Source organism: Cyprinodon tularosa, unplaced genomic scaffold (genome assembly GCF_016077235.1).
Source record: "Cyprinodon tularosa strain WSP-4 unplaced genomic scaffold, ASM1607723v1 ctg21, whole genome shotgun sequence".
Classification (NCBI taxonomy): Eukaryota; Metazoa; Chordata; class Actinopteri; order Cyprinodontiformes; family Cyprinodontidae; genus Cyprinodon; species Cyprinodon tularosa.
This window is the reverse complement of record NW_024038778.1, coordinates 2,467,032-2,521,575: the sequence shown is the minus strand read 5'-3', so window position 1 is coordinate 2,521,575 and position 54,544 is coordinate 2,467,032. Positions and strand designations below refer to the sequence as shown.

The 54,544-nt window shown below is 37.8% G+C and overlaps 4 protein-coding genes across 6 annotated transcripts in view; 2 read left to right on the top strand and 2 right to left on the bottom strand.

Annotated features, from left to right (window-relative positions):
* Window positions 1-952: 952 nt before the first annotated feature.
* iqce (IQ motif containing E) lies at window positions 953-18,183 on the bottom strand. Of its 2 annotated transcripts, none has more exons than XM_038285330.1 (21): window positions 17,748-18,183; window positions 15,880-15,921; window positions 15,729-15,774; window positions 15,501-15,650; window positions 15,267-15,359; window positions 15,071-15,141; window positions 13,174-13,287; window positions 13,037-13,087; window positions 12,875-12,945; window positions 12,705-12,777; window positions 12,561-12,601; window positions 9,686-9,837; window positions 9,376-9,431; window positions 9,053-9,282; window positions 8,533-8,640; window positions 6,825-7,077; window positions 6,633-6,719; window positions 6,080-6,198; window positions 5,926-5,996; window positions 1,905-1,994; window positions 953-1,778 (listed from the first exon to the last, which is right to left on the bottom strand). In XM_038285330.1, the coding sequence occupies exons 1-21, from the start codon at window positions 17,817-17,819 to the stop codon at window positions 1,654-1,656; spliced, it is 2,115 nt and encodes a 704-aa protein (XP_038141258.1). In that variant the 5' UTR covers window positions 17,820-18,183; the 3' UTR covers window positions 953-1,653. The 2 variants fall into 2 exon arrangements, with proteins under 2 accessions (XP_038141258.1, XP_038141259.1); XM_038285331.1 differs by having other exon boundaries at window positions 9,686-9,834.
* Window positions 18,184-26,065: 7,882 nt separating this feature from the next.
* On the top strand, window positions 26,066-35,971 carry LOC119783705 (fascin-like). The gene is made up of 5 exons (XM_038285345.1): window positions 26,066-27,032; window positions 30,674-30,830; window positions 30,914-31,035; window positions 32,846-33,016; window positions 34,665-35,971. The coding sequence occupies exons 1-5, from the start codon at window positions 26,213-26,215 to the stop codon at window positions 34,868-34,870; spliced, it is 1,476 nt and encodes a 491-aa protein (XP_038141273.1). The 5' UTR covers window positions 26,066-26,212; the 3' UTR covers window positions 34,871-35,971.
* Window positions 35,972-41,963: 5,992 nt separating this feature from the next.
* On the top strand, window positions 41,964-50,493 carry plk1 (polo-like kinase 1 (Drosophila)). Its single transcript, XM_038285329.1, has 11 exons — window positions 41,964-42,631; window positions 42,787-42,955; window positions 44,178-44,322; window positions 44,396-44,489; window positions 44,588-44,813; window positions 44,929-44,971; window positions 45,063-45,163; window positions 45,265-45,342; window positions 45,885-46,039; window positions 49,453-49,635; window positions 49,723-50,493. The coding sequence occupies exons 1-11, from the start codon at window positions 42,269-42,271 to the stop codon at window positions 49,912-49,914; spliced, it is 1,749 nt and encodes a 582-aa protein (XP_038141257.1). The 5' UTR covers window positions 41,964-42,268; the 3' UTR covers window positions 49,915-50,493.
* A 1,845-nt stretch (window positions 50,494-52,338) lies between these two features.
* The window catches only part of palb2 (partner and localizer of BRCA2), a 16,077-nt gene continuing 13,871 nt past the window's right edge, over window positions 52,339-54,544 (bottom strand). For both annotated transcript variants that reach the window (XM_038285334.1, XM_038285335.1), the window contains exons 10-12: window positions 53,303-53,390; window positions 53,027-53,223; window positions 52,339-52,948 (exon numbers count right to left, since the gene is read on the bottom strand). In XM_038285334.1, the coding sequence (XP_038141262.1) occupies window positions 52,708-52,948; window positions 53,027-53,223; window positions 53,303-53,390 (526 nt within the window). In that variant the 3' untranslated portion in view covers window positions 52,339-52,707. The remainder of the gene's footprint in view (window positions 52,949-53,026; window positions 53,224-53,302; window positions 53,391-54,544) is intronic.

Genomic DNA, 54,544 nt, shown 5'->3' with positions numbered 1-54,544 from the left:
GTAATTTCGCCCTGGGATTATTAAAGTATTTCTGATTATGATTCCTCATTGATTGGACAGGTGTTGTGAATGAAACGGTTCAACTGAAGAAACTCATCTCTCTCCTACATCCACCTACGACACAGCCAATCAGCTTTCACCATATGCTAATTTTGTGAGATAGGAATTTTTGGCTTTCATGAGCTGTATGCCAAAGCATCTGTATTAAGACAATAAAAGACCTGAAATATCCTATTCAGTGTGCAATGAATCTAAAATATATGAATGTTCAAGTTTTATCATTACATTATGGAAAATATTTAACTTTATTTACTAATATTTTGAGAGGGACCGGTACATTTCCATCACTGATGCAATGCGCTCCAAGTGTTTCAAATTCTCCCTTTGGTTTCTATTTGGACAGTTACTGTTCAGATACATTCTGAAGAGTTTAAAGTTTTGCTTTTTTTTAGGAAATACACAGATATTAATCCATTTTCAAATTAAAAGAAGCTTGAACCGTAACGACCCCTCAGGACATCCGGGATGTGTTTTCTTAGTGTCGTCCGGACCAGAACTAAACAGGCTCTTGCAGGATTTAGTCTTCATGCTTCAGCTCCACAGCCACAACACAAAATAGCTGTGATGTTCAGAATGTATCTATCGGCTTATTATAGTAAGAACTGGAAACAATACTGCTTACTGCAGCATTTCGGTCACGGTGAAAGCTTTTTTTTTATTGGTTTAGCAATTCTTTCTATTCTTAATTTTTTAAAACAATTTTTATGTCAACTTTTCTTAATTTCATATATGCATTTCAAGTGTTATTGAGTGCATTTATCATGCTTCCTTTTTATCACTGTAGAGGGCTTTAAATTATTACACGCAAATCTTACGCGAACAGAACTGTAAAAATTAAATAATCTTAATGACTAATTCTTTTAAACTTATTCTAAATCAAGAGATCACATGATACAGTTAATGGAAAACAAGACTTTATTGAGATTTTGTTGTGAAAAAAGCAATGTAGTAGTAAAAATAACATTTCCTCTAAAACAACTCATATATAACAAAAAACACACGAAAGAGCCTCATAAAATTAAAATAAAAAACGATCTGAAACTAAATTTTTAAGGGCATGACTTAATTGAACGCCTCGCACATTAGGTTATATCCTCAGAATGAGGACTGCAGTCATCAGTTCTTTTCTGATAGCTTTACAAATCAATGCTTTCCTTAGAGCAGAGCTTTTAATAGAACTACACATCCACCCTGGTTTCCTACATCAGAATGACAGTTCAGTATTGCAGTAGAGTGATTTGTCGTTCATTCACAGTTTGGCATCAATGAGACTCGGTTCACACCTCCAGGTCATGATTATTTTGTAGGATCATCTGCATGGTTTTCATGTCAGGCATTCTGACACAATCAGGTGAATTTACAGTAATACGGGTCACTGCAGTATGATTAATCAGGAGCAGCTTCTTCAGCAGTTAAACCAAAGAATCATTAATGGCTCAAAATTATATAAAGAAAAACAATAACTAAACTTTTAATTATTGATTCTTTTAGGAAGCCAATATGTTCATTATTTTTCTCATTTAAAATATAATTTATAATAAAGCGTATGAAGGACGTCATGATAAAACATAAAAGGAAAAGAGTGTGGAAGATCTAATGTAATAGGACTTCTCTCCTTCTCAGTGGACGTGACGGAGACACAATGATTTCATCTGAATCATCGGATTCGACTCCGGTGTCTGCATCCAACTCTGCCGTGGAGCGGGGATGTCTTTGAGCTATAAAGAACAGAAAAGGTATTCACAGCTTAGAGTATGCAAACCAGATGTTACCAACCAACATTCATGTGTGTGTGAATCTAAAAATCAAATGAGGAAAGGTGACGTCTTGTTTTCTCCTCTAACCTTGTGCGTGTGACCTGCCGGAGACAAAAGGGTTTGTGACAGGATCGAGGTCTTGTTCCTTTTTGGCATTTTTACCAAGATAATCAGAACCTTGACCAAAAAAAAAAAAAAAGAAGAAGAAGAAAAAAAACATCAGTAACTTCTCTACTGTCACAGGAAATCATCACGAACCTGAGTGGAAACCGAACAATAAGAAAAAATAATAACAAGTAAAAAAAAAAAAAAAAGAAAATCTGAAGGTCCGGTTCAAAATGTTCACCCTGATTCTGTGAAATGTGAAACTAAAATAAAAAACATCTGCTAGAAAGAGTAATATGGACAGCAAAAAAAAACTGCACGTGTGAACCACCTTGAACTAATACGGTTAATTTCCCCTTTCAGTATTTAAAACAAAGATCTAAAAGCCTGATGTGTCTTTACATTTATGAACTAAATCGATCAGATTTTAGACATCTCTTGTCCACATCCCAGTCCACATGATATCAATATCATCTGTTTCATTTATTTCTAGACTCCAGAACTAAGAAATGCTTCTTTATTACCTCCTTTAGACTTTTAAATCCCTCTGAAGCTACTCCTAACAGATCTCCTGTGGCTTCTTCTATACAACATTACATCTGCAGTCTAGAAACATTTTCTAGTTTGGAGGCACAGGTATATGGAAAATAGAGTTTTTTAGCAGTGTTTATGCCTTCCCCCCATTAGCAGCCTCTTATATCAGTCCTATCTTGTTTTGTTTTTTGTTCTCGTATAACTGACTGTATGTAAGAACTAAAGAAGATAACATGCTGTGATGAAATAAGAAGGTGCATCACTAAAGATTCAATTGAGGGTTTTTGCCCTTAGGGAACCAAGTTATAACACCTTAGTTATTGCTTTTTTTTGTTGCAAAAAAAGAAGAAGAAGAAAAGAGAACTAAAGCCCCACCTTTGCTCCAAAATTGCTAAAGTGGTGCATTGCAGACTCACTTAAGTGAATAAGTCACATGTCAAACACAGCAACAGGCTTGTAAGCATGTATAGAATAAGCTGAGCTCAGCATTTTGCTCTGTGGACCCAAATGCTGACCAAACCTCTGTGATTTAACGCTAGAGGAACCAGGGAGTCCCTGAAAGCTCAGTGAGACCTTCTGGTCAGGTCTTAGATAGCAATCTTTACAGGTCATAAGAGATAGCATCATTAGAGGCTGGCAGGTCTGCTGAGTGCCATCATCAGTCTTTTACCGCAGACTGTCAGAGGCCTGGCTGCTGCAGAGGAGCGCGCCGTCATGGAATTAGATAAGCACTTCAGGTAGATCCATCACTACTCATAAAGGTGTCAGGGGAGTAACGAAGGGCAATTCTTAGCTTTAGAGTACAGCGTAGCACACCTTAGTATAAATCAAGGCAGAAGCTCGACTCGGGCTCAAGGTGGTTCCAACTGTAGTATAATTCTTAATGTGGATGAATTATTTTTGTATCCCCACACTATAAAAGAGTCCACCATCATTAGAGACTATACAAATTATACTGAGATGTTGAGATTAATTCAGACAGAGAGTCGCAAATATACAGGAGAGACAGAAAACATCTGCTGTGCCTCATCTATTAAAAGATTGAATCCAACACTAGAAATAGTTTCAATGAGGAAAAGGAATGTAGTCAACAAACAGGGAATGTAATAATAGGAAACCTTACATAATCTTAAGTTATAGTACCTAGTGGATCAACTCTTTTTGTTTATCGCCTTAAGATTTAAAAAAAATATATTTTAGAGGAATTCTAACTCTCTCTAATTTACAAAATGTCTCCAGTAAACCAAGGTCTCCAGACATTAAATTCTGCAAAACCTTCTGAAAGTCCAACAAGAGCATTTAAATCGGTTTCAAGTCTGGATTCTGACTTGATTCCCTTTATTTCCAGACATCTGTTCTTCAATGTTTGCTGCTGTTGTGATTCGCTGCCCTGCTGATAATCCTGTTTGGGTCCAGATTCAGCTATCAGCTACATGGCCTCACATTTGAAACAAGGTTTCTTGCAAAGCACTCAGTGACTTTGTCAGATCCTGTGTCTTCAAACTAACCAAAATCTTCAAGCCTCAACACTAGAGTTCGACGATTAGTTCAAGGGATTTACGAGAAAATGTGAAACAATATTTTTTACTGAACATCACTTTTAAATTAAAGGAAAATATTTCAGAAGTATCCTAACAATCTTTCTACAGATTCTCTGAAATGAGGCCTTTTGTGTTCTGTTCTGAACAAAATGCTAAACGAGGAATGTAGAGTCAGTTCTTCTTGTCTTTTCTTTTTTTTTTTGCAGTTTGTCAGATGATTGTGCTGCCAGATAATGGACTAGTTTTCTGGGAAGATAACTATCAATTTTAAAATAGATGCTTCTTGAAAATACTCTCTCAATTTAGAATGATGGATTCATATTTTTTTGTAAATCATCTTTCAACTGTTTTAAGATTGATGGCTAGCAACAGTTATTTCAATCAGATTAATTCTGACGTGTTTCTACCAAACAGTAAAAACCTCCTGCTTTTATATCCGGTTACAGTTGCTAATGATCAATCAAAGGTGTATTGGACCCTAAATGCACCAGGGAGCGTTATCACAGATCCTTCCTCTCAGCAGCTGTAAGACTCTTTAACCATCACTGTTCCCAACAACCTCAATAAGTTGTTACATTCATGCTGATTTTGCACAGTTTCTATCTTAGTCAGTTAAATAACATTCTGCTGTCATTTTGCACATCTCTGTTTGCTGCTCTTTTCAAATATCCATTGCTTTTAAAATGTCCATAGCTGTATAATGGTTATTTATTCTCCCGGTGCACAGTATTATATTGTTAAAACACTTTACAGTTCAGTATTTTATTGTTTAATCTTTTAAATCTTCACTATTATGTTATTCCTATACATTTTTCTATGGTCCATATTTGTGTGACCATTTTTTTCTATGATCTTTTTGCTGCTGTAAACACCAGAATTTCCCCATTGTTGGACAATAAAGGAATTTTCTATTCTAGTGGAGGATTTTTGAGAATTTTTGAAAAGACCCCCCCCCCTCCTAAAAATGCACATAATGCACATGCCTATTAAACGCATACGAGAGCGTGCACAAGCCCATTTCTCCTTGTGCACGCCGTTTAAAAGTTGCTGTTTGCATCACTGATACAAGCTTACTTTCTAAAAGGAGCTATGCAATTTTTCCACTATGTCAGACTCACTACCGCGTTATGCTTGTCGCACACTGATAAGAAAACGGATTGCAATATGAACGAGAAGCGAACTTCTAAACATATTCTTAATATTTTCATACTTCATATGCATGGATGCCCAAACATTTAGAGTATTGGTGAACAGATAAATGCAGAGAAATACCTCCCCTTTGCATATTGATGAGAAAACAAATTGAAATATGATAAAAACGAAAAAGGGAACTTTTAAACATATTCTTAATGTTTTGTCAGAAATGATATAGAATGGTGTTGATAGCAAAAGCGGGAAATGCCATCCAATGTGCAGGGAATAGATTAATCAGACGCTTACTGTAGCACATCGACTAAAACGTGTCTCCATATAAGAAGAAATCATGTTAATTCAAATTTATCTGTCCACCAAAACTCTAAATTTTAGGGTATCCATGCATCAGAAATATGAAAATATTAAGAATACCACCTAGGGGAGGTCATTCTCAGCAGGCAGATATTTCTTAAAGTGAAATGGGGACAAACAAGTAGGACGTCCTTATGTAAACATATCACCAGAATGATTGACAGTTAGGAGGACCACTTATTTAGATGATCCACCCAGAAAAAAAAACTCCATTATACCTTTAATTAGGTACATTTGATTACCGCCTTCTGGCTGCTGCTATCCCTCTTAAATCCTAAGTAAGCAGGAGGGTTATACTTAAGTTTTTCTTATGACTGCAAAAGCAATCCTTTCACCGAGAAGTTTAAAATTCTAGCAAAGCGGTGCCCTTTGGTTTTGTCCCACTTCTTTATAGACATGCACATCAAGCAGTCAAACCTTACCTTTTCTGCTAGGACCATCTGAAAAGTCAGGCGGATAGCTTTCATCTGGAGAAGGCACTGTAAACCCTGAGCTGAAGCACAAATAAAACCAAAATCATTCTAAAATAAAACTGTTGCTGCAGTTTTTAAATGATCTATGTAAAAGACGAGTAACCTCTTTGTTGCAAGAGCACAACGAGCCAAATGTCCCCTGAAGGCAGACTGTATCAGTGTCAGGGCAGCAACATCTGGCCCTCCATCAGCAGAGTTTCTGCTGCTTAGAGAAGCTTTAGACTGAGGAGAGACAGAGAGGACACAGAGGGATGAGAAGGAAGCAAACAAGCAAACTCTGTGGCTTTTAGAGCCATCTAGTGTCTGTTTTAGGTGTAATGAAGTTTCAGATGAAATGCATGATATCTTAATGCTTTGTTAGATTTAAACTAACCTACAGTCTGATCTACAGGGTGTTTAAAGATTGTTGCAGTTTCTTCATGGACCACTACTTGATATCTAAATCCACCTTTTTAATGCTGACAGAAAAATGCACAAACAAATAAAACACTGAAAAAAAATGATTTGCTAATGGCTAATTTGATGACCCTGTTAACGGAGGCATTAGTCCAGAACCATGTGTTCTTTTTTTCTACTACTCTGTTTACATCAAAACGTGAATGGGGTTAAGAGCGATGAATACCTACGTAAAAAACCGTATAGTGTTGTAGGAATACCTTATTCTCTGTGTTTTTCTGATTGTTCTTCAGCCATGAATTTCGGAAAAGATGCCCCCTTATCGCTGGCTGCAGCATCACGGTGTCCTGCAGACAGAATCAGTAGGAAAACAGGGAGGTATTCCTTACATACGGTAATAGTTCTCTCAAGCATCAATGACTTCCTTTATGTAACTGCAGCGTGTTAGCTACCCTATGTCTGTGCCGTCTCCAGTTCGTCTGAATAATCAAAGCGGCCTTTTCTTTTTTAGCCATCTCTGCATCCATCCTCTGTGCTTCTTCCCCTTTTTCCTTCTCCTCTTCCTCCTCCTGACCTGCTCGGTGCTGAGCATCCTCCAGATGCTCTTCCACTGTAGGAGGGGGTAAGCAGACCTCAGCCTTTACAAGTTTGCTTCTGTCATCCTCCAGAGTTTGAACCCTCGTCAACAACTGCTCTAACTCCTGTCTGAACAGAAAAGCAAAATAAATAACATTAAAAAAATTAAATGGTGACAATTTCTGATGAGTTTAAAATCATACAAGGAGATATGATGGAGAGCAATGGAAACAGTAGCCACTGAATGCTACACAAAGAACATAATAACCTACAGTACATACGACGAGTGTCTTCATATAAACTGGGGAAGGTGCACTGTTAAGATCAATAGTTCCTTCTTTATGCTGACGCAGTTCTATTAGTTATAGAAAATTAATCTTATAAGGTGCTGATCTATTGAATGCCTGCTGCCTGAAACAACAGACGGCACAGAAACTGTGCATTTTAATGGCTGCATAAACAGCTACATATGTAAAAATGCACATTAGCGATTAGAGATCGATATGCTGATGCAATAAAAAACAACCCCAAAACACCAATAGTGGTTAAAAAAAAAATGCTGGTTGATGTATTGGTCAATATCTAGACTTTAGAAGTTATTCATATCTAGGAGACTTGTTCTTTGTGATTGAAATATCAGTGATTGCACCATTGCAATTATAAAAGACTCTTTGGATCTGATATTTGGCGGGATATATTCAAAGGGTTGTTTAATCCTATTGTACAAACTAGTTCTCCTCAGTCACTAAAGATCTTAGTTTTTTTCTTTTTTATTATATTTGATAATTGTGCTTTGCAGACAGAACATTTGCACAAACTACAGAAATAAATATGCATCGAGCTTTGGGAAGAGATTCAGTTCCAGATGCTAAAGCACCTAGAAAACAGTGGCGGATATTGTTTGATAGGGTAAAACCAAAATATGAGTCTAAAGCAAATGTCAGCAATAATGTTGCGGTTATACAGGTCCTTGCTACTTCGCACCCCTACAATAAAACTGGTTTGAGCAAACTATCAAATATTATTAGTGCTTAAGATTATACACACAGATTTTGGCCATTTAAAATTTTTTTTTATTAAAGTCAAAACAAAGTGCATCCAAAAAGGCTATTTATTAATCTAATTCCAAAAAGCTGTTTTCAGTTTGGATACAGTGAGTCGGCTTTAACATTTTTTTCCCTCAGTATTTGACTAGATCTTCTGTTGCAGGGTTTATACAGGAATGAGCAACTCTATTTTAAAGCTTTTTAATGCTTTTTTAATGTTCTTGGAAATAATTTTAAAGCCATCAACAAGTACCTATGACTCTCATTTATACATGGCAAATTCCTTCTTCGTCTTTACCGCCAGCTGGCTGCAATTCCTCGATTTCCGGCCACTTTTGTTGAAATTAGCATTCCCCCCCCCTTTTCTAGCTTTTTTTTTTTACAATCAACCAGAAGCAGTTCCACGCAAATATGCAAATACATCATGATATAATATATTGCGATATATTTACATATTGCAAATTTAAAATATAATTATTTAATGACTTTTAATGATTGATGTGTCGCCAGAAACGGCTCAGAGGATTTAACAACCTACCTATGCTGCTGCTCCACTCTGTCTAGTTGTTCTTTCTGTTCAGATTTCAGCCATTCAGTCTCTTTTGCTAGTTCATCTCTTTCTTTTATCATCTGCATCAGTTCATCACTGTGAACACAAAAATACACAAAAACAGAACTTTGACTTTTCAAGCTGCTGGGGAAATAGTAAAAAGAAGATGACAGCCTTTTATCATTTAATTATTCCTGTTTAATAAAATGATAAATAAATGCACATTTGACACAAAATGCATTAACCTTAAAAGATTCAAAGTATCATAGTACATTTTTTCTGATTAGATGTTAAATATAATGGTTAATATAAAAAAAATACTTAAATCTTTATTTCTTTTTACTTATACAACTTCTTCAAATAGTTATATGTCAGTCACTTCTTTAAAAGTTTTCTATTTAGGTAAAGTCCAATAAAACTCCATCAGAGGAATTTCTGCTTAAGCTGATGCCCAAACTGTTAATTATTAATGAAGATAATATGTTTGTTAAACAGACTGCTTACTTACTTTTTATTTGTCAGCTCCTCCTGAAGCTTCACCATCTCCTCCTCTAATTGGCCGACGTTTTCCCTGAGAGCAGAAACCTCTCCATCTTGCTCAGTGACAGTTCCCACAGAGACCGCTGCCTCTGTTGCCATGGTAAACCCTGGAGCCTCTACAGGCGTAGCCTGGACCTCTTTATCCAATCTGACGATGCCGTTAGCTGAATGGGTGTGTCTTCTACTATCCTCCAGCCTCTGATTGGACAAAATATTAATGTGGGAGATTTTTTTATACGTCTAAGCCACACAGTGTGTTTACAAACATGACCAGTAAAAACTTCTTCTTACCCTCTCCACCTCTAACAGTCTTCTTAGCAACCGCTGTCTGCTCCACTCTTTGTAACCTACAATCACACAAATGCATATTTCACCCTTATCACATTAACATTTATTAAACATATTGTAGTGATGATTCATGGTTTTAGACAGGGAGGACTTATACATGCTTGCTCAGGATTTTTGTACTTATTAACGTGAGGCCAAACACAATGATACAAAAAAAAACTACAGCCTGTTTTAAACATTTTTAAAAAAAAAAGGTAATTCCCATGTTTTTCTGGTGTTCAATGCATATGGATGGTAAAGGATATGTAAAGACCTTTAATTCCAGCAGCAGGACTTTCCGTGCCGAGCTCTTCTCTGAGCGCTGCGTTTTCCTGTTGCAGATGCTTCACGTTTTCAGCCAAACGTTGAACAGTAGAGCTTAAAGCTTTCTGCTGCCTCTGAGAGCATTTACTCTCTGCCCGACTGCTGCAGAGAAACATGCAGACGGAGACCTAAACAAGCTGATCAAGCTCAGACAAAAAGGTGAAGTTTTAGCGATGACTAAATTCATCAAACATAAACACTTCCTGTTAGCATCGATACTGTTCAAGGTGAACGCTGTTACTGACTGTAAGAGAGTCAAAGTTTGCTCCTTTTAGTTTCAAAGCATCATTCTAAATGACCACGCAGAATGTAACTTAAAAAATACATTTTAGGCCTGCAACTGATGATTATTTTGCAAATTGATTAATCTGTCGATTATTTCTTCTATTCATCGATTAATAATCGGATAGCCGAATATTCAATCGGATAGTCAAAGATTCTTTAAAGAAGACTTTTTACGAAATTAAACAAGGTTAAAGTAAAACTTTTCCACTTGAGGCTTTCTGGAAAAAAGCGTATTGACAGATTAAAAGTTTTTTATTTTAAATACAAAATATTTATTTATTTATTTATTTTTACTATCTTGGTATAATTAGTGCTCTAAGGGCCGGATCTATCAAAGGTTTGCGTGTATTAAAACGTGAGCTATTTCACTGCGCACGCTAAAAAATGTACAAACTGATCTATCAACAGCGTGCTAAAAGCATTGGTCTTTAAAACGTGCTAAATAGCGCCTCTGATCCATTTAGTACTTTTTCTGCAATGAATATGCAATATGGGGCGTTTACACGCTAAAGTGCGTCTTGTGGGAGGAGAACATGTAAATATATTAATTTAGCACTCGCAAAGTGATTTATCAAACTTGAACGCAATTTTGCTAACGGTATCTGACTCTATATTTAACACGTTTCAAAAGAAAGTGCAAATGGTCTGTATGCGTAATTGCGCACACATGGCAGCGGTTATTGTCGCAAGAAGGAGACATGGAAATGAAGCAAGGAGACGCAGAGAACGCATTTTTTCACTCCGTGTGAATATTTTTGCAATGAACGAGGAAACAATCATCAAAACATATAGTTTATCCAGCATTGCCATTTTGGAGCTGTTGGGGGAACTCCGAATGGATTTGGAGCCAGCCGCAAGGAGGACCCACGCAATACCAGATATCACAAAACTCCTTGCAACATTGCACTTTTTTGCATCTGGGTCATTCCAGCGTACGGTTGCAGCGTGAGCTGGGATCTCCCAATCTCGTTTTTTCAGAAGTGCTGTCCGACGGGGTCGGGGTTCTCCCCCTGCGCCTGTGGAGCAACGTGCCAAATGCTGCGGGGATCTCATCCACAGTCACAGGCCAATACAAAACACCTGTTTTTTTTTTTGTTTTTTTTTTACTGCAGCACATACCACCTTAGGGAATAAAGGTTGCCAATTTATAAATATATATATATATATATATATATATATATATATATATATATATATATATATATATATATATATATATATTTACTAATTTATCTTTTTTGTTGGGGGTCACTGTAAGATTTAAATTTCTTAATGCACTAGTCTGTACAGACTACAAACTACTTTGCCGCAAACCACAAAACGCGCAAAACCATCATTTAAATAGGGCGTCTCCAACAGTTTTGCACCTTCCACCAGTTACGCAATCGCTCTTGTTAAATCACCCGCAAACCATGGTTCAGCCCCTCGCGCAAAATTCCAGTTTGCGAGCGCAAATTACTGCACGCAAAATTGGATCTTGATAAATCCGGCCCTAAGTGGGTTGCCCTGTCAGCTAAAGGAATGTTTTACAGTCTCTATAATCCAACGATTACTTAATTAGTTGACGATTCTATCAATAAATGATTAATCAAAATTGATCCAATTCATTCTTTGAGCCTTAACTAATTTACTGAATGCAAACAGAAATTTTGAAAAAAAATCATGTTTTTCAATCAAAGGAAGGATGAGTTGTTGTTTTTTTTCCAGCCGTATCAGACTGTATGTTTTGCTAAACTACAGCGGAAACACTCTTACATCCCTCTAGTCACATGATCAACAACTACATATTACTACTTGTGGAAAAAAGCCAAGGCAACAAGTAGTAGTGGGTTTTTAATGAGTTATCCTGGGACAAAAATATATATCCTAGAATAATGCTTTCCTAATGGAAATACAGCAATTGCTAAATTGCCTTTTTACCTTCATCAGAATATCGACAGTCTGGCGCAGATTTTTAATGAAACCAGAGGAGCTTGCAGCCTTTTTTTGTATAACTCAGCTTGAAGGTCAGAATCTGCTCATTCTAGACCGTTTAATTAGCCTAGGGCTATTTTGACCTTTTTCTGCCTTTTTTTAGAGATTAAAATCTTTTTTTTCTTCAATAGTTGTGTAAAGCTGTGTACTATCAAACACTGGTGGATAAATACAGCTTTTGACTTATAACAACAAAAATAAAAAACAAAATCCAAACTGAGCTATTTTCTTCACAGTGTAATCTTAATTTAAATAACTGCTGTCTGCTCAAAGCAGTAAGATTCAATGAAAAAAATAATTGCAAGTGTTGTTATTTATGCTTGTTGTGATAATTATGAGAAGTCAGAATCATCTTTTATCTAAATCAGCAGGTCAAATCTTTCCAGAAAATGTATATCAGAAATTAGCCATCAAATTGTGATCACGAGATAATAAAGCAAACACTTTGCATTTTGTCCTTTCTGATTCCCTGTACAGCGGGGCATCATGGACAGTTTTGTATTTTTTGTTTCCTGCAACATGATGTGATCCAAGATGGTGGCTGTTTGTGCTTTGATTCTTCTCACCTTTTCTCCGTAGCATCTAAAAGTACCCTCAGTCTTTGGATCTGAAATCACAGCAACACTGGTAAAAATTTACATTTTAAAAGCGTCACATTGAGATTTAAAATCTATACAACTGACAGTACAGCAGAATTCATGAAAAAATACCTCTTCAAAGTATGTTTCTACAGTCATCTTCAGCTCCTCCAGGTTAGTGGTCCTCAACTCACTTTGCAATTTACTATTGAAATAAAAAAAAATAAATAAATAATCTGAAAATATTTCAGATTGGGAGGAAAAAAGCAGAGAATTGGCAATGTGATGAAAGTTTATTTGACCTTAAAGCATTTTCTTTCTCTCTACACTGCTGCTCCAGTTTTAGGATTCTCTGCTTCAGCCCATTGACGATCTAAAGGAAGAGATTTGATCTTCAAAAGCTGTTTAAAGTGTTTTCCAACTATATTTTTTCATATGTTCACCAACAAAATGCACAAACTCACCACACTCCCTTCTTTTTTCTTATCAACCAAACTTCGGGTGTATTCAGAGCCCTGCCCACAAAGGAAGAAAAAAAAAAAAGCTTTTAAAATCTACAAAACATTCTTGTTGACATTTAAAAACAATTGTGTGACAAAACCTTAGTGGGGTCCAAGAGTTCTTCAATCTGTTTTTCTCTTTTAGCATTATCTTCCTCCAGGTGCCGTAGTTTGGCTTTCATCTGCTGGTTGTCAGACTTCTGAGCCTGGAGACTCTGACGATACAGGGGCACACAGTCCATTCAAAAACAGAGAAATCCACAGGCAAACATTGACGTGGTAACTCTGGAACTAGCCAGGCAAACTCAAATATATAGATCAGTGGAAATGCAGAAATGTCATAAATAGCTGGAACTCATTTTATAGAGTTTAGATTATATTTCTAACTGATCTGTTTAAATCAAAAAGGTTACCAGGTCCATTTCTTTTCCTTTCCCACTTCTTATTATTTCATTCCTTCCTACAATTTTGTTCCTTTAAACAAACCACTACATCAACCATAGTATATCTCTTTATTTTTCTTTGCAATGAGGTATTATTTTAAGAATTTGGGAGTCAATTATGTTTTCCTTATGTTTTTCATGAAATCTGACCCCTGATCAAACCAGGGTACACCAAGGCAGGTTACTGCTGAAGTAGAATATCTATCTGAGTCACATAACTGCTTTTCTTTACACTGGCTAAATGGGTTTTTATTAATTTGTCAGGGGCCTGTGTTCTGCTAACCTGACAACAGCCAGATGCATGTCTCGCTCCGCCTAGCTCCACTCACATGTGAGTGGAGCTAGGCGGAGCGAGACATGCATCTGGCTGTTGTCAGGTTAGTGTTCTGCAACCTGAGTGGCAGAGCCAGGGGGGCACTAGAGGGTGCTATAGCTACCCCAGAAAAGTTAATGGCACCCCTATAGCACCCACAAGAAAAATTTGGATCAGGAAAATTGAAGATGTAGTAATTTTGATATTTTCATTACAAAAGCAACCACTTCCAAATAGAGATTAAAGAATATCTAATACATGTTAAATGCATAAAAATATAATATTTCAGTAGTACCTCTTATCTAGATACACTCACTACTAATTTTTAAGAAAACATCACTTATTCTGTTAGTTTATCAGAGATTTAGATGATCACATATATCATGCGGACGACGGTCCCGCCCATATTACTGCTCTGTAATAGTCATTAAAATTACTTTCAATGTATAAGATACACATACATATTTTTTATTTATTTTGGAATTATTTTATGCATTTGGATTCAAAATTTCAAAGTATTTCTATCTTCAATGTAGCATTAACTGCGGGTTTCTCAACTTTGATTTAACTTGAAAATGTCATGTGGGGAGAACAGTCATCTGGTGCAACCAATGCAGATAGCTTTCAATAATAAATATGCCTCCAAAATTCCCCTTATATTTACTTTTATATTCAATTGTATGAATTACTGCTACTTTAATTTGGGCCTATTTAAATTTTTATGTTTTGTTTTTTTATTATAATTTTTCCCCTACTATTCCATATATGTTTGGCTTAATTCCAACGCAATACAAGAAGAAATATAAGTAAAAATCATTCGGGGTATAAAATTTAACTAATTATTTCCCAAGATCTGGCAAAAAAAACAAACAAATTGACTATAACATATTTCTCTGCTGTAGTATCTGCAGAGAAAACTCTGCAACTTTTAGAGGCATCCAGCATAAAACATCTGAATCTGCATCTCGTGATGCAATCAGGCTCTAAGGAGGATTACTAATGGCATTAATTACTAGATAGCTGTGCTGAAGGAGATACACATCTAAACTAACAGGTAATTGGCCTCTGAAGACTGCAATTTAACCAGAGTTGAATCATTAGTGTCAAAATGGATATAAATAATCTAGGGGGGGACACAAAAGAATAAAATGGCAAAAGGGGACAGACCGGCACCTCTTAAAATGAAGAATGAGGAGCAATTAGGAGAATTATAAAAGCTGATGCAGTTGTGTTTTTCTTTACCTTTTTAAGGTGAAGGATCTCGTCATACATGCTTTCTTTGTCTTTGAGGTCTACAGCACCCAGAGTAAAACCTGTATGATATGACATGGAGTATAAAATCAAAAGGGAAAAAAAATCTCTCTGCTCAGAATTAGCTGAATTCAGTTTTCTCTGATGGTCAGCCTCACTACCTGCAAACTTTAAGACATTCTCTTACCATTAAATGAAAGAAGGTGCTGCTTCCTCATGGCTGACTTGTGTTTTAGCAGCTTTGGACTGTCAGACTCTGAAGCCAACATGTAGGGCACATCTACAAATGTAGAAAAAAAAAAAAAAAAAAGGAAAATGATATCAGCAGGGAATAAATCACATACTGTATCTTCTCCCAGCTTTCTTTGAAAAGCTCCCCTCTGAGGAGCACAGCATTGTTTTTAAATTGAAGCCTACCTACCATGGCCGTTGCTGAGGGACGTGTGGCGAGCCGAACAATGCTCCCTTGAGATGTCGCCTCTAGTGTCCCCTAAGGAGGACCTCGGCAGTCTCCAGGCTGCCACTGCTGCTCTTTTTGAGTTCATATTTAGACTGCAGAGATAAGGAGACCCTAAAAGAGCCAATGAAAAATCAGTAAAGTGTGTTTTGTTTTTGCTTGTAATCATTCCTAACTTATGAGGTGTCTTACTTGGAGAAGACAGGGTCTTGCCAGTCATTTTTTTCCTCGATGTTCCCTAATAAACAGGTGTTGAACCAAAATAAAAGCATATTTATAAGAAATTGAAGCCTCTATTTGAGAATTGTAAACAAGAAATAGGAAAGATATAAGAGCAGCTTACCTTCACTGGGATATCAGCAGGAAGAGTGAAACCATCCTCCACCTGAGAAAATAATAAACCACCACATTATGATGGTTCCAATATTGCAAAGTTGTGATTTGAACAGGAAAAACAGATAGACACCAAATAAGAAATATTTAAGCTGGTTTTAAAGGAGCATAAAGTTCCAGAGTTTTTTTTAGACGTCTGCCCCCCGTGGGAACAAGTTGAAGTGAGGGAAACGTCATGAGAAAAAATAAAAAGTTTTGTGGTAAAATGCTCCAGATGGGTGTGATGGACTGGCAACCAGTCCTGGGTGTATCATGTTTTTTTTTTTTTTTTTTTTTTAAAGATAATATCCAGTAAAGTATCTCTTTTGTTTCCTGTGTTAGGGTCAATACCATCACAAGAAGGATACGTGTCTAAGCTGATCAGTCGGTATTAGTATATACTACACCACTTTTCACAGATTTTACAGAATCCTAACTCCCTTTATTTATTCATTTTTTTTCAGTGTCCTGTCTGGCGATGTGGCAATAAGAGTAATTGTCTTGATGCCAAAAAGAGCCCAACAGATGTTGCTTTCACAAGTGGAGCAGTACAGCTATCGCCATAGTATTCTGCTTGATTTATGCATATAAATAGCTTTATTTTACATAATTACTTACTGGGATCATTTTCAGGACCCAACTTAATAATTAGACAGTGCATACTGCTGGTGCCAACTAGGATAGCTTTATGATTTTCCACAGGCTCTAACTGCAACATGAACTAGTACTACTTTAGCTTATTTAAACTATTCCATTTTGATTGTCAACAATTTGTTTATATTTCTTCTTCTCTCTGCAGCAATATGATTAGCTTGGTGAATGTAATATTGGTCAAACCAACAGGACTGGGTTCATTGAATGTCTTTTATCTTGGGGATCATTTTTCAGTAAAGAGCTGTGTAGCAGTTCTTTTGTTGTTGTTTTTTGAGAAACCAAACTTCAAAATCATCTTAATCAAGCAAACCATATGGTTTTATAACAACTTGGCCTTGAAACTCAATCCAGCTGATTTCCAATATGCATCAAATGTTTGAGTGAAAAAGCTTCCTTGTCCTACTAATTATTAGAGAAATAAAAAAAATACATTTTTTTATATGCCAAAGCATAAACAATCAAAGTATAACATTTGTAAATAAACAAAACTTATTGCATAACTTTAAGGGCTGCATTGTGGTGCAGTTTGTAAAGCTTGCAGCAAGATGGTACTGGGTTGCTTCCTTAAAGGAGGACAATTTCAACATTTAACCATTTCATATTTCTTGTTCTACAGAACATGAAATAATGTAAAGTGTGCATATGGGTCATCAAGCAGACCCTACGATTGATTTAGTTGGAACTGTGGCAAAGTCCATCATGCTTTCTGTATCTCTGCTTCTGTCTCCTTGAACCCCAGTCGGCCTCGGCAGATGGCCGCTCACAATGAGCCTGGTTCTTCTGGAGGTTTCTTCCTGTTAAAAGGGAGTTTTTCCTCTCCACTGTCGCTGCAAGCATGCTTAGTGTGAGGGATTGCATTTGAGTCAATGAGTTGATGCAATCAGCTGGTTTTCTTTAGATAGAAAACTTTGAATCAATTTGACTGTATGATGTGGTGAACTTTAAAGTGCTTTGAGATGACATGTGGTGTGAATTGGCGCTATAGAAATAAACTGAATTGAATTAATTATGTCAAATTGGTGATATATATTGGTTAAATACTTTTACACTAAGCACCATGAAATAATCAGATACTACAGAACTGTAATAATCATATAACTCTATCTTTAATTGAGGAGTTTTACATTTAGTCATCTAATGAGTGTTTTTAAATGATTATTAAACCCTTTTTAATGACAGACTCACCAGCTCTTCGCAGTCCTCATCAGATGGGAAATCACTGGCCTCCAAAGACATTTTGTTAGTCTCGCTAAACATAAATGGTAAACAAAGGTCATGTAAGTAGGAAAACTCTTGCTTCTCGTAAAGTTTCCATCCCTTTGTTCAGCTAAAATGCTTCAGCTTAGCTGGGTCCCTTGGTTATTAGTGTTAAAATGCGAGGTCACTGAAGAGACGCTAGCTGTACTGCAACCTGAAGGTTTCTATCCAGAAAACAAAAACTCGTCTCCGGGAATAAGACTTGCTTTAGATGATGCAGCCAATGAACCATTTCGTGCTGATGTTGTTTAAACTAAACTACCACCGTCATTTTCACAAGAGGCTAGTGTTTACTCTACGGTGTGAGAGATGGTGTCGTCTAGCAACAACATAGCTAGTTAAGCTAGCTGGAGATTTGGAGCAAAACCGGAAGCTGTCCACGTCGACTTTCAAATTAAAAGCAGCACAACTACAAGGTATAAACGTTTCATATCTAAAAAAAACAAACATGTTTTTGAAATATCAAGCAGAAATAAATATTTTATAAATTATATATCATGGAATACAAAAATACTCAATCAAAAATGAATATCAATCATGACTATAGATTTATGTTAAAATCTCAAACCGGTTATCGGTACATTGACAGTACATTGACAGAAAAAATAAACTTAAATAAATAAATAAATAAATAAAATAATAGGAAAAAAAAAAAATATATATATATATATATATATATATATATATATATATATATATATATATATATATATATATATATATATATATATATATATATATATATATAGCCTTTTTCCACCACATGAAAATAAAAAGAATAAAATAGAAAGACTTAATTATGAGATTCAAAGTCATAATTTCAAGTTTCAAAGTCATAACTATGAATGATTACTCATAAAGTAAAATATCTCATAATTGATACTTTGTATTCGTTGTCGGAAATTTTTTATCTCTCTTCTATTATATATTAATTTATCCTATTTACTCACTATAAAAGTTTTCACTCAGTCTGTTTCTCTCTCAAGGCCACACAATTCTCTGCAGGCTGCTGTTTGTAGACCAGACATAGCTTCTTCCCATAACAAATCAGATTCTTTCTCATGGTTTATTCATATGATGTTACTGTTAACCAAAGTGTCTGAAATTTTTATTACTCTGACTACTTTCCATTGTTGTAAGAAAGGGGGAACGAACGCTGTCCAGATCAGAACAGGGCAGAATGCAGTGCCATAAGGGCTGTATGATGACTGTTCTCTCTTTGCAAAGATATGAATAAATGTGCCGACTAAGTGAAATCCATCGATCTCCTTTTATTTAACTAGGATGAATAGTTGAATACTTTTTCCCCACAACAGTATCTTATGAGTATGACATTCTATTTGGCATTTTTTATTTTAATGTTGCGGAAACGGGCTTCCATACTACGATTATCTACTACAGCAGTTCTCAAACGTTTCGGATTCAGGGCCACAAAATAGAACTAGATTGGAGTAATGACCCAAACTATTGGTTATAGTATAAAAAAACAACAACAACAACAAAAATATTAACTATAGATATAGCTTATACTAACTGAACGGCATGTAGGCTACAACCAATGTAATTTTTTTCTTACTCTAGGGATACTTTTATATCGTAAAATACATAAATATGCTTCATTATCATTTTATTGTTGAGTTTTATTTCTGAAGAGGATTTCAAGACCAGATACTTGTTGATCGGTGACCCCTAGTGGGCTCATCATGCCAACTTGACTTGACCTTGATACTCCAGCTGTTCCCAAAAATATTTTATGTGGTACTTAATGCATTAGATCAACACATTGTTGCACATAATTACAAAAAATATATATGTATTTCAAAATATTTGAACTGAAAATTGGAAGAGTGTGTCATCTGACTCCAATAAATAAAGTGCAGGCAACTGCCTATAGAAGTCACCTGGTCAAGTTCACCTTAGTGTAACTTTATCTCAGAATAAACCCAGCTTTTGTTGCAGATGTTTGTCAAATAATATTACAATGAAATATAATAAACAGTAGTATAATGAAAAATGACCTCAGGAGACATGGCTGAGATAAAAGTTAAAGGCTAACGGTAGGTTATTAAAACAAAACACTAAGTAATAAACACAAATGCTCTGAAAACAGCCAAGAGCCCCATGGAGGAGTTGAGTTTCACAGAAGTTGTGTTACAGCCACAATCTTAATTTAAGCATTGGTGGAACAGAATACAGGTGTTCTTTCATTCATTTAGCAAAATATAGTTTGCTTCAAGCCATACCCACAGTATGACAAATGCTCATCATGGTTTGGAGAGGCTTTCCTGTGGATAGATGAACCCAAATACAATTAAGAATCAGTGGCAAGTGTTGGAAATCAGTTTTTACAGACTGTCTCTTTACAGCCTGAAATATTTTGTTAGAAATGTTTCACTTTCCATGTTTTACTTTTTGGTCTTTCTTCGTTGACAATATTTTATTCTCATATTTACAACTATAATCCAGCTTTCAGCTATATTTTTTGTCCACAGCAGCTCTACAGCATACTGACTGAACTGGTCTGACAACCAATAGTTGCACTTTTTACATTTTTGCTGATAAAAAAAAAAGAACCAAATATCTTTGACTTCCACTGTATATTTATACCATATTTTGTGTGATAAATCATAAAATCCTCCAAAATACATTGGAATTTTGGTTGGTATCCTGATCAACATTAAATAAAAGGGGTGTTAAATTTGTTGCAAGCCACGGTAAGTTGGTGCATTTATCACTGTCCAGTTATAACTCTTTTTTTTTTTAGGAATGGTAGGGAGTAAAAGCTAGCTCACCCTCTCTTCTTTCTAATAACCTTATGCATGAACCCAGCATCCCCTTATTTTTGTAAAGTTTCTCATCGGCTCTGCTTGTTCAAGTGGTGGACCCCTGCAGCTGCAGCATCAGGGGTACCTTGCTTTGGGAAAACAAACCGTATTAAAGTCAAGAGTTTTATGCTGTAGATTATTGTTTTTGCTTAAACCTCTGTGGTGCATTGAGCCAAGGTTTTATTCAGATGTCTGTGTGCTCTTTTAAATAACTTGCTATGGAGACCCCTAAATAAGGGGGCATCTGAAATGACACACCAAGCCGATAGTTTAACCAGCTGACAATTTTAATCATATTTACTATACCACTGGGTATATTGATACTGATAAAAATAATTTTAATATACAGTGTTATAAAAAAAAAATCTATTCTTATTATTCTCTTCTGTTATTTTGTCACCAAACCGTTGCTGTATTGAGATTGATAAATATTTGTTGTCAAAACCCTGTCCATTTTTGTGCTTTTGGTTCTCACTTGTTTGTACATTTTTATGATTTTGAGTTGTTTATTATTGTCATTTAGGTTTTTCCATACATGCTATGTACTAAGCATGTCAGTTGATTGGTGAGTTCTGTTATTTGTTCATTTTGGTTTAGAGCACTATTCTAATGTTAGTCTTTTCCTGCTGGTTTAAAAGGTCAGTTCTGTGTCAACATGAGACAGAGATTTGAGATGCAAGGTAACAACCTGAAAAAAAATAATACAATAAAGCAAATTCCATCCCTAGAGGAAAAAACTGTTATTTCCCAAAAATAGAAAGATTAACCTAATTCGATTTAGGTGTATTTTGTCACACAATATAGCAACCAAGCAAACAGAATTAAACAAATCATCAAAAGAATCTGGTACACACTGTTCTTAGAAAATCCCTCCCAGATGCTCTTACTATCAACTTTAGAAAAGCTCTGAATGATAAACTAGTGAAAACTAATCTTCCTCCTGTACAGCATCAGACCTGGCTTTCTAAAATCATTATTTTACTGATATTGCACCTGGTTACAAATTTGATGTTCTTATCAACTGCAGCACCAGATGCATTGTATACAAAACTGAACGTCCATCAGGCCATTTTTACATTGGAAGAACTCGACCTTCCCCTTTTTTTTGTAGTCTCTTTGCCATCATTCTTTCTTGTTACCTGAGGATATGCAGTTTTTTGGGGGATTTAGAACAGTTTCTACTCTTATTCTGTTAGTTTATATATACGTTTTGGTAAAAATGCTGTCTCTTTTTCTGTGTCCTATTTATATAAAAAGATGTGTATGTTTTTTTTTTGTGTTTTTATCTGTCTAATGTTTTTTCATTGACAGGTATTAGTGATTATGTGACAACGTACCTGCTCAGACTGAGCAGCTGTCTTTGATTTTTGTTTTTTAACTGAAACTACAGCAGACTGACAAACCTTTTGCCTTTGCCCAGTTGAAGGCCTTTCAGGCCAAAACTTAGCATGTTTTAAATCAAAGTAGCCATGTACCAATGAAGGCTTTTTAATAACTTTTCCTCCTCTGTCCCTCAGACTTCTAAATGAAATAACTATTTTTTTATTTTAAAAAAACTTTGCTATTCATGTTTTAAATTCTCAGGATCTTCTTTAGTAGTTTCATGTGGATTTTTTGTAATATTTTTATTTATCTTTTCTAAATGTATTTGTTTATTTTGCTTCTTATATCACTTTTTTTCTTGTTTTTCCTTTTTTTTACCACAATAAAGAAGGCCTAACCTCTATCCTAATACACACACAAATAAAAAAAAAAATTACTTTTTAATTTTACTGTTTTTAATTGTTTAGACTGTTTTTTTTTTTTCCCAGGTCTACGTGAGCGCGGTAAAACACAATTCATGCAACTACTGTAGCAAAAAAAAAAAAAAAAAAAGGTTACTTTTTTTTTGCTAGTTGCATGAAAAAGTCGCAGTTCAAACAAAAATTTTGTTAAAGAATATGCTGATGAAGGTTCTCAGTCATCCAGCTCATAGTCATTCCGTAAAAATTTAAAAAATATCCACTGGACTTGGTTTCCAAGATTTGAAGACGTTTTCAAATCTTGGAAACCAAGTCCAGTGGATATTTTTTGAATTTTTACGTAATTTTGTTAAAGAATTAACGTAATCTATAGAAAAATAAAACAAATGAAAAATAAAACAAATGTTGTTGTTGTTTTTATTCAAATTTATTTAGCCAATCTCAACATTATCTGGACCTTTACTTCATTAAGTTTATATACCAGCAGTGTTCTGGATTTAATCAAATCAGGGCCTTTTTCTCAAGCTAATCAATACGGTAACAGAATTTTTTTAGATTACCCAGAGGAGGGTCAATAAAATGTTAATTTATATCCAATAACGGACAGGCTACAGAACAAAACCAGTAATGATGACTTATGCGAATGAATTAATGTATGTTGTTTATGCATAAATGTTTATATTTGTAAAGCATATATTACCACCCAGCCACAATGTATAGTGATGGGAAGAACACACCATGGAGTATTATTAAGTTTTAATCCTAAATCATGTACTTTGTCCTGTTTTTCTTCAAAGATCCACATGGAGGCGATCTAGTAAGACCGAAGAACCATCAGTCTATCAGTTCCATCCTATATTTCTTTTATTTGCAAACCTCCCACCCTAATGTTATTTGGCCCACACCGTTTCAGTCTGTGTGTCCTGTTCATTTACATATTTGTCTTTTTTGGGGTAATATGAAGTGCTTTTCATTTTATAGCCTGTTGCTGCACATTCGAAAAGTTTTTTTTTTCAGACTCCTGGAACTCTAAGCCTTCCTGTTCTGATCTGCTTCCCTGACCTTTCTGGGACTCCTGCTTCTTCTCCAGGGCTGCAGCTTCAGGGACACTCGGGGCGGCGCCCGGCACATCTCGTTGGCAGCCCACTGAGTGGATCCTACCTTGTTTTCTGGAGATGGACTAAACTGTTTAACCAGGTTAGTCACTCGTATGGATAATCATCCTCTATAAAATCATCATGGTCACTAATCTGTGTTTTTTTTAAACCAGATTTTCCAGTGATGGGTGGCGCCTCGCCCTAGCCGCTGATACCACATATCCACAGCCTGTTCCTCAGTTTTAATAAACGCTTTGAATTATCCCACTGTCTGTCTCGCCTTAAATATGAAGTCCTTCTGTCGTGTGTCATGACAATAACATTGATGTGCAAAGAACGTTTGTTTTTCTTGGTCTTTTAATGCTCTCTGATTAAAAATATTGTGCATCATGTAGATCTGTTGGCTTGGTCCTGTGATTAACTTGTTTTTTTTTTTATTCTAAAACAAACTGTATCGTGTTCTCAAGGGTCAACATAGGTTTTGTGCTTGCAGACTTGTTTGTTTAGGAAATGGTTAGAAATGTTGTCAAATGTTGTCTGATTAGATTGTGAAGTTGCTGACCTCTAGTCTACAGCCGGATATTTCCAGACATTCTTGTCTAATAAAAAAAAAAAACAACAAAAAAAACACTGAAACTCCTACAAGCTTTTATGGCATTTGAATATTTTTGTAACCTGTATCCCTTGACTGAAAAAGCAGTATTTATAGAACTGCACCCTGTGCATCCCCATATCCAACCTTTCCTTCAATGAATTGCAATCTGCCAAGTAAATTAGACAAAAAACAGCAAACAGTTGTTCTCTTAACCCCTGAAACTTGTTCAGACTTCTGTAATATACTGAATTTTAACATAAGTTTATCTTCTGGATCAACTGAATTAAGATAAGCACTTATTTTTTCAGTATCGGTGAGCTTGTAATAAATCTAAATAGTAAATATGGATTCTGTGCAGCTTTAGCTGGAGACAGATGGAGATCTAAGCAGGAAAGCACAGAACAGTGCAATGAATTAACTTTCAATTCCATTTGCAAAACAGAAATAGACAATAAAAATAGAAACTACATGCATGTCTTACTCCCGTAAATGGCTAATTTCATACATACCAACTCAAACTTCCTGTCCTCCAAAAAGATTCTAGTAAAAAGGTTTGTCTATAGCTGAAATGCAGGGAAGTTGTCCAAAACCCAAGAAACGGATGGCAGGACTCAATTAGTAACATGCTTTTGTTTATATGGATCCTTCATAGGTTAAAGCTTTTGAGGGCAATTGCAGTGGTGCTTACATACCTTTGAACAAATGTTATGACACAGTTTAACTTTAGTCATATTAAAGAGATGTTCAACAACAGGAAATACACACAGTGCAGTTGCTACTGATTAGTGCTAACCAGATTTTCACAAAGATTAAAACAAGGCAATGATTCAGTTAAATAATATAAAACATAACACTGTAGATCAGAGGTCTTCAACAGGGGGTCCGCAAACTCTAGGGGGTACTGCATGGAGGTCGTGAAAGTTTTGGTTGATTAGACTTTTTTTTTAATAATCTCTCCTGCAATTTTTTCCACTAATTGAAATGTCTTTTCGATTCCCGGCCTGGGGTTTTCTGCATGGAGTTTGCATGTTCTCCCTGAGCATGCGTGGGTTCTCTCCGGGTACTCCGGCTTCCTCCCACAGTCCAAAAACATGATTGTTAGGTTAATTGGCTTCTCTAAATTCTCCTTAGGTGTGAGTGTGTGCGTGAATGGTTGTTTGTCCTGTTTGTTTCTGTGTTGCCCTGTGATGGACTGGCGACCTGTCCAGGGTGTACCCTGCCTCTTGCCTGTAGACAGCTGGAGATAGGCACCAGCATCCCTCCACTTGGTATAAGCGTGTTTGAAAATGGATGGATGAAATGTCTTTAAATACACATTAACACAAATTCAGCACACTGTAGTAAACAGATAAATGGAGGCAGAAGATGTCTTTCAGTCATCAATGCACACATTCAGCGACACACAGGAGCTCTTTCAAGCTGGGCACCGTTTCATTCACAACACCTGTCCATCAATCAGGAATCAGAAATAATTTAATAATCCCAGGGAGAAATTACTTTCATTACATGACTCCATCTGTAATAGAGTGACTGACCAGTCTGATATAACACAGTTTCACACTATATATGATTAGGGGATCCCTGCTCCATCTCGCCATTAATTTGGGGGTGCTTGGCCTGGAAAACGTTTAAGACCCCTGCTGTAGATAATTGTGTCTGATGATGATCTGTTGTGTTTATTATGAAACATATAAACAATGTGGTGAGTACAGGTGACAAATTTACAACACAGGAAGCCTGTATTAGTGCTTGCAGGGGGGACTTTCAGCATTATTTGGTCTTAAGCATGAGAGAAAAAAAAGAAATGTGAGGACACTGCATTATCTTGTGTGTATTCAACTTTGATTACCAAGGGAATACAGAGAATACATTTATTTTGGTCTATGAATATGTGCAGAATGTGTTTCTAATGTGTCTTAAGAGGATTTATAGGGGTGGGGTGGTTTGCAAAAAATTGCAGCTCCTGTCTGTTTAGAGGGGCGTGTACAGAATAGGAAAAAACCCAGTCCTGCAGCTCGACCAAAGCAGTGTCGTTTTGCAGCCTGGGAGCACTCTTTGTCATCTCCATCATCATCCTCTGTAGGAGCAAAGCTGCCCTCTTTCTACTCTTTCCCCGTCTTATCTCCGCACCATCATGTCATTAAACGGCGCTGATGGGGACTTGCTGCAGATCCCTCTGGGGCTCATCAACAGCGCAGGGAAGTATCTGACAGCGGAGACCTTCGGTTTCAAAATCAACGCGTCCGCCGGCAGCCTGAAGAAGAAGCAGACCTGGACGCTGGAGCAAACCGGGGAGGACGGCAACGCCGTGTTCCTCATGTCCCACCTGGGCCGCTATCTAGCTGCGGACAAAGACGGCAACGTTACCGCGGACAGCGAGACGCGCAGCCGGGACTGCCGCTTCGTCATCACGGTGCATGAAGACGGGCGGTGGTCGCTGCGGTCTGAGCCTTACGGCCGCTTCCTCGGTGGCAGCGAGGACCGGATCACATGCTTCGCGCAGACAGCCTCTCCGGCGGAGAGATGGAGCGTCCACCTGGCCGTTCACCCGCAGGTCAACCTCTACAGCTTTGCTCGGAAACGCTTCGCGCACCTGAGCGCCCAGGAGGTCTCCATAGACCGGGACGTTCCGTGGGGCGTCGACTCCCTGGTGACGCTGGTCTATCGTGATCAGCGCTACCACCTGGAGACCTCTGACAACCGCTTCCTGCGCAACGATGGCAGCCTGTCGGTAAAAACCGACAAGGACACCGGCTATATGCTGGAGTTCCTCTCGGGGAAAGTGGCATTCCGTGACTGCAACGGCCGCTACCTGGCACCGGTGGGTCCCACCGGGACGATGAAGTCTGGGAGGAGCGCCAGGGTGGGGAAGGATGAACTGTTTGGCCTGGAGCGCAGCCACGCTCAGGTGGTGCTGACTGCGGGCAACGAGAGGAATGTGTCTACTAGGCAAGGTGAGGCTCTGCCAAGAAATGTGTTCATGTTGGTCCCACCCAAGCAGCAGTGGCACCACTGCCCACCCCATCTCACCACTGATAATTACTGACCACACTCACAGGCAACCCGCAGATAGATGCGCACCCCCATTCATTTTACGCATGGATACTTCAACGGAAGGATTTTTAAAATTAATTAAATAAAGATGCACCAATCAAAATTTTGAGGCCAATTTCTGATCTCCAATATTTGTAAAGCTCTGAACTAGTGGCATACTGGGGCCAGTGTTTTTTTTTTCTTTTTCATGGAGACACAAAGCAAAAGAATAAAACACAATGGAGGGTTTGTCAACCAGTAGATGTATAAAGTGAGTCAAAAAGTCACTCACAGCTGTAGACCCTGATCTAGCAGATAAAGATTATGATCCTACCTCAGTACATCTGAAGATAAAGACCAATCAGTTAAGAATGATGTGTTTTGTCTTTAGTAGATGGGGCAGAAGAGGGTTCTAAAGGGCCAATGCCCTTTATATATATATAAAGTGCCTGATTCCAGTCCCTAATCGATCATTAGTTGATTATTTTCATTTCTACACAGACCTTTTCTTATTGAAAGTCATTTTTCCAAAATTATTTTTGTGTTTATTGTATAGAATTTCCTGAAGACTGCATCATTTTGAAGTTTCTAAATTAATTCACAATCACTTTATAACCACACAATACATAAGTATGCCAGGCACATGCTAAAGCTAAGAAATGCGGGGTGTGTGTGGAGAAAATGCACATTTGACACAGGGTAGGGTTACATTAGAGTACTGGGAATGGCATCATTTCTTTCAAAAGGATGCATCTTGGTTATCTGAGCAAAAATTTCACAGACTAAAGCATCTAAGTTTGAATTGCACTTTTTTTTTTTTTTTTTTTTTTTTTTTTTTTTTAGAAACATTTTAAACAGCTTTTGCAAATATCCTTACATCAAAATGAAGAAATAAATATTTTGGTTATCCCTTATGTGCATATTTTTTCATCATATATTAAAGAAAGGAAAAGGCAAACTTCAGTGAGTTGTTGATGTAATTCAGTTATTTAAGAATGTTTTATCCTTCCTCTGAAGAATAACTCTTGATAACGCCTACATTTATAACATGTAAAACAAAAGTATAGTAGTTTAATAAAAAAAAAATGAAAGAGAGAATGTGAAAAAACAATCATGTAATAAAGCCTAGGCATCAATCTAACTGGATGGCTCTTAGCTGCCACCAGCTTATTCATTATGAGCTGTTTCTCCACACTTTCCCATCATCCATTCATAGTTTAGGACTCTTGATAAGAGAACACCTTTGCTTCTCAGCTCATGTTCCAGCCTCTATTCCACCAAATAAATCCCTCCTGAAATCATTGCTTTTTAGTCCCAGTCAGGCTGAATTGTACTGTAAACGATGGATGCTATGATGCAGATAACATCTGGAATCAGGTAGTACAGGAAAAAAGGTTTGCATGAGGTGTTCTTTGTAGCCTCCATTCTCTTCCTCATTTCATTTCTTCTCTAAAAATACCTGCTCTAATTTCCCTTCTTCTCTAAGTGTATTCTAAGCTCATAAATGATACAGATCATGTGTACCTCGGGTGACCTTGTCCCAGCAAACACAATCCAGGGGTAGAATTACTACAGGAAAAATGTTAAGCTGTGCAAAGATGGGCCAAAAGGACTGAAGGAGAGAGAGCATAATGAAAAACACATGGTGCAGGGAAAATGAAAAAGAGCTATTCTATACTTTCTTTCACACAGCTTGCTGTGGTTCATAAGCCCAGCTATGCAGTGACTTCATAGCAGGGGTATCTCTTGAAACTATCACATGTAATGGCCAGAAGGGAAGCCACTAACAATCTTAGAGAGGCCCACCAAAATGAAAAGCACATACAGAATTTCCTGATCTTTTTAGGCATGTCGCTTTAATCCCTATAATTCTCGATTATCATTTGGATTTTCTTTAAAGAACTTGTATAATTGCTTGATCAGATACTTCAATCAATTCCTTTTCTATCCCTAGCTATCATAACTGAATGTGATTTTCTTCTATTGATTTTGACCTAGATTTTTGTTTATATCTTTGAAAGTTTAATTCATTTCATTTAGAATTTCAATCTAGGGAGATTCACAAGGAAAATTCAGTAATTAGTACTTTAGTACACTAGTAATTTTTTTTTCACAAAAAGAAATTAGTAAATCTTTAGCACTCAGACCCATGAAGATTCTAGATGTAGGTGCTGAAAGATGATGATCTGCTTAAGCAGGCAGATTGAAGGTTGGTTTATACTCAGAAACCAGGTCTTCTGCATGTGTTGCAGTGAACGCAAATCTGCCCCCGCCCCCTCCGCAGACACTGGTGCACCTCTCCAAAATTGTAGGTGACCGCAGACAGTGCCGCAGACAGGAGGTCTCTGACTGGTCAAATCTAAATCTACATCTACATGAGCTCCACTCATGCATATTTCCTGTTTGGTACCTTACTGGCTTGTTTGGTTTGTATGACCGCCATTGTGGAAAACGACTTGTGAGATGGACCAGCTACAAGAGCGAGGAGCGTGAGAACGTTTGGACCCTTTTTACACCTGGATCTCTGCTCTTTTTCGCCCTCATGTCCCTCCATTGTCGCATAAACTTGCCCCCATTTCCTCACCACTTCCGCCGTATCCAGACTCACAGCTACAGGCTGATTGTCCCTCTTGTGTTGTGCTGTGGAATAACATAGCAAAATTAGGCATAAATCAAAAATATCTGAGACAAGCACACTGCGACACACTGATGCAGGGAGTATAACCAGCCGTAGAGATGTCTTTCCGATGACGACCTGGTTTCTGAGTATAAATCTGCCTTAACGCTGTTGGTGGAATGGAGGCAGGAACATGAGCTAAAAAGCAAGGTGTTCTTTTATCAAGTTTTACAAAATCCTCAATCGTGAATAGGTGATGGGATATCTGCATGTAGTTCTTTTCGGGTTTTTTTATTAAAACGGTCATAAGGACCAGAAATGCTGGAATGGATTAATTGAGAAACATTACAGATTTTTTTACACAGACACTGAAGTCTTTATTTTTGTTAATTATGATTTTTTTTCCCTTACCGCAAATAAAAACAACCAATTTTATGATTAGTCAGTTACTCTGAGAGGGATATTCTTTTCCAGTTAAATTCTCAGTATGTGGAGCACCACCTCAAACCTCCACCTCCTGTCTCAATAATCAGTCATCAGCTAATGTGATGGAAATTAAAGGTTGATGACTTATTAGCTCGCATAAAAGCTGCTAGATTTAGCTTCAGATCCTCCAATCTGGATTTATGCTTCAGTGAATGCAGATACCAAGAGATTTATTTGCTTCTCAGTGTAGTCATTCTAAACAATGCATTTCTGTATTTGAAATGAACTGTCTATCCTTTAGACCACTAAAGCATTTTATTATGTTATTTTTACCCAAAATGTTTGCTGCCTTGATGTTATTTATGTACACCAACTTTTGTTTATCATAACGCTGGTCTTGCATTTAACTAAAACTTAGGTGTTATATTGGGTTCAATGAATGCTAAAAGATCTCTTTTGGGAGGGCTTAAATCTTAAAGCAATGAATGAAAGGTGACAACAAATGACTTAATTTTTCAGGCATGGACCTGTCAGCCAATCAAAATGAGGAAGGGGACCAAGAGGTGTTCCAGTTGGAGATGAACCGTGAAGACAGAAAATGTGCCTTTAGAACTGCTGCTGGGAAATACTGGACACTGACGGCAAGTGGAGGACTGCAGTGCACGGCCTCCACTAAGTACAAATCTACCTGCTGAGTAATTCTGGATGTCTCCTTAGAAAAATGCAGAATATAAGATCCATGTTTGTATTTTTTTTCAGGTCTGTCAACAGTTACTTTGAACTGGAGTGGCGTGATGGTCGCGTTTGCATTCGTGCTGCCAATGGGAAGTATGTGACTGCCAAGAAGAATGGGCAGCTGGCTGCTGCAGTTGACAATACAGGTCAGTATTGTTTTCTCACATTTATCAAATATTAAGGCAAAGATGCAGATGGTAGAAATGTTGTAGGTTTAGGTTTATTTTGTCTTGGGAAGCACGGATATCGGACTCAAAAAAACCAACTGTAATTTACAGTCATTCATTTACCACAGAGGCAGTCACGTCATGGGAATAACGTCATGCCTAACTTAGTCCAGTTTTATCTGTGGAACGGAAAACCGAATATAACCTAATTGTTGGACTCAGTGACCCAGCTAATCACAATTTGGAATTTAACCTGAAAACAATGTGTTGCTCAGCATTTTCTGCTTTCAGCAACCCTAGTCCCTGATTGACTGTTAACAGCTGTAAAATACTATGACCCGAAAATGGATTTTAAAGATGCCCACATTCAAAAGTTGGAATTAGGCTTCATATTTTCAGTTAGAATTTAATTTACCTTTGCAAATCGATGTTAATTGATTTTTAAGACTTTCTGGTGAAATTACTATTTTTGAATCAGAATTCTGATTTCTATTCCAGGTAATTTTTTTCCCACCTTGGAATGTATTTACTTAGACTAACTCAAACTGTTATTAAGTTATTAAGCTAACCTTTCCTCATTCAATCTGAACTTAGAATTTAATTTGACAGTTACATGCATAGAACTAGTTAATTTGGATTAATAAAACTAATTTCCAATGGAGAAATCTGTTGCAAGCAGCACTGTTAGACATTTTCTAGTCAACAAGTTGATCGGATGAAACCTAAAACTATTAGAACAGCATTTTAGAAATGCACTTTGTCATGTACACAGGACAGAGGACCCAGAATTCAGACAACAGACAGTGGGATAACTTCAAATAGGCGTTTATTAATAAAACAGCGGGATGTGGATCCGCAGCTGGGGCGTCTATCACTGGAGAAACACAGGTTAGTGACAGGAACTGGCTGGTTCAGGGGTCCAGGAGTCCACAGACAGTTCGGGCAAATCGTTCAGACGGGAACAGGCAGGCGCAGTGGATGAGAGGCAGAACAGGTCAGGATAGAGGAATCAGAAACACTATGGTATCCTAAAAACCATCTCTCCACTGGCCCCCTGAGAATGAGAACAAGATGATCAGGCCTGATAACTGGATGTAAGCAACTTAAATAGAGGCAGGAGCAGGTGTATCAGATGAGCAGGGAATGAGTAACCAGGCAGGATTGGACAGGTGAATGGAGTTAGCAATCAAGCCAGAATCAGCACCAAGACTCTTACACCTTAGGCCTTAAGGGAAAAAAAAATCCCAATTTAGTCTCACAAAAACCTGAATTTTTGCAAATGACTTGTGAAATAATGTATGCTCTTTCAGCAGGTCACTATCACATGTATCAGTATCTCTTTCTATAAATTTGTTAAGAATTTTTTTTTATCGTAACATTTTTCTCTTAATATGGTAATTAATGCTATTTGTGAAATTAAATTCTATGTAACTGTTTTAGTTGTGTGGATATTTGAACCTTTGAGTTGTCTTGATATAATTATGCCATGCAGGGATGCTGGAAAAACTTGTGAACATTTTTAACCTGAAAATGTCTCCAGGCTACTTAAAGGTGAAAAAGTGTGAGAGGTGTCAGTACAAAAACCAAACATTTGAGAACTTTAAGGTTGCTCTCATGTAACAAAGAAGCATTACTTACTTTTTTTCATGTACAATATAAAGGAAACCTATAATCTATCAAACAATAAAAAAGCATTCTGCTGTAAATTTAATAACTAAACAAATCAAGCCTTTATTAAGGTGAATATAGATACTAGTCCATTTCAGATTCCTATAATTGTTCATTTTAGGAGAGGCAGAGCTGTTTCTAATGAAGCTGATTAACCGTCCAATCATCGTTCTGCGTGGAGAGCACGGTTTTATTGGAGCTCGCAAGGCTGGACTTCCAACCCTCGACTCCAACCGGGCATCATATGATGTTTTCCAGCTGGAGTTTCATAACGGTGCATATTCTATTAAAGGTAAGTGAAAAGAAGCAACATCAAATTATATTAAACAAGTTTTAAATATCTGAAATTTTTTTACAGTTCCTTTTTGATGCAAAAGAACATACAACAAACACTTTTATTGTTTATCCAAACAATACCAGGGATGCGAGAATCTTGGTTTGTGGATCTGGCTGATTGAGATTTTCTTTTAATTTACTTTGCCTGCAATAGACTTAGACTCAACTCAAATCCCTTGGGATTACTCTTTCAGGGAAATTCTGTTTCCAATAGTTTATATAGAGTATGTAGCCACAGCTGCCCTGGGGCTCCATGACAGAAGCGAGGCTGCCGTACACTGGCACCATAGTGCCCTCTGACCACCATCAGTAGGCAATGCAGCTGAAGTGTCTTGCCCAAGGAAACAACAACAATGAACACCGGAGCCGGGGCTTGAACTGACAACCCTCAGATTGCAGGGCAACTCCTGCACCCGACGCCACTGTCGCCCAAAATTTTGTAAATGTGTTAATTTTGCTTTCAGCAACAAGCTAAAAACCAACGCTGCATTATTAGGAGGGGGTTATTAATTTATTCTGTAATGAAACAGTATAACAATACTCTACATCAGGGTTTCTGGAAAAGGGGGTTACATGATACCAAATGTGGAGAGGTTTTTCAAAATCACTGTAATGTTATCCCTAAGGAGTATAGAAGACCAAAAGGAACAACATCAAATTATATCTAAACATATCCCATGAAATAATCCATCCATTGAACATGCTTAATCCCAAGTGGGGTCGCGAGGGGTGCTGGTGCCTATCTCCAGCTGTCAATGGGCGAGAGGCGGGGTATACCCTGGTCGGGCAACACAGAGACAAACAACCATTCACGCAACAATCACACCGAAGGAAAAGAAGCCAATTAACCTAACAGTCATGTTTTTGGACTGTGGGAGGAAGCCCGAGTACCCGGAGAGAACCCTCGCATGCTCAGAGAGAACATGCAAACTCCATGTCAGCAATCGGAACCCGGAACCTTCTTGCTGCAAGGCTGCAGGGCCACCCACCATGCCACTGAGCAGCCCCCCATGAAATAATAAGTTTTACAATTTATTTATCACATTATGAGATGATTAAATATAACATTCAATCATGAAACTTACAATTAAGCAATGCCGTGTCCTAATGAAAAATTAAACATACTAAAGTCATTTTTCAAAAGTACAGGCTTCAAAATTACTGGCTAAAATGTTAAGGAACTGATGACCTACATCATTTTGACCTCTACCACTTCAAAATATTGAAATAATATAAAATAAAAATAATCGAATTTGAATGATCTCACATTGGAGAAATGTACCTCTGCATGTAACCCATCCCTTTGGGAGCAGTGGGCTGCCATTGTTCGGGGCCTGGGGAGAAATGTTGGGTTAAGGACCCAAAGTGCAAGCTGTGGAGATCAAACCAGGTACTTGCAACTTTCTCAGAGCTGTACTTTCTCAGTACTGCTCTAACCACTACAGTAGGCCAACACTCCCCTCTTTCATTGTTTTGTTTTTCTTTATAATAAAGAATTTATTAGTTTCTTGATTCAATGTAAACCTACTTCCCTGTTATGATGTGTGTTAGATTGCATCACTTGTGTGCGTGTTTGGGGTTCACTAACAGTATTGTCTGTCCAGACTCCCAGGGGAAGTACTGGTGTGTTGGAGACGACTCAGCGGTGGTGTGCAGCAGCCCCACACCAGTTCAGTTCCTGCTGGAGTTCTGCGACCTCAACAAGACGGCAATTCGAGCTCTGGGTGGGAAGTACCTTAAAGGCGACCATGCCGGAGGGCTGAAGGCCAGCGCAGACTCTGTGGATAGTGCCACCCTCTGGGAATACTAAGAAATAACTTTTTTTTTCTTCATCTGCACAATGCTTCAAACTCTTGACACGTAGTATCTGCAGATTGTTTTTCATATTTCCGTCGGTGCTGTTGTAAACTTGTTTGGATGGCTGTGTTGTCAAATCTGAATGTCATTGCCTCAAGACGCTGCTGGGTTTTTCTTTTCTAGAAATTGACTATACTTCCTGGGTTTCTACTGGAGCTGTCCAGCAGTGTGTTCTGAATTTGACTCCACACATCATGTTTTTCACACCCTATCAAACTTACACTTGCTGTACCTATCTATCTGTAGTGACTCCTGGTAGAACAAACATGTAGAACGTTGTAACTCTAAAACTTCAGTATCAAGCTTTTTGCTGCTATAAGACCTCCGGTTTCCCTTTTTTTTTTTTTTTGCTGTCTGTCAAAACACATCCATATAAGACATCAGAAGAAGTAACATCAATGATTTGCCATCGTCAGCTGTAAATAAGGCTTTCTCTGTTGTCCAATGCTTTAAAACATGATAACTATGGAAATGCTGGAAGAGAATTTGGATGATGAATGTAGGATTTATCCATGTGCTCGATTTTTAGATGTAGGTAGGGCTATGCACACTTGAGTTTTTTCTACAGCTTGAAAAGATAAAGATTTTTTTCTTTGATGTTAAATTCTTCACAGATCCCTGGGGTCAGATACCATTACAAATGGTCAAATTTTCAAGACAAGAAAGGCAAAGATAACTAAGGGGAGATTCTAATACTACCCATCGATGAGGATTCATTCTTGATATAATTCTATTAATTGCACAGCTGGTGGAGGAAGGTGTTTCCAAGCACACATTAGGATTATACATTAATGCACATAAATGCATTATCTTGAACTGTGAAACTACACTGAGTAATGATTATTGCAATAATAAAGTGTCAGTTTAAAATGAATCAAAAGCACATTTTCTTGTTCAATGGACCTAAACAGGGTGCTGCTGGTGTGTAGAGATGTAGAAGGATCATCCCTGGCTGTTATTGTTGCTGTGCCTTCATTAGAACATTTACTTCTTGCTCATTCGTGCTTTTTTCCATTATATTGCACTTCAATAAAGTCAAACTCACACAAACAAACAAGTCATGGATTATTTGTATGCAGTTGTCTGTTTCAAATGAAAGCTACAAACAAGAAAAAGTTTATAATAATACGGGTGAATCTCAGTCTTTAAAAAGAACACTTTTTTTTTTAACTTTGTGACATTAAATTAAACACACTTTTACTTTTATTGGGAATTTGGAATCAGGTCTTGATGAATCCAAGAAAAATGAGAATGAGGTTCTTCTTATTTTTAGTTTTTCATTAAGTACACATGGATTTCACCAGTATTTGTGCTAATCCTCTTAAAACGTACGGCTAAGGTTTTGTGGGAATCCTTCCAAAAGCTCATCACACTAAATTGATATAAAGTCTTTAAGATGTCTTGCTCCTACACCTTTGCTGACCTGCCCACCGATTTTCCCAAGGATAGTGATCATGGATTTGATTATTAGGCATGTTTCCCTAAGCCACTCTAATTTGGTAGAATGCTTTGGACCAATGTCCTTTAAGAGGACTAATTTGTCCCTGGTGTGTGGAAGTAATTTTCTTCAAAATCCCAACCCCATACGGTGCACCGGTCCTGGCTGCAAAACACCCACAAAAAATCCAACTCTTCTTCAGCTATTATGGCCAAACACAGAATTTCTATGTCGCTGAGTGTATTTGCAGAATGTAATCTGACTCATTTTGTTTATTTTGCAGTAATGGCTTCATTGAGTCATTTTGAAGGCATACTTATAGAACAGGCCTTGCTATAGATAATGATATTCTCTTACCAGCTTCAGCAGTATTTGAGCAGTATTTACACAAGTTCTTTTGCTTTTGTTCTGCAGTTGATACATATATTTGCAGAGCTGAGAGGCAACTGAAGTAAGTGGCTGCTTTAAAAGCCAAACTATTGGGAGGCCTCCAGGCAAGTTTTTGAATTTAACACAGAGAGCATCAATCTTAAAAGTTTTATATTATGCTGACAATGATGGCGAAATGCCCAATGATGCAGAGGGTGGCACTGTTGCCTTGCAGAAAGAAGGTTCTGGGTTCATTCCTGGCCTGGGGTCTTTCTGGGTTGTCCCTCTGCCTGTTTGGATTCTATCCGGGTACTTCCGCTTTCCCCATACTCCAAAAACATTTCTGTTAGATTAATCGGCATCTCTAAATTGTCCTTAGGTGTGAGTTTTTATGTGCATGGTTGTGTGTCTCTGTGTTGCCCTGCGACAGACTGGCTCCCTGTCCAGGATGTACCCCGCCTCTAGCCCATAGACTGCCGAAGAGAGGCACCGGCCCCACTGTGACCCTGACAAGGACTGAGCGGGAGAAAATGGATGGATGACGATGATAGCTGTTTCTATTCTACAGAGACAGTGAACATCCTCCTACTGACACATGGTATCAAGTTATAGCAAGAAATGCTTATTTCCACCTTTATTATCATTCGTATTAAATGCTTAAGGACAAATAAATCAAACTATTTTGTTAAATTTTTCTTTTGTTTTAACAGACCTTGTTACTACAAGTTTAACATTTACTTCATGTTTAAATTTAGCATGTCCCCAAGTAATTATATTTATTTGCAGTTAGGCCAGATAAAATTGGCCTAATCCAGACCTGTATTGAAACACTCTTAGTAGTGGTGATTGTCTTAACAGGAACATGACACCTTAATAAAATTCTAAATAGGGCCACAAACACACTTAGGAGACCTAGAGACACAGGGAAGCACATGTTTCTCAAAACAGTTCATAGGTTTCCTTCATACAAAACTGGACACATTTGATGCAGCACACAGAGCATTTAAAGATCCTTCACAGCAGTTTCTCTGGTAAGAATTTTGCTCTTAAGAATAAAATCAGTTTTCATGGTTTTGTTAACACACTGTGTGGGAGGAGAATGAAAAGGCCTACATTATATGCTCCCAGAAGATTTCACTGAGCAGATCTGTGGGCAGGCGAAGGAAAGAAAGAGGTAACCTACTCCACTTACCATGTGCCTCTGCAGCGGAAACTCATCTCTCAGCTTCTGTTGAGAGAAAGAGAAGGAAAAAGAGCTAAACTTAACATGTCCCAATGCCAAGACAAACTGACTCTCTTCATCATTTTCTGCTGGATCACAGCATGTTGCCATGGAAATGGCAAGAAGATGCGCTTATAGAGAATGAATAGACAGAGATGAACACAATGACTAATAAGCTAAACAAATCCTGCAGCAGCGAGTCAAAAGCTGTGACCACAAAAGCAACCAAAGCAAGAAAAATACACAGACACACAAAAAACTGATCCATCACAACAGAAGCATGTAAGTTTGCTCCATTCTAATATCCGGCTGAAGTAGAGTGCATGACTCAGCCTGCATGGCATCATTCAGAACAATACTCAAGTTAAATTTGACCCAACAGAATCAGTTATACAAATATTAGCAAAGGTTAATCAAATAAAGAGAATCAAACAAACCGAGCACTTAAATGTCCATTATTTCTACATTTCTTCTTTTTATCTGACAAACAAAAACCATATAACCTGGAATGCTGTGATACAGTTAAATAGATAACTGACGTAAGCTGATGGATACACATATTAGTTCATGTTTCAGGATTAAAATTATTCTAAATTGGACCTTTGCAGGCCTTGAAAACTTCTGACAGTTAAGTGTGAAATTGAACAATATAATTAACTCTAAATACATACATCATTGTATTCATCAATGTTTAATTTATACTTCATCACTGCCTAGTCTCACTGAAGTGTGTAAATAAAGTAAATACTGAAAGATGCAGCTTTTACTTCTCTAATTTTATTTAATCAAAGCTTCAAATCTCACTCTTTGAGTGCTCAGTGCTGCCATCTAATGTCGTAATATGAACATTACACTCATAGAAATGTTTCACACAAATTTTAAGATTTATATAATTTTACTACATTAAAATTTCCCTTTACTTTTTCTTTTTAGATTATTTTAACACATTTAACACATTCATTAGTATGCAAAAAATAAAGCTTATTCATTTGAAATGCGTAATTGTAATGTTTATATTAATAAAATATGTTCACTCAAAACTTATAATAATGAGTGCATTTATTTTAAATGAATAAAATCCACTGTTTGAAGTTCATAAAGGTAACTTGATTATAATGCAGTTCAAACAATAAACTTTGTGTATGTATTTGAAATAAATACACTAATTAGTATTCATTTTAAATAAGTATACTTTATTCTTTTTTTTCAAAATACATGAAACTTTTAAAGAAATAAGCTACATTAAACTAATAAATATGAATCATTTAAAGTTTACTTGATGGGTGTGTGTTAAAATGGTATTATTTGGTATGCAATAAAATTAAATAAATCTTAAAATTTGTAAAAGAAGGTCATAGGAAATAATATTAAACAATAAGCATTTACAGAATACGTGAGATAAATGGCTGTCATTGGGATCCTGTATAGAAGTTTTATTCTTTTTAAATGTTTAGGTTTAACTCTTTGAACGTATTGTCTTTTTTTAATGATTTCTTTTCAACTCACGTAACTTAGTCATTTAACTTCTACCGCTTTTTTGTCAGGCTTACTAGGGGCTGACGCCTTTTACTAGCAGTCTATAGGCAAAAAGCAGGGTACACCTTGGACAGGGCAACAATTCATCACATGGCAACACAAAGATGGTGCACACACACCTTAGGACTATCTAGAGACACCTTATAGACTCATGTTTTTGGACTGTGGCAGGAAGCCAGAGTACCCAGTGAGAACCCTTACATGCACATGGAGAACGTGAAAACTGCAGACTGACCCTAGACTGGGGGTCAAACCAAAGACCTCAAACTGTTCCATTGGGGCTATACTACTAGCCTATCTATCGAACTGTTAAATGACTTAGACCTGTACCGTCAGTTGTTTTATTTTTATGTTTTTATTGTTTTTTGCCTTGTCGTTATTGTAAAGAATTGTATAATACTGTTAATGCAGTTATGTCATACTGCTTTTGTCAGGACATCCTTTGTGAAACAGATTAGTAATATTAATGGATTTATTTAATAGAAAAATAAAAGTAAAACAAAAACATCAGATGGCTGACATGTAGACAGGTATAGAATAGAAATGTGTTTGCTTTTACTGCAACTTTTTTAATGATTAAAGGAGGCAGCTTAAATATTTTACACAGCATACAGATCACAGCTAAAAGAGTAACCCCCTTCATGAAATGCATTTAAAATGAAAATATAAACTAATTTAAAAAATGTAAATTTAGATATAAGTGAAAAGTTAACTTCTTCTTCTTCTTGTAGTGTTTTAGGGCGTTTTAGGGGTTATAGTTTTTCCAAACTAGTTAAAGTGCATTACTGCCACCAATGGATAAGGAATTAAACAAACAGGAAACAAGACTCACCCCAGAAAAAAAAAGGGTTTTAATCATAATGTTCCCTTTGTGCTGCTTTTTTAGCATAGAAATTTGCCAGCTCATCCCCGTTTACTCCTATTTGTGCTTGAACCCATAACAAATGTTAAAAGTTAACACAATTTTATAGTTGGTAAGTTGTTCATTTCGAAATGGGTTTGAAATGGAAACATGCATGCGGTTCTTGTTTTCAAAAACGTTGAAGTTGTTCTTTGAACCCTACTTTGAACCTGAAAGATTCTAGTGTTTCTTTAATAGCACAAAATAATGCATTTAGGCCAATAAGGATATCTAATAGCATGCTGCTTTATCATAATTTATTTAACCACATACAAGGCTACTGAAGCAAAAAATGAGAGCATATACAGGGTAAGAGCTGTTATGTATATCAAACTGGCTGAGACACACAAAATAGACTTATCTCAGTAACCCTAAACTTACAATAAAACACGGTATATCAAATGAATGAATTTGCAGGTCCATTGGCTGGCATTATATTAGTTAAACCTCACTGAGTGTACTTTACAGTTTCTGTCTGTGAACATATGTGTGACGTATCAGAATATAAACATAAATAGTTATTCTTAGTAGTTTATCATGAGCACAACCATGTAAAAGTATTATTGTTTTTTCTTCTTACTTGCAGCTGAGGCATCTCTTTGTTATCAGTCTCAAATCCCATTTTCCTCTCCTAGATAAAGTAACCTTAAGGTTGTATGAAGACAACATGTATTGAAATATGTGCAAAACCAAGAGAAATAAACCACTATGTAATATTTCCGTTTTAATATTTTTATGCACATTATGGTAATGGTTTACTCTGTTAACACTAGCTACCTATATTTACACATTGCTCATGTTACAATTTTGTTTTTTAATGTATTTGTAAATAAACTATTTCGTACCTAGGTATGCTACTTAAGTTGATCAGTGTCAGTTTATGTTCCTTGTATAATTTCAATAAATTTTAGTCTAATAATGCTTGTATTTGATCTAAAGATAAGAGTTATTATAGATCAGATTTTGAAATGAGAGTTTAACACTCTATCTCCTATCTTTGGGGCATCTGGACTAGAATCTCAGCAACATGGCTTCATATTTCTGAAATATTCCTCAAATACAGTGTGGACCTAAATAGGTTAAAATGAGAGCATGTGTTCAAACTAATGTCCTCCACAAACAAGAGCTTTTTAAAACTCCAAATAACAAACACCACAGCGACATTTACTGTTTAAACATTTCTTCAAACTTATACTTTCGTTTTCCAATTTCGATTTTCTATAAAATGGATTTAATAGTCTTTTTTTGTTGCAAATAGTAGGTGGCCTATTCAAAATACAATCACTCGAATAATGTTTAATAAATCATTAAAAACACTTTGAGATTTAAACTATGATTTCGGCTACACGGTGCTTAATTCTACTTTGCACTTCAATTCCCATAATCCCTTTCTTCAGGAAGAGATGAGCAACCATCGGTTTTCGATCATCCAATCACAACGCCGGGATGGCTTTCTCGTTCAGCGATAGGCTATTTTTGCATCGCTATCCCATGATGCATTGGTGCAAACCCATAGAATTCAAATCGACTCGGCCAATCAGAAGACGCGATAACGACAAGGGCAGCGTTTTAAATTTGTACCGAAAACAGTTGTCATAAGGCAGGGCAGGCTGAACGAGTAAGTACCGTAGGACACGTCTGCCCAACTAGTTGATGTTTTTTTTTAAATATTCAGCCTTTTTATGCGTCTTTTTTTAAAGGTTTAGTGTAGTATTAATGAGTGCGTGAGCAAAGAGGGGTGTTAGTTTTGATTTAAATACAAATGCAAGTGGAAGGAAGCTAGCATCCCAGGCTAAACGTCGAGTTTGGGTTCACTTTAATCGAATAGCGAACTGCTTCGGTCGTTTAGTATTCCTTTAAAATCACCGAAAAGCCTCAATCCAAAATGAGTGGTGGTGTAGCGAAGCCAGCGCCATCATCTGCGCATAACGATCCGAAGTCGGCGCCTCTGAAAGAGATCCCAGATATCCTGGTTGACCCCCGCACTTCGAAGAAATACACGAGAGGAAGATTTCTCGGGAAGGGGGGCTTCGCCAAATGCTACGAAATTACCGACGTGAAGACAAAGCAGGTGTTCGCCGGGAAAGTGGTGCCCAAAGCTCTGATTTTGAAGCAGCACCAGAGGGAGAAGATGACGTCTGAGATCGCCATTCACAAGAGCCTCAACCATCCGAACATCGTGGGCTTCCAGGGCTTCTTCGAGGACGACGACTTTGTATTTGTGGTTCTGGAAATCTGCAGAAGAAGGGTAAGAGTTAAAATAAACTGATCTTATACCTTTTAAAAACTATGAAGAAATACAATTAAGTTTGAAAATAGTTTTAGATTATCCTAAACCATGTTTATTTTCACAGAGAGAATCCAGTAGAATAGTTTGTGCTCATAAAAGTCCTGCTTTTTCAGTCTTTGTTGGAGCTGCACAAACGCAGGAAGGCTGTGACAGAACCAGAGGCCCGGTATTACATGACCCAGCTGCTGAAGGGAGTCCACTACCTGCACAACAACAGAGTCATCCACAGAGACCTGAAGCTGGGAAACATCTTCCTCAATGATGACATGGAGGTCAAGATAGGTATGGAATGTTTATTGCGCTCTTCAGAGCTACTCCACACACATTGAAGCAGATTCCCAACTATTTGTAGATGCAGGTGTGTGTTCTTAGTGGACTGATTGATTGAGGGAGCAGCTCCTAGTGGTTAGGTTAGTTTGAGCCTCACTGCCTCTCCGGGTCCCTGAGCAGGACCCTTAACCCCTGATTGCTCCCTGTGCGCCGCACGATGGCAGCCCACTGCTCACCAAGGGGGATGGGTTAAATGAAGTGGTAAATTTCTCCAATGTGAGGTCAATAAAGTTCCAATATTATTACAGAATATCCACAGAGATGATGTGTGACTGTGGGAACGATGCCTCTATGCTGCTGTAGGGTTATGGGTATATTTGCTGAAAGCTTGCAGACATCAGAAAGTTTATTTGGTTTAGTCTGATATCCAGGTGACCCTTTAAATAGAGTTAATATGTAGAACAATATATGGTGAATTATTCAATCCCGTAACTTGTCATTTACTGTTATTTAATCAATACACAGAATACACTTAAAACTTTCACTGGTGCATACCTCTGAAGTCAAATGAGTTGGCTTTATAATGTATCTACTGCTTCAGATATTTTTTTTTTCTGAATACAGCAAAATATTTAGTACATATATCAGAACTACATGGATGTCATGTATGTTTAACTAAAAAAAGGCAGCTTATTCATTTAATAAAAAAAACATTAGTCTGTAACCATTTTAGGTCTAGATGTTTCCCCCAATACCATTGCAGGAATAAATCAGTAGTCTAACACACTAGCTATAAGGCCAAACTTTATTTTCCACCATGTATGCACCTGCAGAGCTTCACAGTACACTGTCAGACAGCTATATACATTTAAAGGATTGTCTTTGTATTTATTTCTTTATTCTGTTAGTTCGACTGCCCAAAGCAACATCTGGCTCAATGGAGTCAAGCTCTTCCTCAAACCAGGACAGTTAACCTCTTAAGATTTAAAATGATTCAAAATCTGTCAAAAAAAAAAATGTATTTTCCACTATAATACCAGCTGTCAGATTTATTGTGTAGCATTCATAGATTTATTTTCTATTGTTTTTTTTTCTGGAGGTCTGTAATTTAGGTGCTGCACATCGTTGCACTCTTGTTTTGAGGAATAAATGCCAATGCAGGGACTTGTAGCACGCAGCTGTCCATAAGTGTGTTATTTTATATTGTGACAAAAACACCATCTTTATTTTCCAGGGGACTTTGGTTTGGCCACTAAAATAGAGTTTGATGGTGAACGGAAGAAGACGCTGTGTGGAACACCTAACTACATCGCCCCTGAGGTTCTCTGTAAGAAAGGCCACAGTTACGAAGTGGATGTCTGGTCACTCGGCTGCATACTGTAAGTATGGGAACACGGCTACATGTGGCAACAGCTCCTGATCCAGTGCAATAATGTATAACTGCTCTGTCAGGTACACTTTACTGGTGGGTAAGCCCCCGTTTGAGACCTCCTGTCTGAAGGAAACATACAGCCGCATTAAGAAAAACCACTACGTCATCCCCTGGGTAAGATCATTGAACTGTGCATTGAGTAGTCTCCATATACAGAGAATGACGAATTGCAGTTTTTGACCACGTGTGTAAACAAAATGATCCGTTTACAGCATATCAACCCAGCTGCAGCGTCTCTGATCAAGAGGATGCTGCACGCCGATCCTGCTCAGAGGCCAACTATCTCTCAGCTGGAACAGGACGAGTTCTTCACGTCAGGCTACGTCCCGATGCGCCTGCCAACCACGTGCCTCACAGTGGCCCCGCGCTTCTCTATTGCACCTTCCACCGCTGCAGAGCTCAGCCAGCGCCGTCCCCTCACTGCTTTGAATAACAAGGGTAACTAGTCTTCCCCTGCTTGGCCCCTGGCGGGCCATCGATCCAAAATGAATTTTTATTTCTAGGTTTCTCTGGCTGTAGGAAATTAATGGGTTTTCCTTTTTATTGTTTGCAGATGGGACTGAGAAAATGGAGCTAAAAGATGAGCCTGTGCCAGAGTAAGTCGAAAATCTAGGATTAGGGTTTTGCTCTTCATTTATAACGTACTGTGGAAATTAGAAGCCATTGTGACATGTTTTCTCTGTGTAGAGCACAATGCCAACCATCAGAAAACCACCTGAAAGACATGCTGCAGCAGCTCAACAGCATCATGGCCTCCAAGCCACTGGACAAGGCAGTGGTCAGGCAAGGTCGGTCCACTCTGCAGTTCTTATTGGATCACTGAATCAAGTTTAAAAAATAAAGTCTGTGAGCTTTGTATTCAATGATTTGATTTTTGTTTTGTTTCCAGACGAAGCAGAGGATCCTGCATGCATTCCCATTTTCTGGATCAGCAAATGGGTTGATTACTCGGACAAATATGGACTTGGTAGGTATTCAGACTGTGATGCCAAACAGTTAGGCGTTTAAAAAGAAAATGAGTAAAAATATATATTTTGTGAACTGGTGGTTCAGATATCTACTTTTAATAGACCTGTAAAGTGTCCTGGAGATGGCCTCAAAGTGGGGAATAGGATCATTACTATCCAGGTTAAGATATGTGTGAAAACTAAACTGTTAATGCAAAATGTTGTGATGTTTGTTTTGTTCTTTTTGCAATGAAGTATGTAAAGCTTCTCGTCAGTGAATATGCTCCATCTAGAACTCTTCAACAGGCATAGCTTTAGCTTTGCTTGGGTTAATCCCTGCAAAAATCTTCTTTAAGGCACCCTTTGTTATCTGCTCAAAAAAATAATCATTAGCAAAAACAAGGGTTCGTTGCAGGCAAGCTTTATTTCTCTTCCCATCTAAGAGATAAAAGGCTATATTTTACATTTAACTTTTATTTGTCACATCAAGGTTTTATGAATTAATTGAAGGATTAACAATAATTCAGATTCTCACCAAGAACTTTGAATGTCTGATTTTTAGGCTACCAGCTGTGTGATAACAGTGTGGGTGTTCTGTTCAATGATTACACTCGTCTTATTATGTACGCGGATGGAGACAGTCTGCAGTATATTGATAAGACAGCAGCAGAGTCCTACATGAGTGTGCGCTCCTTCCCCCCTACGCTGAACAAGAAGGTGAGTAGTTATTCTGGAAGGAACTTTTTTTTTTTTTTTTTTTTTTTACCCCACCATCTATTGAGCTAATGATGGATATCCATCCACTTGTAATTCTTGCCTTGTTGGTCTCTTGTTTTCAAGTTTCATATTTAATGCGTTTAAACCAGGGGTGTCAAACTCAATTTCACCAAGGGCCACTTCAGCATATTGGCCACCCTCAACGGGCCACATTGACGGTATATATCAGGAAATATTTATACCGTCCTCCAGACTGCAACAGACTGCAACTTATAGATTCGTCCCTGCTAAAACATACCCCAGACAAAAGGTTGACTTCCCTCAGTAGCAGCAACTCAGTTCTGTAGAGGCCTATGAATGAGTCAAAGATCCAGGTGTGTTAGTTAGAGAAGGAACGCATCTAAAGTTGCAGAGTGATAGGTCTGGAAAATTGGTCAACCCTAGCATAAATGTATGGAAATACATTGTTAAAAATAAATTAAACAACGCCTCATATTGTTAAGTAACTGATTTTATGTATTCAAGTTTTAAATATTACATTTGAGTTTGCATGGATGTAAAATTGCTGCTCAGTTGAAAAATTACATTACTTAAATCAGTGTTTAAAGATAAGCAGACAAAGAATAAAAACAAGTTTTGCTGTAAACTCTCAACTTCATTCACAAAACGTTTGTTATTTTTTACACAACGAACATGTATTTCACATAAGAACAAAACAATTAGGCGATGTTGCCTGTCCTTGAACACAAAGCTGATCCCTTTTCACTCTGTCACCTACTCACACACATCCTCATTCACAAGTTGTGTTCTGTAAATAAACACAAAACAAAACACAAGCAAAATCAATAAACTATATTCATATTCCAGTATACTGAACTTTGGTTTTACATTAATTCTATTTTAATTCAGTTTGTTTGTGCTTACCAATGTTTTCTGGCCGGATGTCTGGCACCGTTTTCCCCTTGTCAGTTCGTCGATGTCTGGTTTTAGTTCTTGTGCTGTGGCAATCCGCAAAACGGCGTGTAGGTTTTCGTCAGTAATGCGTGATCTATGCTTGGTCTTGTTTAAATTCATTATTGAAAACATCTGTTCACACTGATAGGTGCTTCCAAACATGGACAAAACATGAGCTGCATGGAGTCGAAGCTGTGGCATCAAATCAGGGGGAAGTAGAGGGTAAAAGTCCTCGATTGAAACATCACGGAACTTCGCTCTCAGGCCACTGTCGCTTTGAAGCTCAATTAACTCCATCTGAAGGCGGTGGGGCGCACTGCAGACATCGGCGGTGAAAGGATTGGCAAAGATGTCAAAACTAGAGTGTTGCGATTTAAAGTCATAAAAGCGCCGATCAAACTCGTTTGTTAACAGAGTTAGTTTGGTAGTTAACCGAGCACGTGAAAAAGCACCGGGAAATGAGGCTGAGATGATCTGACATGCAGGAAAGTGGACGAGATTGTTTTGTTCCACCTGGTACTTCCATAGATCGAGTTTGCGCTGGAAAGCTGTGATCATGTCGGACATCTGTGTGATGACTTGTTTACGTCCTTGTAGTTTCTGATTTAGCTGAGCAAGATGCTCGGTGACGTCACATAAAATAGCAAATTCACACAGCCATTTCGGATCGGACAGTTCAGACAAGGGTTTTCCTTTGTTTTTCATGAAAAGATCGATTTCTTCTCGAAGTTCAAAAAATCGTTTAAGGACTTTGCTCCTACTCAGCCACCTTACTTCTGTATGGTATGGCATATCTTCATGCTCTGAACCCACCTCCTGCAAGAACATCTGAAACTGGCGGTGATTCAGGCCGCGCGCCCGAATAAAGTTGACTGTTTTCGTGACAGTGGTCATCACATTATCCAGCTCCAGAACCTTTCCACACAGCGCTTCCTGATGGATAAGGCAATGATACGTGATCAGCGGCGTCTGATTGTTGCTTTTTTGCATTTTTTCCTTCATTAGTCCAACCAAGCCTGTTTTTCCTCCACACATCGCAGGTGCACCGTCTGTAGTTAGTCCCACCAACCTTTCCCACGGCAATTTATTTTTACCGACAGACTTCTCCACAGCATCAAAAATGTCCCGGCCGGTTGTGGTTCCATGCAGCGCCACTATATCCAGGAGCTCCTCGGTTACAGACAGGTCTGGCATCACCCCTCTAATAAAAATGGACAAATGCGCCGTATCCACGTTGTCTGTACTTTCATCCACAGCTAATGAAAAAGCTAGACAGCTGCCCATTTCTTCGGCCAGCTGTGTCGCTATATTTCCGGCAATGTCCTTAACTCGTTCCGCGATGGTATTTCTTGACAAACTGACATTTTGGAAAGTCTGTACTTTTTCGGGACACACCTGCTCACACACCTTTAGCATACACTGCTTCAAAAATGCACCCTCCGAAAAAGATTTTGAAGCTCGGGCGATTTCTTCAGCTACAATAAAGCTTGCTTTCACCGCTGCATCATTTTTGGCTGTGGCTTTTGTAAACAATTTCTGCTGCATTTGCAATCTGCCTTTTAAATCTGCTGCAATTTTGTTTTTCTTGAAGGCTAAATTTCGCGTACTTAGCTCCGTGTTTTGTTTCAAAATGCCGACGTATATTGTATTCTTTCACAACGGACACTGCCCCAGAACACAAAAGACATACTGGTTTTTCACCTTGTAGTACAAAGAGGTATTCGTTTTCCCATCGTTCATGAAACAGTCTTCCTTGTAAATCGATTTTTCTCTTCTTAGACATTTTGATGTTAGCTTGTCGATGTTTCAGTTTTATTCTCTGGGAAAATTAATAATCAGCTTGAGGTGACTCTGCTGCACTCTAGTGGCGAGAAGCCCTAATGGTGGCTGGTAACAATCAGAAGGCATTATGGGAGATGTAGTTTGTGGTCAATTTGTGCTCAAAACCTATTTTAAGTCAATCAATAGCCCTGTAAAACTGTGGTGGGGGGGAGAGGGCCACATAAAATCACGTAGCGGGCCACATGTGGCCCGCGGGCCTTGAGTTTGACACATGTGGTTTAAACTATAGATCTCATCAAACTATGACGGTTCATCGCCTCCTACTGACTATCTACGGTACTACTGCTCTCTAAGATTGAAGGAGGGAATTAAGCAAATTAAAATGGCAGTGTTCGGGACGTTTTATTATGGTGATATTTTTTGTTTGTGGAGCGTCAGGCAACCATGTTTGCGCGGTTCATTCATGTCTGGTTCATTTTGCGTGCCATTTACACTCAACAGTTGTCTCGGCTACACTGTCGGCATGGTTTCAAAAGGTAGTGTAAATGGGGCTAATAGTTTATAGTTCTAAGTTTGATTCAATCTGGTTGTTATATATAAACTGTTCTCTGTGCCTTTAACAAACCTGATTTTATTTTTCTCTGTAATGCTCAATAAATTTGTCTACTCTCTTCTAGATTACGCTGCTGAAGTACTTCCGTAACTACATGAGCGAGCACCTGCTGAAAGCCGGTGCCAACGTAGCACGGCAGGAAGGGGACGAGCTTGCGCGGCTGCCGTACCTTTCGCTGTGGTTTAGAACAAAGAGCGCCATCGTCCTGCACCTCACCAACGGACTGGTTCAGATCAACTTCTTCCAGGTTAGACTTGACCCGCTTCACGTTCCTCCTCTTTCGTCTGTTCTCAGCTTTGCAACGCTTCATGACTAACGCCTCTGATTTTTACAGGACCACACCAAGCTCATCCTGTGCCCGCTGATGGGGGCTGTGACCTACATCGACGAGAAGCAGGGCTTCCGCACCTACAAGCTGTCGCTGCTGGAGGAATTTGGCTGCGGCAAGGAACTGGCTAGCCGCCTGCGCTACGCCAGGCTCATGGTGGAGAAACTGCTGGAAAACAAGTCCTCTGCTGCACAGTAAACATCTTTTCCAGGGTTCTTCACCATTTGACACTGACTCAAACCTTTGAATGATCTTTTATTGGGGCAGGCAGTGCAACTTATCTCACCCTTAAATGCCCTATATAATGAAAATGCCTTTCATGTGTCAAAATGTCACTTCCTGCTCATGTTTTTAAATGTTTCTGCTGTTAATAGAAACTTTCATTCTTACCGTGACTTTAATTAAGCTTTCCTTTACACATGGCTGCTGTATTGCAAACAGCTACGGATAATCTTGAAAATACTTTTTCTACTTTGTTTGTGCACTATGGTCTGTTGTTTGAAGTTCAGAGGTGGGAAGAATTTCAGACTGAGCCTATGGTGTCCATGTGGATTAAAGTAGGCCTCTCCAACCTCTTTTCTGTTTCTAAGTCGGTTTTCTGTGTGTAGAATTAGACCATGTTGAACATGTACATTCTTCCTGTTCTTATATATTTTTTTAACTTGGGACTTTCCGATGAGATGTGCATTTGTACAATTGTACATACTGTTGAGGATGCTTCCCTTTTTGTAAAAATGGTGTACCTCTGTTTAAATAAAGATTCCTTTGAAATTGTCATTTTTTATTTTTTGCTTTAGTTGCATAAATCAACTGATCCTTGTCAGGTTTGCATGAAATATTGCAGGAACGAAGTGTTACTAAGGTTTAGCTTTGGATACCATTATTGTCATTATCCTCCAGCTTTTGGTAAAGCTACTCGGCTGCTGTTCTGTCAGATGAGCATACCCTGTCAGACCAGCATAACCAGTTGATACCCGTTTAGAATCAGACATACTTTAATAATCCCAGAGGGAAATTGCAGATTTGTACCGTTGTATGAAAAATAGACTTTAAACTATCTCAATGGGTATTATCCATTAAGCATTGTACATAAAAACCTAATTCCTTTTTGGTGTTCTTTTGAAGCGTAGGGCAATCTGACCTCAACTTGTTTTTTTTGTACATGAATAAAGGGATAAAAGCCCTTCGAGGTAGTTTAAAGTCTTATTTTTCATACAAAACTAAAGGGATAAATGCAAATATGTCTGGCTCATTTGTATTAGCAATAGATATGCTGGACTGAGGTGTGCTCATCTGAGAGAACACTACCAAGGCTTTCTGAGAAATTATATTGGTATCTCCATCAATTTTGATGGCAGAAAAAAGACATGGAATTCTTTTTGGTAGATGGTTACATTCATCCTGGAAATCTCAAATCGCCAGAATGCTGAAGCTTCAACTTTACTTGGTTTCTGTACCTCTTCATGTTCATGGATCTGAATGTCCAAAAAAAAAAAAAAAAAGGTTTAGCATCATTTAGATCAGGGGTGCTAAAGTCCAGTCCTCAAGAGCTCCCATCTTGTAACTTTTAGATGCATCTCTTCTCTAACACACCTGAATCTAAAGACTCAATCCTCTATTTTAGCTCAGCAGAGATGTGGCAACGAGCCACGCATTTGATTCTGGTGCATCAAAAAGTTACAGGAGAGTAGATCTTGAGCACAAATGTTTGTGTGCATCCTGGAAAAGCACAGGTTCAGTCATTTTTGTGTATGGGAAAGAGCTAAAAAAAATAACATTTTTGAGTTTAAAAAGGCATTCATAAATTCATTTTAACATGTCCATTACATCTGTTAATTATTCTCCAGATGAACAGTATTTATATTGTAGAAACACTGAACAGTACAGCATTTTATTTTTTTTCTTAATCCTGTCAATTATTCTCTTTTTATAAACTTTAAGTTCCACATTTGTGTGACCTCTTTTGCTGCTGCTGTAACATCACAATTTCCCCATTGTGGGACAATGAAGGGATTTTCTATTCTAAATGGGTATTGGATTCAGAACTTATTTGGTTACTAAAAGAGAAACTCAGTTCTTCAAATTCATAAACTGCTTTATTTACATAGCTCCAATTTATTAGAAATTATCTCAAAGTTCTTTAGAATAAAGTTCAGAGAATACAGGTAGATGGGTGGAAATGTTTATGCAATTAAGTCTTGATTCTGCATAAAAATGAGAAGCATTATTATACCAAACTAATAAAAAATCTCTTTATTTATGGATGAAACAGATCATCAGTTATATAAGTGGTTAAAAATGTTACAGAAGATTTGAGAAATTATGATTAATGAAGAGATTTCTTTTTCCTTTGTCAAAAGCTAAAATGCTTCAGATGTTACAGAGACAGCTTTACTAAAGGAATTTAAGTTGTAATCTAGAAACACCAACCTCAGCCACAATCTATGCCTTGTGGATCTACCCCACACTCTAAATGGGCTTAACTTCACTTGTTTTCTCAAGGCTCTGGTTATTACTGTTGTCTTTTTTATTATAATCACTTTTCCTCTTCAATCTATTTCCCATTAATATGCTTTGATAAAAATCAGTTAATGTCCAAAGAAAAAGAAAACAAGTCAAATATGCGCATTTTTAATAGAAAACTTTAATACAAACTATAAGAATTTTTTTTCTCCTTTAAATATAACAATATTCATGCATATAAGCAAAGAACAGTTAAAACAGCAGTGGTGATAAAAGTAAAGTTGAACAGTACAGAAAGAATTTGAAATCTTCAGTCAAAAACAGTTCCTGTGGTTCACATCTGAGATAAAACCAGATCTTCCTCTTGCTGCTTTTGCTGGATTTACAGCATGAAAAGACATCAGTTATCTGTAATTACAGCAGCCTGGGCAAAGAGGAGGCCCTTCTGTTAGGGAGGCTGGTTGATAAGGTGACTGATTTATGTTAAGTTCAGCTTAAACTGATCAATGTTCTCAGAGCAGCGGGGTTCTAGTCTTTTTTAGTGTGATGAGTCTGCTTGACGCTGCTGTAGGAATGTAAGGAAACGTCTCCATTCTGATGTCCGATCACCAGCGAGTCCTCTTCCCCCCATCGAGCTAGCTGCCAGTCCTCATCCTCCGGAGCCTCCATCGTCCGAGGGGTTCCCCCGTCTCCGAGCTCCCACACGCAGACACGACCGCTCTGACTCAGGCCCACTATGCTGGAGCGGTTAACGTCTACTTCACAGATCCTGTTGGGCAAAGGAAGAGGAGGTGTGCATCACTAATGTGTGCCAAACAAACCTGTCCTCCATCTCTCTTCATCTTACCTGCCGGTCCAACTCTTCGGAGGACGCACCGCAGTAACCAAGACAGATTTTCCACTCAGAGGATTGATGCCAACTAAAGAGAACAATGCTGGCTTCAGCTCCCCCTCTGAAAGAATCTCATTTTCCTCTCGTTTTGCTTTATTTTCTAGATCCAGGGATCTCAGGAACTGATGCTGCAGCAGAACTAGCAACAATCCCTGCGCGACGATTAAAAGAAAAATACATAAAGATAATCATTCACACTTGAGGTGACAGTCATATCATGGGGTTACTTACACAGTGGGAGTAACCTCTGAGGCAGGCTGTGTTGGATAAACTGTGTTCTAGCAGCACTCTGCTCAGCAGCTGGCCAGTTTTTAAATTCCTTAAATAAAATGACAGAAATAAAAAAATTATCACTGTTTTTCCTTTAATCCATTATGAAACTGAAAGACTCCCAGCCTCTGAAGTTATCTGTCTTTCCACAAACTAAGCAATGTCTTTCTCCCTGCTGAATAAAATCTCCCCACAGCATGATGCAGCCACCGTAGGACTACAGTGCTCAGAATGATGCAAAGGTCAATGTTTGTTATACGAATCACATATTGCTGTCCTAGAAGGGCGAACATTTTAATTAAAGCTGTCCTGTCAACAGCTTCCTTCACCTGAGCTGTGGAGCTCTGTAGCTCCACCAGCCTCATCTTGGGCCACCTGGACGTGTCTCTTATTAATGCCTCCATTGTTCAGCGGATCAGTTTAATAATTATATAACAGAACTTTATTGATCTCACATTGGAGAAATTTACCTCTGCATCTAAGCCCTCCCCTTGGGGAGCAGTGGGCTGCCATTGTGGGGCGCCGTTGAGCAGTGTGGGGTTAAGGATCTTGCTCAGAGACCCAGTCTGTTGGAGTGGGGCTCCAACTCAGAACCTCAGGGTTCCAATCTCTATGCCCTAACCACTAGGCTGCCACCCCCGGGGAAAGTTCCTAAGCATATTTAAGTCCCAAAACTTTTCCAGACTCACCTTTCCAGTCTTTAGTCCTTTAACAGTATCACATATTTTCAGTGGGTCACACTAAGTTTACTGCAGATCTAGGCTTTGGAAACGGAAACAGGGAAGAAGAGAAACTGGAAAGAAGGAAGGAAGAAAGGACACAAGGGAAGAAGAAAGGATAAATGAAGCAAAGACACCAGCATGAACGGAAAGGGTGACACAAAGGTAAAAATGGAAGAGGGATGGCAAAAAGAAGGGGCATGAGGGTGGAAAACAGGTAGACCATAAGAAAGGAAGGAGCAACAATAGGAATGGATGTAGGATATGAAAAAAAGGAAGGAGGGTAACAAAGGAGAGAACAAAGCATGGATGAGGTAGGGAGAAGGACACATGCAAGTCATTAAGTAAATTAACTAAAAAGAAAAGGCAGACTGAGATGGAAGAAAGGGAAGAAAACAGTTAATGGGAGGGAGGAAAAAGGACTGAAGTATACAACCTTAAGCGAAGGAAAGTAGGAGAAAGGAGGTATGACAGGATACAACAG

Bases quoted from the DNA above. Each gene is read 5' to 3' on its own strand.
- iqce (XM_038285330.1), bottom strand. From the start codon at position 17,819: ATGTTTAGCGAGACTAACAAAATGTCTTTGGAGGCCAGTGATTTCCCA. The intron at 13,088-13,173 runs GTTTTGTCACAC...CTTTGTGGGCAG, and splicing joins AACTCTTGGACCCCACTAAG to GGCTCTGAATACACCCGAAG. The intron at 6,720-6,824 runs GTAGCTAACACG...TTCTGTCTGCAG, and splicing joins GGAGACGGCACAGACATAGG to GACACCGTGATGCTGCAGCC.
- plk1 (XM_038285329.1), top strand. From the start codon at position 42,269: ATGAGTGGTGGTGTAGCGAAGCCAGCGCCATCATCTGCGCATAACGAT. The intron at 44,323-44,395 runs GTAAGTATGGGA...CTGCTCTGTCAG, and splicing joins TGGTCACTCGGCTGCATACT to GTACACTTTACTGGTGGGTA. The intron at 44,490-44,587 runs GTAAGATCATTG...ATCCGTTTACAG, and splicing joins ACCACTACGTCATCCCCTGG to CATATCAACCCAGCTGCAGC.
- LOC119783705 (XM_038285345.1), top strand. From the start codon at position 26,213: ATGTCATTAAACGGCGCTGATGGGGACTTGCTGCAGATCCCTCTGGGG. The intron at 27,033-30,673 runs GTGAGGCTCTGC...TTAATTTTTCAG, and splicing joins GAATGTGTCTACTAGGCAAG to GCATGGACCTGTCAGCCAAT. The intron at 30,831-30,913 runs GTACAAATCTAC...ATTTTTTTTCAG, and splicing joins CAGTGCACGGCCTCCACTAA to GTCTGTCAACAGTTACTTTG.